Below are 72089 nucleotides of genomic sequence, written 5' to 3' on the forward strand. Positions count from 1 at the left end.
GGACTGGCACTTGGTTGGTGGTGTGCGTGGAATGGTGCTTGGCTGGCGGTGTGCGTGGACTGGTACTTGGCTGGCGGTGTGCGTGGACTGGCGGTGTGCGTGGACTGGTGCTTGGCTGGTGGTGTGCGTGGACTGGAGCTTGGCTGGCGGTGTGCGTGGAATGGTGCTTGGCTGACGGTGTGCGTGGACTGGTACTTTGCTGGCGGTGTGCGTGGACTGGTGGTGTGTGCGGACTGGTGCTTGGCTGGTGGTGTCCGTGGACTGGAGCTTGGCTGGCGGTGTGCGTGGATTGGCAATTGGCTGCCGGTGTGCCTGGACTGGCGATTGGCTGGCGGTGTGCCTGGACTGGCGCTTGGCTAGCGGTGTGCGTGGACTGGTGTTTGGCTAGCGGTGTGCGTGGACTGGCGGTCTGCTAGCGGTGTGTGTGGACTGGCGCTCGGCTGGCTGTGTGTGAGTAGTGACTTTCTGCTGGTCACTACACACACTGCTAGCTGAGTGCCACTCCACGCAATCCATCAGCCTGTGTAGTTGCTGTGTCAGGATTGTGGGTGTGTGAAAGTGATGGGCCCTTGAATGGCGCTGTGTGCTGGTGTGAGTTTTGTTATGTGATGGGCCCGCAGCTGGCGGTGTGAATGGTTTTGTATGTCTCACACGTAGGAAAGGTGTATGAATGGCCTGTAAAGAGGTTGGTGCCTTGTCGTGGCTTTACAGCTCACGAGCTGTGAGTCAATGGTTCAGTTTCTCGCCCTTTCAATTATTAACAGTGCATTTCATTTTTGTGAAATCACTTGCTAATACAATTGTATCTACTGAACCATCACTCACCCTCGTGCCAAATCCTACCAGTATGTGTGTGTGCTTGAGGATTCGATGGCTGTGCAGTAATATTTGTTTTTCTGAAGCAGGGTGTACCTTGTCCCTTTTTGTGAATTTTGTAATGTGTTGCTTTTGTGCCTGGTGGTGTGAATGGTCTTGTTTGTATCACGTATGAAAGGTGTGTGAATGGCCTGTAAAGTGGTTGGTGCCTTGACGTGGCTTTACAGCTCACGAGCTGCGAGTCATTTGTTTGGTTTTTTGTGCATTTAATTATTGACAGTGCATTTCATTTTTGTGAAATCTCTTGTTAATACAATTTAATACGCTGAACCATGACTTGCCCTCGTGCCATATCCAACCAGTATGTGTGTGTGTTTGAGGAATAGATGGTTGTGCAGGAATCTTTGTCTTGAGTTTCTCTGCCAAGGTGTATTTTCCATGTAAGAGTAACCCACCAACTGTAGATATTGTCGAAAACCCATGGGAGTTCATGTTGATGTCTCTCTTGTGAATTCAATAAGTTTTTTTATCCCCAATGTCCTGCAAACCTCAAAATGTCTGCCACATTTTCATTGCAATATTGTTCCAAAATTCTCACGCTGTAGGAACAAACCAATAGTTATGTCTAAACAATCTGGTTTTGCAAGGGGGGTCACTTGGGTTTTTGGCCCGGTGCTCGGCGGCCATCTAGGGAAACCTACCAAACCCATACATTTCTGAAAGTTAGACACCCGGCGGCTTCTAGGGAGGTAGGGCTTGCGTGGATCCCCCAACGTTTTCTTACCAAGAATCCCCTGCAAACCTCAATTTTAGCTGAAAAAAATAACTTTTTTCACACATTTTGGTGTGGGAAAGTTGTGGCATCACCGGGTTCACACAAATTTACCACCACCCAGTGTTCCCCCAGGTCTCCCGGTAAAAATGGTGCCTCACTTGTGTGGGAGGCCCAAGTACCCGCGGCAGGCAAGGGCCCAAAACGTAGTGAGGCGACATCAAAATGGCCTATCGGAAAACCACCTGGTTTTGCAAGGGGGGTCACTTGAGTTTTTGGCCCGGTGCTCGGCGGCCATCTAGGGAGACCTACCAAACCCATACATTTCTGAAAACTAGACACCCGGCGGCTTCCAGGGTGTATGGCTTGCGTGGATCCCCCAACGTTTCCTTACTCAGAATCCCCTGCAAACCTCAATTTTAGCTGAAAATAACACTTTTTTCACACATTTTGGAGTGGGAAAGTTGTGGCATCACCGGGCTCACACAAATTTACCACCACCCAGCGTTCCCCCAGGTCTCCCGGTAAAAATGGTGCCTCACTTGTGTGGGAGGCCCAAGTACCCGCGGCAGGCAAGGGCCCAAAACGTAGTGAGGCGACATCAAAATGGCCTATCGCAAAACCACCTGGTTTTGCAAGGGGGGTCACTTGAGTTTTTGGCCCGGTGCTCGGCGGCCATCATGGGAAACCTACCAAACCCATACATTTCTGAAAACTAGACACCCAGCGGCTTCCAGGGAGGTATGGTTGCGTGGATCCCCCAACGTTTCCTTGCCCAGAATCCCCTGCAAACCTCAATTTTAGCTGAAAAAATCACTTTTTTCACACATTTTGGGGTGGGAAAGTTGTGGCATCACCGGGCTCACACAAATTTACCACCACCCAGCGTTCCCCCAGGTCTCCCGGTAAAAATGGTGCCTCACTTGTGTGGGAGGCCCAAGTACCCGCACAAGTGAGGCACCATTTTTACCGGGAGACCTGGGGGAACGCTGGGTGGTGGTAAATTAGTGTGAGCCCGGTGATGCCACAACTTTCCCACCCCAAAATGTCTGAAAAAAGTGATTTTTTCAGCTAAAATTGAGGTTTGCAGGGGATTCTGGGTAAGGAAACGTTGGGGGATCCACGCAAGCCATACCTCCTTGGAAGCCCCCGGGTGTCTAGTTTTCAGAAATGTATGGGTTTGGTAGGTTTCCCTATGTGCCGGCAGAGTTAGGGTTAAAAAACTACAGCTATGCAGTTTGCCAAAAAAAGGGTCATTTTTCACTGCAAAATTGAGGTGTGACCACGTTGCGTTTTGTGCCGTTTCCTGTCGCGGGCACTAGGCCGACCCGCACAAGTGGGGTACCATTTTTCTCGTAGGACTTTGGGGAACACGGGGTGGGTGGACATTTGTGGATCCACGCAGATTCCAGAACTTTCCATCACAGAAATGTGGGGAAAAAGTGTTTTTTTTGTCAATTTTTTAGGTTTGCAAGGGATTCTGGGTAACAGACCCTGGTGGGAGTCACTCAAGTCACCCCATCCTGGATTTCCCTGGGTGTCTAGTTTTCAAAAATATATATAGGTTTGCTAGGTTTACCTAGGTGCCGGCAGGGCTAGGGTTAAAAAACTAAAGCTAGGCACTTTCCCAAAAAAGGGTCATTTTTCACTGCAAAATTGAGGTGTGACCACGTTGCGTTTTGCGCCGTTTCCTGTCGCGGGCACTAGGCCGACCCCCACAAGTGAGGTACCATTTTTCTCGTAGGACTTTGGGGAACGCGGGTGGGTGGAAATTTGTGGATCCACGCAGATTCCAGAACTTTCCATCACAGAAATGTGGGGAGAAAGTGGTTTTTTAATCAATTTTTTAGGTTTGCAAGGGATTCTGGGTAACAGACCCTGGTGGGTGTCACTCAAGTCACCCCATCCTGGATTTCCCTGGGTGTCTAGTTTTCAAAAATACATAGGTTTGCTAGGTTTACCTAGGTGCCGGCAGGGCTAGGGTTAAAAAACTAAAGCTAGGCACTTTCCCAAAAAAGGGTCATTTTTCACTGCAAAATTGAGGTGTGACCACGTTGCGTTTTGCGCCGTTTCCTGTCGCGGGCACTAGGCCGACCCCCACAAGTGAGGTACCATTTTTCTTGTAGGACTTTGGGGAACGCGGGGTGGGTGGAAATTTGTGGATCCACGCAGATTCCAGAACTTTCCATCACAGAAATGTGGGGAAAATGTGTTTCTTTTGTCAATTTTTTAAGTTTGCAAGGGATTCTGGGTAACAGACCATGGTGGGAGGCAGTCAAGTCACCCCATCCTGGATTCCCCTGGGTGTCTAGTTTTCAAAAATATATAGGTTTGCTAGGTTTCCCCAGGTGCCGGCAGGGCTAGCGTTCAAAAACTACAGCTAGGCACTTTGCCAAAAAAGGGTCAATTTTTACTGCAAAATTGAGGTGTGACCACGTTGCATTTTGCGCCGTTTCCTGTCGCGGGCACTAGGCCGACCCCCACAAGTGAGGTACCATTTTTCTCGTAGGACTTTGGGGAACGCGTGGTGGGTGGAAATTTATGGATCCACGCAGATTCCAGAACTTTCCACCACAGAAATGTGGGGAAAAAGTGTTTTTTTTGTCAATGTTTAGGTTTGCAAGGGATTCTGGGTAACAGATCATGGTGGGAGGCAGTCAAGTCACCCCATCCTGGATTCCCCTGGGTGTCTAGTTTTCAAAAATGTATAGGTTTGCTAGTTTTCCCTAGGTGCCGGCAGAGCTAGGGTTCAAAAACTACAGCTAGACTCTTCACAAAAAATGTGTAAATTTTCAGTGTGAAAATGTGGTGTGTTCACCTTAGGTTTTGAGCCACTTCCTGTTGTGGGCACTATGCCTACCCACACAAGTGAGGTACCATTTTTATCGGGAGACTTAGGGTAGTTCAGATTTGTAAAGCAACTGTTATTACCCATTGATTTTTGATGCATTTCTCCCTTTCAAATGAAAGACATTGTGTAAAAAAAAAGTCATTTTGAAACATGACCAATAATTGTCATGTAAGTATGAGTATTCCCAATTTCGAAAATGTGCAAATATGCACTGTTTCGAAACTCTGTAATTTGTTCCCATTTCAGAAATACATAGGTGTCTTTCATACCAATTTTTCCATGTACACATTTTCACACAATAATTGCTATATACCCGGAACAAAAAAAAAATCATTACAAAATGCTGCTCAGTTTTTTACTCTGGGTTCGTTGGGCTCTTGGTGAACCTACAAGTCCTATATATCCCCACAATCAGGAAGGTTCAGCAGATGTAACGGTACATTGCTTTCAAAGAGATGTCATAATTAGAAGAAGTTACAGGTGAAAACGTTGACACAAAAGGCTGATTTTTTCAACAAATGTTTAATTTTTCCTATATTTAACTGTTAGTTTCTATAAAGAAACCTTGATGGATCTACACAAATGACCCCTTGCTGAATTCAGAATTTTGTCTACTTTTCAAAAATGTATAGCTTTCCAGGATCCATTATTGCTTTTCTACCCATTTCTACCATTATCTGGAAGGAGGTTGAAAGCACAAAAAATAGCACAAATAGGGTATGTCCCAGAAAAATGTCAAAACTGTGTAAAAAATGTTGGATTTCTGACAAAAATCTGTCATTCCCTAAAAGCTGGAGAAATGGTGATTTCAGCTCCACAAACCCTTTTATGATATCATGTGCAGAGAAAAACCCAGACGCTTTCATTTGCAGCCACTTTTCCCCATTTTTCACAAAAAAAACTAAATTTTGCTGTATTTTGACTAATTTCTGGGAACCCTCTAGGAGAATCCACAAACCCTGGGTACCTTTAGAATCCGCATGATGTTGGAAGAAAAGGACGCAAATTTGGCGTGGATACCTAATGTGGTCAAAAAGTTACAGGGGCCTAAGCGCGCACTACCCCAAATAGCCCAAAAAAGGCTTAGCACAGGAGGGGAAAAGGCCTAGCAGCGAAGGGGTTAAATGAGTACTACAAACATGGTTCTGGAAACTACTCCCAGACTCAGCCGATGGGACACGACTATAAGACACAGGGTGAATGAGAAAATACTTGTCTCTGACTGGAAACGCGTTTTAAGGGTTCCCACTAAGTCAGGCATGATATGTGGTGGATTAAGGTACTGCAGGCTCACCACACTGCGGCAATGTCTCCTACAATGACATTCCGGCAAAGCATATTCTTTGGTTGTATTCTTGACAGTTAGTCTGTAATGGTCTTCTGGCTCCTGGGAAGCTCTCTTTCTTTCAATGTACAGATTTTAATCCACTGATCAGGAATCAGCTCCTCGCCACACGGAGAAGTCAAGCTTTCAAAGAGGTCATGTTGTGAGCTTCCTCCAGATCCCTACACTGAGCTCCAATCAGTTTCTCTAGAAGCACCTACTAATACAACTTTCTGCCTCAAAGGTGACAGTCTGCGTGAAGCAAGGACCAATCAAGTTGATATGGGAAATTTTAAAATCGTAACCAAATCCAGAAGATGAAGCCCATGCGCCAACTAGTCAGGAACACGAGGATTCCACGGAAGCATTGCAATTCTCAATTCTTAAATTATGAGAAAAAATATTTTATTTAAAGGTACATAAAACAATTATGTATTAGACCACTGCTTTGCTGCCTTGAGGGTCAAGTGCTAAAATCGTGTACCTAATGACAAGTTTTGGTTCCATTAGTAAGGTGGTCCATAAGAGATATAAGAATCCGAACTGATGCAGTTGGAGCCCAGTAATACCAGTGAACCTAGAATCAGTTCTCTATATTGATATACAGCTTTGAAAGCCAGCAGGCTCTATTAAGGGCAGCCATGAAACCACTTGTTATGTGGCCCTCTTTAGATGACTTTGTTGGGAATTGACTGGCAATATTGATGGGGTGAGACCTTGAAACATGTCAGCCTCTTCCAGGTTCTTGAGTTAATTTTTATACTTATAGATGTATTTCTCAAGAAAGCCTTCACGTTGACGGGTTTGCACTTAGTGCTGAATAAATAGTGTGTGATGTATTTGTGGTGTAGTGGAGAACCGTGCCTGTGCCACTGATAGTTTCTGCACTGAGGTACTTGTGTCCCGAAGAGGCAAAAATGGCTGCTTCATGGGCATATATTCTTTTGCAGGGATGGGGCTGTGGCTTTGGTTTCACTTGTATTAACTTTTCTGCGGACTTGACATCGACTGACACTCCCTTGTCTGGGAGCACTGTTACACGTGGCCCATGAATGACGTCACTTGCGATTCAACATGTTGAATATTTACAACCTTTAGGTCTCTTCACAGTGGAGTGCACCTACCACAAGCACTACACACTGCGTGGGCCACATGTTCGTTTACTTAGAGCATATCCTACATGGTATGTAACAATTCCTTCCAATCTATAAGGTGGCTCATTTGATGGAGTCCTTTGTGGAGACATTCTTTTTAGGGGTTGTAATGGCACGCAAAAGTTCATGAGATGACCTCAAGAGCCGCATAACCCAGGAGACCTTCCCGATTCTCTTAGAAGGAGGTGAGCAGCTTGGCAGACAGTCACCTAAGGATCACTCAGCAATCTCCACTTCTTCCAGACTAGTACCAGTACTGGCAGTTTCCCTCAGTCATTAATGAAAACTGTCATTCAATGATCCATCACCCCTGCAGCACTTGATATGGTGCAAATCATTTGTAAGTCAACCGCTGAATCCCAAAAGGTGCACCGAGAGCGCCATTGCAGAGTCATCCCTACTATCTATGTAGTGTGGTACCTCATTGTATGTGAAGCGCAGATGCGTGTAACACTTTGCCCTTGCATCAGTTTTACTTTTTTGTTTTTGTTTTCTTCTTGTTACAGAGTTTTATATAGCGCGAACTTGACCCGAAGGTATCGGGTATCAGAGGGCTTTACACGAGCACCAGTTGCGTTACACAAGGACACATTCATTTTTGTTAGGCACGGGGAGATTAAGTGATTTGCCCAAAATCACAGGATGTTTAGCGTCGTTGCCAAGACTCAAACCCGGTTCCCCAGATTCTAGGTCAACCGCCCTAGCCTTAAGGCCAACTCCTCTCCTCTACTTGGATTCAGTGAGATAATTGGTGAGCCCAGTTTCCACCTCAGTGCCAGTAAAAGTGACACCATTTACGGGTTTGAAGCAGGATGATGAACGGTGGACCAGCCATTGCCAATATTATGTGCTAAGTTGGAAGTGGACAGGGAAGTTCAGCGTGCAGATCTGCTACCACTGCAGATGGAGTCCCACCGGTGTTAAAGTGATTGGCGTCTGTCCGAGTGGTCATACCTTGTTTAAATTGCCTGCTGTGCTGTCACATTGCCACTGCATCTAATTTAAACTTGTCTGACCATAACAAATCAGAAAGTAAGTTAAACGAGCCTTAGCAAAGCCACAGGCACAATATGGTGACAATCACATAGATATGCTGCAGCATGCACCTGCAGACAACAAATAGCATCAGATTTTTTTTTTAAACTTTATTTATGAATTTCACATACAAACAGTATGGACATTTTCGATCACTGTCACAGTTCACACTTTGAATAGCACAAAATAAGGTATGTAAAAACAAGTCATGTATGCTGAAATTGTCCCAACTGAAGGTCAAGCCCCATAATCACTGTCTGCCCCACAATGTAGGAGATCTTCCCACCCGACCATCTGTTAACATCACAGCTGATGCATAATGGACATACAAGCAGAATTTTTGCAAATTAATCGTTATCAGTAAAACATTCTATATATCATAAATAAATTATGTTGAAAAGTACCGGAACGTTCAACCCACCCCAGCTGGGACTATCCCCCGCTCCAGTTGTGTAGTAGCGGGCTGTTTATGTAGCTCGATGTATGCCCTGAAAGGACCCCAGATGTCCCTGGGCCGAGATGAGGAGGGTAAAGTGGTGGCGTATAACTCGCTTTTTGCGTTCCATTATGCCAGGCTACCCATCCAGTTCTTAAAAGTGAGGGCTGACCTGCAGCCCCAATGAATTGCAATCTCTCTTTTGGCTAATAGCAGGCTTAGGGCTGCACATTTCCGTACCTTTTTGGGCACATTGACCACATAGCCCAGCAGAGCAACTTCCAGGGTGGGAATCAGGGGCAGACTAATCATTTCGCCCAAGGTCTTATGTACTGCCTCCCAGTATGGCTGTAATGTTGGGCAGGTCCGTGTAAGGTGTGAAAAATCAGCATGGGGGGCCGCGCATTTGTGACAGATGTGGGGTCTGGATTGGTCTAGTCTATGGGATTTAGCAGGGGGAATGTACATTCTGCGCAAAAATTTGAAATGCAGAAGTTTGTGTCTACTGTTTGGGGAAACATCCTTCGTGACCGCGCAGCATTTAGCCCATTTATCATACGTGATTGGGCGGACGAGGTCGCCTTCTCAGTCCCTCTGGAGCTCGTCATCATTTACCGGGATGATCCCTAAACAAGCTTTATATATAGTTTAGAGATAAGGTGAACTCCTTGTTCGCTGTCTATGATTAGGGTCAGTGGAGCAAATGATTCGAGCTCGATCGGGAAATCAGGCAATGTCGCGCGCATAGCCGAACGTATCCGATTTAGCACAAAGCGATCCATAAACTTGGCGTCGGGGAAGCGTTCCTCGTCTTGCGCCGAGAGAGCCTGGCCACCAGGGTAGAGATATCCCAGTTTGGTAACATCAAATTTCGATAACGTGCGCTGTACCACTCTATCCCCAGTAATTGGTAACCAGCGGTCGTTGGGCAGCGATAGGGACGTGGAATATAGTGATAATACGTCTCAGTTTCTCCCAAGCCCAACTGGTGGTGGACACAGTCTGAATATCATTTGGGTCTCTAGGAACTCCCTTGGGAAGCGCCAAGGATAATTTCTCAGGCAGGACAAAGTCAGACTCCGGGCAAAGGAACGGGATCCTGGCATCAGGCACCAAGCATAAGCGTAGCTACATTGGGCCACAAGATAGTATAAATGGAGATCTGGAACTCTGTATCCCCGTCTCTCATAGGGAAGTGTGAGCAGCTGCCACCGTACGCGAGCTTGTTTGCCCCCCCATATCAATCTAATAAGAATGGACCATAATGTCAGAAAAAAGCGATTGGGAAGGGGTATCAGGATGTTGTTAAAAAGATATAAAAACTTGGGAAGCACCACCCTCTTAAGAATCACAACTCTTCCCGCGATGGATAACGGCAGTTTCAGCCAGCGCTCTATTTGTGTTTCGAGGATGCTGACAGCTCGCCCATAGTTGAGGCGTATGATCAAAGCTGTGTCCAGATGTATGTGGATGCCTAAATATTTAACGGAGTCAGTGCACCATTCTAACAGAAATTCACACTCCCACGGTTTGGTGCTAGAAGTCAAGGGGAAAATCACCAATTTATGCCAGTTAATGCCAAGACCTGAATATCGTTCAAATCTGATTATTTCTCTGATGAGAGGTTCTAAATTGGTCTGTGGCTCCCTCACATAGAGGACAGTGTCATCCACATATAGTGAAACAAGAAGAGGGCCGATGTTGAATTGGAGGGCCGTGTAGACGAGTCTTTCAAAAGGAAGCGTTTTCTGCTTGGGATCCTTGCGGCCCATGCCGCACCACAATATCGCAGGAGGGGCAGCAGCGGGGGCCACCCAGCGTGCACCGGCCAATGAAGGGTGAGTCAGCCGAGTCACAATTTGTGGGGGAAATCCAGGCCCTGAAAGGTGGGAAGCGGGGGTCACAGGCAGTTGGAGGAAGATGGCGGCTGTGTTTTTATGGGACGTGTGTCCCGCGCAAAAGCCTCACTGGCAGGGGGCAAGGTGGCTATCGGGAGTGACTAGCGGCGCCCGCAGAGCTCCACGGTGGAACGTGTTGACGAACAGGAACCCAGAGTGTTGGGTAGGATGGTGCATAGGGCCGTAGTGTGTTGGCGTCGGTTGTCTGGACCAGGGGAAAGTCAGCGGCGGCCGCCGCAATGGGGCGGTATGAGGCAGGGCCAGCAGGAGCGGTGAAGGTCTCACGGAGAGTCAGGAGCATTGGACAGATGGTGCAGTCTGGCCCGCGTGTGGAGTTGCAGGCAGACGCGGAGAGCAGCGCGGTGGCCCTTGGCTTGCACCCAATGAATGACGTTGCACGACAGGGTGGTCGGAAGTGCTTGCAAGCAGCCCCCCGCACCTGCTTCACTCACCGCCGTGGTGTCTCCACCAGATCGCAGAGTGTTGTCTGCTGGCCTCATCCATCCTGGAGTCAAAGGTAGCGAGGGAGGCCTCGGCTGCTGATCCACGCCGCACAGTCCGCCGCAGGCACCACCTCACGGATCTCGACAGCCACGTCCCCGCTATGCAATCGGAGAAACGTGCCAAATTCAGGGGTCATTCAAGGGTCTGGCAGCATCACTCACCGCCGAGGGAATGGGAGATAATTGCCGCTGTGCTGGGATGGCTGGCGGAGCTACAGTGCCGCGTGGCCATCTTGGTCTGCGGCTGGGCCACGCCCCCAATGGAATCAGATTTCACACGAAACATACAGATCAGGTCAGCCTTGGAGTGGAACACCCATAACCATCACACATCTCACCAGGAATACCTATTGGCTTTTCCATTGCTTTTCCACCCCCGTTAGATGGGCACGGAGTGTGAGCACACAGGCAAAGCAACCATCATGTAATGATTTTTTTTAAAGAGATACATTATTCAAAGATGTCTATCTGAATACATGGCTGCCATCTTTGAATAATTCTTCTCTATCCTTAAGAACAATCTTTGCAAGATGGTCATCGTACCAGTGCGTAGGCAGAGGGCATTTTTAACCTTTATTTTCAATGTATGTTTCCAAGATGGCAGACGTCTAGCTCAGAACCTTAAATTTATTAGAAATGTAGTATATGCGGCATGCCATGCAGTGGGAAAGAAGCGGACCTCACAATTATAATAATAATTATCATTATAGTTTTAAAAAATTAAAAAGCGGAAGTTGGGGTGTAAAGGGGGAAGTATATATGCAGGAGGTGAGGGGGAGTTGACAGTGCAGGAGGCGGGACCAACTGCTGTAAAGCTGGTGGCCCAGTAGCAGTGTGCAGCTTCTGGACCCTCCCAAAAATAAAAAATAAAGCTGGATCTCAAGAAGATAGTGCTGAAAACTGTATGCTGCAATGGCGTGCAGAAGGAAATAACATATTCCTTCACGTCAGCAGCGTAAGGATACAAATTAGCCAATCAAAATGATGGTAATGAAGCTGTGCCTCAGGATAGGATCAGAGAACTGAGATAGACAAGAAATCCATCCTATCAGGAACAAGGGAATGACCCGTTTATAAAGTGTAGACAATGGTGTCCTCAACATTAGGTGCCTGTAAGTCTGTAGGTCGAGACCTAATTTAACCTGGGCCAGCACTCTGACCAACCATACTTGATTCCTGCACCAGTGCCCTGCAGTCCGTTGACCCGCGATCTGTGCCTGCAAGTTCCCCGCTGCCGCCCCCTCCCTCCATCTCGGCGGAGCAGCGAGGACTACAGCTCCCAGGTGCCTTGGGGCAGGAGACAATCACGGAGGGCGCACCAGGAGGCATTTAAAAGGCAGCCAGCCCTGTCGACGAGTGGGAGAGCACTCTGACCAACCATACCTGATTCCTGCACCAGTGCCCTGCAGTCCGTTGACCCGCGAGCTGTGCCTGCAAGTTCCCCGCTGCCGCCCCCTCCCTCCATCTCGGCGGAGCAGCGAGGACTACAGCTCCCAGGTGCCTTGGAGCAGGAGACAATCACGGAGGGCGCGCCAGGAGGCGTTTAAAAGGCAGCCAGCCCTACCGCCTCGCGGGACGCGCGCGGGCGGCACCGGGCTGAGCCCGGGCAGAGGACGGGCCGTTTGTGGCCGTCAGAGGCCACAAGAGGCAGGGCCGGGCCAGTACTCCATCACTTATAACGAGGCAGCTGAAGGCGTATCAAGGTAACGGGACGATTGAGGAGGGAAGTCACGCAATAGCTGCCCGGGGACCATTAGAATAAGGTCACAGTACTGATAAGATTCATAAAAATATTGCCACTACAGTAGCTGCAGAATGCCTGCAAAAACTCGAACATGCGCAGCTAAAGCTAATACTACGGACCAATTAGATAGCAGGAAAAAGAGTAAAGCATTAAAGACACCTCCACAGGTCCCTGCGCTACAGACAGCAATAGATCGAATGTTACTTAAAGCTATTGGCGAAGTCTCCATTGAAATTGCACGCATGGAGAGGCGACTCTCATTAACACCTCAACTGAGTCAATTGGTATCGCCCTCTCCTATTTCACCACTGTCAATTCAGGACTTGGTCTTGGATCTCCCAGAGTCTGATAGCCCTCCAGTACAGATATCCCCGGATAAGTGTTTAAACTCTAGGGGCAAAGGGGTTAATATGCAAGCTGGCAATAGGAAAGTGAACAGCAAAAAGATATCTAGGTCTAAGCAAAGTAGAGGCTGTACGGCCATTAACAGTAATGACATAGCAAATACCAGGGGGGAAGAAATAAGGGATCAAGCAATGGGCGTACAGGTTCCCCCGGGGTGGGTGTCAAATATTATTAGTGACTTGAAGTTATACTTCGAGCAATTGATTGATGCCCAGACAAAACAAATCTTGAGTAGGCTGGATAAAGTAGTGTCGCTAGTAAAACTCAAGGGAGGGGGTAGTAACACGCCCGTAACATTAGCGCCCTCTATCCCATTGGGTAATACAGCTTCCACGATTTTAGCACCCATACAGAGGGAGGACCTTAGTATAGCTGAGTCACTAACAAACAAGAATCCGCCCACTATTCCACCAGATAACTCCGTAGCAGGTCCCTCACGTGATCACACAGGTCCCCTGCCTTTGGCCACTCACAATCCCCTCCCTACTGCCGGACGAAATAAAGACCCCAGTCAGAGTATTAGAGAGGTATCTTATACCAAAGCAGGCAATAAGGGGACATGTTTGAATTTACCTCCAGAAGCGGCCCCTTATGTTATTATTCTTACAGGGGTTCCTGAGCTAAAGTTCGGTCAAATAGAGATGCATGACGAGCTCATAAACAAAGTCACACACTGGCTGAACAGAAATAGGCCACTACCAAGGAACGAACAGGGAGAAATTCTGCACGTAAGAAGGGTCAGGTGGATTGGAAATAAGGAAAAAAACAAACTGGGCGACTGTGTGGTGATAAATTTTAGGGCCAGTAGAACAGTAGACTACATATTAAGTTGGGGCCCGGCAGTCATGGATAGCAGGATTAGTCCCGCACCCTTATGGTCTTTTTATGCCAATGATCTAAGTCCCCTATCTAGGAACTGGGCAATCCAAGGAAATGAGGAGGGTTATGGGACTTGTGAGGTTGGACATGGCATAAAATCACACGTTCTACCCAGAAACTATGGCAGAATAACTATCAAATAGGTTTGATCCCCTTTTGTTCATGGAAGAGTGGGTCTGACTACGAAGGGTGGAAGGCCAATTGGAGCAAACTGCACACGAATTGACTTTTGTCCAAACCCCTCCTATAGGCAATGATCAAGTCCATCCCATAGGGAGTGAACCAGGCCTTAGTCATCTGGTCGGGGAGAGACCCTGGGACAACATCATTGTAACTAAACTTACATCGGCAAGGAACAAGGTGGGTGTGCAAGAGGAAAAAACCAGCGAGCCAGAAGTACAGGTGTACCCCCAATTCCATCACGCACAAGTGGCACAAACCGAGTGTGTATTAAAGAAAGCCTCCACTGAAGTAAAGGTTGCCTCTCCCACTACCCAAATAGATCCATCAGGATTGGAAAGGAAAGAGGGGTCTGAAATGATTTCCTGGAACATTGCGGGGCTAGCTTTCAAATTCCACAACCGGGAGTGGAGAAAGTACATTAGCAAATTCCGTGTAATCTGCCTACAAGAAACCTGGGTGGTGGACCACAATCCATTTCATCTTGATGGATATAAGTGTTTTTCTGTGCCCGCAAGGAAAATGACACAGGGAAGACCAATGGGAGGATTAATCATATATGTGGACTTACAGCTTGAAGGTGTGTGGGTCGATTTGCAATGGAATTCAGCTAATATACAAGCCGTTGGACTTGAAGTTAGGAAAATGAATATTGTTTTGATCAATGTATATAATGCTGTTTTAGGGAACGGGAAGAGTTCAATAATCCAAAACTTAGATGACTTACTGACTGATGAGCTAGCGTCAGGGAAGAGAGCAGTAGCCCCATATGTGATCCTAGCGGGGGATTTAAACTGTCACCTGTGCCCCAATTTAAAATGGATGGAGGGGGCCTGGACTGGTTGTACAGAGGAAAAAGGTCCACACCTCGAACACACCCCGGAGGGTCTGGAGTTAGAAAGGGTTTTGAATAACCACGCACTTAGGCACACAATAGACTTGATGGGACCCAAAGCTGGCCACAAAATCACACCAACATTTAAGGGAAGGGGGTATTGCTCTATTATAGATTATATAATAGTTTCTATCCCCTTTGTGAACTGGTTAAACAAGGCTAGCATTGAATGGAGTATATTCAGTGATCATAACCCACTAGTCTTGTGGATTAAGGACTGGGCCCCTTGTAAAAATAAGAAAAGTGACAAGGCAAACAGCACATTGAGGGCTATGGATCAGGGGAGAAGGCTCATATGGGCTAGGGTGGACGGGGACGCCTTTTATAGATCCCTAATGGAGGATGGGAAAGAAATGATTGGGGCATGTTTAGATCCCTCACTTGAGGGACCCATGGTGGTTAAAGCCTATGAGGCAATGGCACACCTCATTGATGGATTACTAAAAGCCCCCTTGTCAGGGCCAATGAAATGCTCCCCTAGATGGTTTAATAGAGATTGTTCTAGGGCCCATAATGAATTGAAAGAAAGTTTAAAAAAGGTCCCTAGAGATAAGGGGTGCATTGTACAATGCAGGATAGCCTACAAAAAAGCCATCAAACTAAGGAAATTGGCTCTTCAATCACAGACATGGGAAAACCTACGGGAGGCTGCAGACAGAAAAGATTCTAGGGCATTTTGGGAAATAATAAACAACCCTTGTTTCCAGGACGCGGCTGCACCAGTAATTGGTGCAACCATTCTCCCAGAACAATGGTTTGACCACTTTAAAGTACTGTATAATCATGCTAATGAGCAAATGGGGGAGGGTGAGGCAACTTGCCCATGGATGACAAACATAGAATTTACGGTGGACGAACTGGTAGTGGGGACCAAGGGGCTGACGCAGAACAAGGCCCCCGGCCCGGATGGTATCCCCCCGGATCTCTACCTAAGTAAAGTTGATCTCTGGGCACCCATGCTCACTAGAGTAATAAACATGGCAGTTTCTACAGGTATGCCAAGCTCCTGGTCTACAGCCACGATAGTCCCAATCTTCAAAAAGGGGAAAAAGGATGACCCCCGGTGTTACCGACCGATCTCCCTAATTGATGTAACAGCTAAAGTATTGGGGAGAGTTGTCCTGAACCGTCTTTTGGACTGGGCGGAGGAACATCATATAATAACAGACTTGCAATATGGTTTCAGATCAGGAAGGTCGACTATAGACCAGTGTCTAAACCTCTATTTACTAACAGCTAAATATACTCTAGCAAGCAACCAGTCGATTTATATGGGGTTTATGGACCTTTCATCGGCTTTTGACCATGTAAACCGAGAAAAGCTCTGGAACCTGATGACTAAACTGGGGGCAGAAGAAGGCCTGGTAGTTATTTTAAGAGCACTCCACTGGAACACCTCAGCTAAAGTGCGTTATAATTTGGAAGGTGGTATTACAGCTCCCTTCCCTTGCACTAGCGGGGTGCGCCAGGGATGTATCCTGGCCCCGTTTCTATTTTCATTATACATAAACGGGCTAGAACAGGCACTATGCAATTTAAACGCAGATACCCCTAGAGTAGGTGCACGAGCAGTACCGGTGTTGTTATATGCTGACGATGCGGTACTTTTAGCCCGAACACCGAAAGGTCTCCAGACTTTGCTGGATGGGTTTGTCAGCTTTATGGCCAGTCTAGACCTATCGGCTAACTTAGCAAAGTCATATGTATTGTTGGCAGGGTCTAAACCATGCAAAAAGTTTTGTTACAAAATCGGCTCACACAAAATGGAACAGGTTAAAACCTTTTCCTATCTGGGCGTTTTATTTGATGGGCTTTTAAATTTTAAGTTTTTAATGGAAGGGAGAAGTGCAAAAGTAGTGGCTTCAACAGGGGCCATAATGAACTACGGACAGAGGCTGGGTAGGTGGTCGCCTGAACAGGTCATGCACCTTTATGGCTCAGTTTGTTGCCCCAAAATAATGTATGGGGCAGAAGTGTGGGGTTTTGTGAACCCCTCACAAATTCAAACTGAGGAAAATAAATTCCTGAGGAAGGTTTTACAAATTCCACAAAGCATGTCAGCTTACATTACACATGCTGAATTAGGAAGGGTATACCTGGAGGACTTGATTAAAGTTAGACCACTCATGGCCTGGGTAAGAATATGGACTAATAGGGATGCGGGCCTGAGTAGGCAAATAATTAGTGACTGTGTGGGTAGAGACAAGGGGATGGATATCCCATGGTTGAGTTATGTAAAGGGTGTCCTGACTAGATTAGACCGTAAGAACCTCTTTACTGAACCCACAACAATCACCCCTGAGGATAAAACTAGCATTAAAAGAACTTTCCTGGCAAAGGAGTTTGCACGTAGAGCCGCCTCAGAAGAAAGTAAGCCCACAGTCCGTATCTATAGTTCAGTTAAGTTAGTAGAAGGTATGGAACCTTATCTTGCCTTACTATACAATGCACAAGATAGATTTTTAATTACTCGTTTTAGGCTCAACCTTTTACATCACCTTTTGGCTGACCCGCCCGGTTTTACGGCCACGGTTGAGCAGAAGGGTACCTGCGGCTGCGACAATAGGTCTCCGCAGGATACCCTTAATTTTGTATTACTTTGCCCTTTTTATTCTGTACCCAGATGCCGCTTTTTAGTAAGGTTTTTAAAACAAATGAAGTTTAGACATGCCAAAGTTGCTCTTTTATACTTACAAAAAGTCGAGAATCCTTTGACGTTAGCTTGTATTATGAATTTTATTAGAGTTGCAATAAGACTGAGACACACTAGAGGGTTACCTTGAATGTTTTGATGATAATGGCTCCTTCAATGTAAATATAAATTGAACTGCACTGAAATGTTTTTAATTGTAAATTGTACTTTTATGATATTTTTTAAATATCGAATAAAGGATTTTGAATGAACCTGGGCCAACTTATACATAAAAAGAGGGGAAATAATTAAAAAATGCAAATTAAGTGGAGAAGAAAGAAAGAAACCCCAGCAAGAAGAATAAAACCGAGTATTGTAGGGTGTGCCAGAAACAAAAGCGAGCAAGGGAAGGAGAGAGGCAGAAGTCAATCAAAAGAGACGGTGGGTGGAAATGTGAAGCAGATGAGAAATCGAGGGGAAAAGGAAAACAAATTGGAAATTAAGAATGTGGGGAGCAAACAATGACGCAATTAATATTGTTCACAGAAATGGCCAGAAATATGAGTGTATTATTAACACGGAACCATTGGATGCTCTGCTGGTGTCCTGCAGTGCCTAAAAAGCACTGAAAGAAAAAGCACACACTGGGGGTGTGTCTCTTTGCACTGTCAGGACATGGTTGATATGTTGTACTTAGAGGTGATTGCCGGAGGAAGCTCACCGTTGGTGTCTTATATCCCAGATAGGCACTGCTGGTGGAAACAACAATGGTGACTGGTGGTGCCTTACAGCACTGCTAGAGGAAGGTTGTTAGACCTGTCAGCCCTTTGGGTGGTCCCTCCTCATCATTATTTATTTTGTCCCACTTTTGCCTCAAACCCTGTTTGAATTTTTCCTTTTTGGGAACCACCAGACTTTTTCGTGTTGCTGCAGATTCAGGGAGCCATTTTAGCTACCCCTGAAACTTCTGTCTGAGGGCCTGGAGCACAAAATGGTGGCCACCTGTGACATCACCAGCATCCACTGGAACCTACCAGCACCTTCCAGAACATTCCAGAACTCTGTGACAGTTGGAGGCGGTTTAGAATGTTGGGAGGTTAAGACAGAGTGTTGGCAGTTGGAGCTGGCAGTTGGCACCTGACTGGTGAAGAGAGAGGAGCACAACAGTGAAGGAGGAAGGAGTGAAGCAGCAGGGGTGGAAACTTGTGCCTGGAGTGGGGTCCATAAACCCACCCTTGATACTTGTCCCTACTGATGGATCCCAGCCTATAGCCCTGTGTGGGAAGAAGACAGAAGAAACTTATCCTAAGGACCTGGACAGCAGGAACAGGCCTTAGAACCAAGAAAACAGCAAGATTCTGACCTGAGAACTGGTTTCCCTGGAGTCGGGCGTCGAGTAGCCTGAAGACCTGGAGCCCGAGGTGGAGAAGCGGCGCTGACTGAAGTAGCAGACGTCGTACCCGGAGCCGCCTGAGGTCGTGAGAGGGCGCCGACGGAGGTCGTGAGGAATACCAGAGGTCGAGGAGGAAGTGAACCGAGGTCGAGCGAGCGGCGTCATCGGAGGAGTGAAGTCCGCCCTCCGGAGTCGTCGGAGACCGAGGTAGAGGAGCACCGGAGGTCGGGAGTGAGGATCGCACTCCGGAGACGCCCGGAACCTGTGTGGAGGAGCACCGGAGGTCGGGGGTGAGGATCGCACCCCGGAGTCGCCGGAAGTCGACATCGAGGCCAGGCCGGCTGACGTCATCGGAGCCGAGAGCGCCATCGGACCGGAGCCGCCCGAAGTCGACATCGTGGAGAGACTGCCCGGCGCCGTCGAACCGGAGGTCGAGATCGAACCGAGGCCACCGACATCGGACCGGAACCGCCTACCGGCGTCGTCAAAGAACTGACATTGTGCCGAGGCCGCCGAGACCGAACCGGAACCGCCTCACGGCGTCGACACAACTCCAGCGGCGTCGGAACATCAGAAAAAGGGCAGTAAGTGGAGTAGAGGGCGCCTAAGGCCCTGTGGAGACCTGAGAGACTGCTCTAAGGGGCTAGGGAGGTGCTGAAACCAACCTGACTGTGCAAGGGGTGAACTGGGACTAACCTAGAGAGGTTGTGTGGAGAGAGAAAGCCAGGGCACTGGTATTCCCCCCTTTGATCTACCTCAGCTTAGGCCTCAGCCTTGTCCCAGCCAGGGAGTAGCCCCCCTCAAGCCTTCCACAACCCTACAAGCTGTGCCTGGGCCAAATCTGCCCTTAAGAATTGAAGTGTCATCTGATTACATGAGTGTTGCTGTATACTTTTAATTATTTATTGGGGGTACTGTATTTATTGAATTTTTACCTATTTATTGCTGCACTATATTTATAGGTCCACAGGACTTGATGGTGTACAATATTTATTGGTACAGTATTTATTGCCTCAAAGTATTTAATTGTCTGTATATATTGCACTTGTATTTATGCCCTGTTATTTATGATCACCCCTATTTATTTCATCAAACAGCCAGTATTTATTTGACCTGCACTATTTAAATTTGTATATTGTGATTGTCTTATTTATTTTTCCAATCAGCAACTAAGAGAAAAAGATAAAGAAGAATATTTTCATAATTTTTACGGTGTAGAGTCGTTTTTGGAACGGATGCACGCATGGTTATTGTATGGGTATATTGTATGCTTAGCACTGTGCCTGTTTCCTGACCACTCGAGCCAAGCTACCACAGTGTGTTCGGGGAGTCCACCACCACCCTGCGGAGTGGGAGTGGGCTGTTTCCAACATAAATTGGTGTTCAGTGGTGGGATAGAGCTGTGCCTACGCATACTCAACAATAACTGTGGGTAGTCCATAGGCCTACACCGGGAGTTTTCTCAAGAGCGGCCTTCCTAATTGTGGGTTTTTGTTTTTTCCAAATTTACTCTGGTGGTGGGAGGAGGTATTATTAAAGGTACCCCCCTGCATAGTTACTGCACAAAAACCTGTCCTCTAACCTGAGTGGGCAAGATGGAGTTTGTACTAGAAAATCTAGAAACGTACACTGTGGCCCAACTCAGGGAGTTTTGCCAGCGGGAGGGGGTGTACTGTCCCCCAGGAGCAAAGAAGGGTGCACTCCAAACCAGCTTAAGGGCTTGGGGGGAGGCACGCCGAGAAAGCAAGGCTGAGGAGGAAGACAGGGATGGAGAGCCTGACCCCGAGGGGGCTGAGATGTACCAACCTGAGGTGGGGAACCTGTCAGCAGGGCCCAGGACACTTTCTAGGAAGGGCAGCACTGTCTCTAGTGGGGGCTTATCCGAAGTGGAGTTAGCAGATCGGAGGGAGAAAAGACAGCTCACATGGGACTTAGCAAAGCTGGAGAAGGAGAAGGAGGAACAGAGGATGGCTCATGAGACGGAGAAACAGAAGATGGCTCATGAGATAAGACTGAAAGAGATAGAGCTTCAGATCTTAAGAATTGGGGCACCAACTGTTCCTAATGGTGGCAGCAAAGACCAAGAAATCACCAGGGAATCCAAACCTTACCTGCCAAAGGACATAGTAGCTAGCTATGGGGCGGGTGACGACATCGCCAAGTGGCTAGCAGCCTATGAGGTCTCGTTGAGGGCCCATGGGGTTCCAGTGAAGTATTGGGGAGGAGGATTGTATAGGTACATGCCTCCAGCTGGTAGGGATGCTTTATTGGGCCTCGAAGAGGATGAGCAGACCCACTACCCCACCATGAAACTGGCGCTCATCAGAAAGTTTGGACTAACACCTGAAAAGTACAGACAGAAGTTCAGGGGTAGTCACAAACTGGGCACACAGAATTGGGTGGACTTCCTGGACTATGCAAAGAAGGCACTGGAAGGTTGGATTCAGGGCAGTGAAGTAAGGAACTACGAGGAGCTGTTTGACCTAGTACTGAAGGAACACCTACTCGAGAAATGTTTCCCTGAACTGCGGCAACACCTGGTGGATAGCAAGCTGACCAGCCCCCGGAAGCTTGCTGAGGAGGCGGACATTTGGGCCAGTACCCGGGTGTCCACAAGGGGGACTGGAGGGGATACTCAAAAGGCCGGACAGGGCGCCCCCCAGAAGAAAGAGGGAGGGGAAAAGAAAAAGGAGTTCTCCAAAGGCCCCCAAAATAACTTCCAAGGGAAGGGAACAGGATTCACCTCTAAGGCTAACCCACCCAGAAACCCTAATCCTGGCCAGAGTCAGCAGCCAAGGGTTGTCCATTGCTACGAGTGCGGTGGCGTTGGACACTATAAAGGAGACCCGAAGTGTCAGAAACGATCACCCCCTCCCACTGGAGGAAAGACCCCCGGAGTAGCTAGTGTAGTGCTCGGGGAGGAGATGCCCTTAACTAAGGGAAGGGAGTGGGCGGGTGTCACTTTAGTGTCCCTGGGAGAACGGGAGATGGTTCCCAAGATCCAGGTGCCCGCAAATACCGCAAAGTATGGGCAGTGGATCACCATCAACGGCCAAAGAGGGGAGGCTCTGAGAGACACAGGAGCCAGTATGACTATGGTGCGTAGCCAGCTGGTGTCTCCAGAGCAGGTAATTCCCGATGTACTCCACCCAGCCGCGATGGCTGACGGCAGAACAGGCCACTATCCCGTGGCCGAGGTTCCCTTTGAATGGGGGGGGGGTTGCAGGTTCACTTCGAGTTGCCGTAAGCCCTGCCGTGCCAGTCGATTGTCTGCTGGGAAATGACATGGAGCACAACGCTTGGAAGGAGGTGGAATACCGGACTCACACCGAGATGCTGGGTACACCTGACTGGGCCTGTGTTAGCACAAGGTCCGCGACTACCCGAAGAGGGAGTTCATTCCGGCTGGAGCCTGGAACAAAGGCCCAGCCAGCTGCCAGTCAAGGGAAGAACCGAGGACAGGAGGAGCCTGCCTCGGCGTCTCCACCCCGTAGGACGGATAGGCCACCGGAGGTGGTGGACCAGGAGTCTGCGGAGGGGGACGTTACCAACCTGGAGGACCTACCCATCCAGGCCGAGTGGCACGTGGAGGGAGGCCCGTCCAGGGAGGAATTCTGCCAGGGCCAGAGGGAGTGCCCTACCCTTGAGGGGCTGAGGCGACAGGCCGAAGCCCAGGCAGCAGGGAACGTTGAAGGGAACTACAGTGTTTACTGGGAGGATGGCCTCCTCTACAGTGAACCCAAGGCACCCCTACATGGATCGTCACGAGCCTTGGTAGTTCCTCAACGTTATCGAGCCTTCCTTCTGGAGTTGGCTCACGAGATACCATTGGCAGGACACCTGGGGCAAGACAAGACCTTCGCCCGTCTTGTTCCACACTTTTATTGGCCTCAGATGAAAGTGTCGTCCGATACCTACTGCCGGACATGTGTGTCTTGCCAAGCCAGTGGGAAAACAGGGGTGAAGCTGAAAGCTCCCCTGGAACCACTTCCTGTCGTTAGCACCCCCTTTGAAAGGGTGGGCATCGACATTGTGGGTCCATTAGATCCACCAACTACAGCTGGTCACAGGTTTATCCTGGTTCTGGTGGATCATGCCACACGGTACCCAGAGGCAATACCTCTGAGGACCATAACAGCACCTGTTGTGGCTAGGGCCCTGATGGGAATCTTTACCCGAGTGGGTTTTCCCAAGGAAGTTGTGTCCGACAGGGGGACCAACTTCATGTCAGCATATATGCGGGCAATGTGGAAGGAGTGTGGAGTGACCTACCGGTTCACCACTCCTTACCACCCCCAGACAAATGGTCTGGTGGAAAGGTTTAACAAAACCTTGAAGGGCATGATCAGAAGTCTGCCTGAAAGCCTGCGGAGGAAATGGGACGTCCTCCTACCCTGTTTACTTTTTTCCTACAGGGAAGTGCCACAGAAGGGAGTGGGCTTCAGCCCCTTCGAGCTTCTGTATGGGCACCCTGTACGTGGACCTCTTAACCTGGTGAGAGACGGATGGGAAAGAACTCCCAGAAAGCTTCCCCAGGATGTGGTGAGCTACATGCTGGCCTTCCGGAGCCAAATGGCTAAGTTGTGGAAGCAAGCCTCTGACAACTTGGAAGCCAGCCAAGCAGTGATGAAGGCGTGGTATGACCACAACGCTCACCCGGTGGAGTTGGAGCCTGGCCAGAAGGTGTGGGTGATCGAACCAGGAGAGCTTAGTGCCCTCCAGGATCGCTGGTCAGGACCCTTTGAGGTGTTGGAGAAGAAGGGTAAGGCTACCTACTTGGTGGACCTGAAGACCCCTCGTCAGCCCCTGCGGGTGCTGCATGCCAACCACCTCAAACCCCACCACGAGAGGCCCGAAGTCATCTTGATGATGGTGACTGACGGAGGAGAGGACGTGGAAAGCGAGCCTCTCCCTGACCTGTTTGCGTCTCAAGAGAAGGATGGGTCGGTGGAGGGAGTGATTCTCTCCCCATCTCTAACTCCTGAACAGCAGGAGGACTGTCGCCAGGTCCTGGGGCAGTACTCTTCGTTGTTCTCCCTTGTTCCGGGTAGGACTCACCTGTGCGTCCATGACGTGGACACAGGAGACAGCCCACCTGTGAAGTCCAAGATCTACCGGATGTCAGACAAGGTGAAGGCCAGCATTCACAGTGAAGTCACTAAGATGCTGGAGCTAGGAGTGATCGAACCTTCTAGCAGCCCCTGGTCCAGTCCGGTGGTGTTAGTACCAAAAGCTGCACCACCGGGTGCCCAACCAGAACTGAGGTTCTGTGTGGACTATCGGGGACTGAATTCAGTGACCAAAACTGATGCTCATCCGATCCCTAGGGCGGATGAATTGATTGACCGGCTGGGAGCTGCCCAATATTTAAGTACCTTTGACCTTACTTCAGGGTACTGGCAGATCTCTTTGACTGATGGAGCAAGGGAAAGGTCAGCCTTCTCCACGCCCAATGGCCACTACCAGTTCTGTGTGATGCCCTTTGGGCTCAAGAACGCACCTGCCACGTTTCAGCGCCTGGTAAACCAGATCCTCACCGGAATGGAGAGTTTCTCTGCTGCTTATCTGGATGACATAGCCGTCTTCAGTAACAGCTGGGAGGATCACTTGCGTCACCTGCAAGCTGTTCTCCAGGCCCTGAGACAAGCTGGATTGACGATCAAGGCCAGCAAGTGCCAGATCGGGCAGGGGTCGGTAGTGTACCTTGGACACTTGGTGGGTAGGGGAGCGGTGCAACCCCTCCAGGCGAAGATCGAGGCCATCATGGCCTGGGAACCCCCCAAGACACAGACTGAGGTCCGAGCATTTTTGGGCCTCACGGGATACTACCGCCGCTTCGTGAAGGGGTACGGTACCATCGTAGCCCCCCTCACGGAGCTCACGTCCAAGAAACAACCTCGACGGGTAGTCTGGACGGAGGCTTGTCAGCAAGCCTTTGAGAGATTGAAGAAAGCCATGTGCGAGGCCCCGGTCTTACGGGCCCCAGACTTTTCCAAGGAGTTCCTTGTCCAGACAGATGCATCAGAACATGGCATTGGGGCAGTGTTATCGCAGCTCAACGAAGAGGGTCTGGATCAACCCGTGGTCTTCCTATCCCGGAGACTACTTCCCAGGGAACAGAAGTGGAGTGCAATAGAGCGTGAAGCCTTTGCAGTGGTATGGGCTCTGAAGAAGTTGCGGCCATACCTGTTTGGCTCGCACTTCCTAGTTCAGACCGACCACAGACCCCTTCGTTGGCTGATGCAAATGAAGGGGGAGAATCCCAAGTTGTTGAGGTGGTCTATTTCCCTACAGGGGATGGACTTTCAGGTGGAACATCGGCCTGGAGTGGACCACGCCAATGCAGACGGTCTCTCAAGGTATTTCCGCCTTAGTGATGAGAACTCCCAAGGGGTTGGGTAGCTCTCCCCACTTTCAGCTGGGGGGGACGCGTGTTAGACCTGTCAGCCCTTTGGGTGGTCCCTCCTCTTCATTATTTATTTTGTCCCACTTTTGCCTCAAACCCTGTTTGAATTTTTCCTTTTTGGGAACCACCAGACTTTTTCGTGTTGCTGCAGATTCAGGGAGCCATTTTAGCTACCCCTGAAACTTCTGTCTGAGGGCCTGGAGCACAAAATGGTGGCCACCTGTGACATCACCAGCATCCACTGGAACCTACCAGCACCTTCCAGAACATTCCAGAACTCTGTGACAGTTGGAGGCGGTTTAGAATGTTGGGAGGTTAAGACAGAGTGTTGGCAGTTGGAGCTGGCAGTTGGCACCTGACTGGTGAAGAGAGAGGAGCACAACAGTGAAGGAGGAAGGAGTGAAGCAGCAGGGGTGGAAACTTGTGCCTGGAGTGGGGTCCATAAACCCACCCTTGATACTTGTCCCTACTGATGGATCCCAGCCTATAGCCCTGTGTGGGAAGAAGACAGAAGAAACTTATCCTAAGGACCTGGACAGCAGGAACAGGCCTTAGAACCAAGAAAACAGCAAGATTCTGACCTGAGAACTGGTTTCCCTGGAGTCGGGCGTCGAGTAGCCTGAAGACCTGGAGCCCGAGGTGGAGAAGCGGCGCTGACTGAAGTAGCAGACGTCGTACCCGGAGCCGCCTGAGGTCGTGAGAGGGCGCCGACGGAGGTCGTGAGGAATACCAGAGGTCGAGGAGGAAGTGAACCGAGGTCGAGCGAGCGGCGTCATCGGAGGAGTGAAGTCCGCCCTCCGGAGTCGTCGGAGACCGAGGTAGAGGAGCACCGGAGGTCGGGAGTGAGGATCGCACTCCGGAGACGCCCGGAACCTGTGTGGAGGAGCACCGGAGGTCGGGGGTGAGGATCGCACCCCGGAGTCGCCGGAAGTCGACATCGAGGCCAGGCCGGCTGACGTCATCGGAGCCGAGAGCGCCATCGGACCGGAGCCGCCCGAAGTCGACATCGTGGAGAGACTGCCCGACGCCGTCGAACCGGAGGTCGAGATCGAACCGAGGCCACCGACATCGGACCGGAACCGCCTACCGGCGTCGTCAAAGAACTGACATTGTGCCGAGGCCGCCGAGACCGAACCGGAACCGCCTCACGGCGTCGACACGACTCCAGCGGCGTCGGAACATCAGAAAAAGGGCAGTAAGTGGAGTAGAGGGCGCCTAAGGCCCTGTGGAGACCTGAGAGACTGCTCTAAGGGGCTAGGGAGGTGCTGAAACCAACCTGACTGTGCAAGGGGTGAACTGGGACTAACCTAGAGAGGTTGTGTGGAGAGAGAAAGCCAGGGCACTGGTATTCCCCCCTTTGATCTACCTCAGCTTAGGCCTCAGCCTTGTCCCAGCCAGGGAGTAGCCCCCCTCAAGCCTTCCACAACCCTACAAGCTGTGCCTGGGCCAAATCTGCCCTTAAGAATTGAAGTGTCATCTGATTACATGAGTGTTGCTGTATACTTTTAATTATTTATTGGGGGTACTGTATTTATTGAATTTTTACCTATTTATTGCTGCACTATATTTATAGGTCCACAGGACTTGATGGTGTACAATATTTATTGGTACAGTATTTATTGCCTCAAAGTATTTAATTGTCTGTATATATTGCACTTGTATTTATGCCCTGTTATTTATGATCACCCCTATTTATTTCATCAAACAGCCAGTATTTATTTGACCTGCACTATTTAAATTTGTATATTGTGATTGTCTTATTTATTTTTCCAATCAGCAACTAAGAGAAAAAGATAAAGAAGAATATTTTCATAATTTTTACGGTGTAGAGTCGTTTTTGGAACGGATGCACGCATGGTTATTGTATGGGTATATTGTATGCTTAGCACTGTGCCTGTTTCCTGACCACTCGAGCCAAGCTACCACAGTGTGTTCGGGGAGTCCACCACCACCCTGCGGAGTGGGAGTGGGCTGTTTCCAACAAAGGTACACACTGCCAGCAGCCTCAACACTTGCAGGACACTGCTGGAAGCAGCTTGCAGCATTTCAGGGGCACCACTGAAGGCATTTTACAGTGTTGCAAAGGCAGTCACTGCTGGAGGAAGTATACACCTCAGATATCCAATGTACTGACAGAGAGCACTGCTGGAGAGAGCTCACGTTGTTGTGGTTCTGTACTTCTGACGGACACTGCCTGGAGGAAGATCACAGTGCCAGAGTCCTGTAGCGTTGATGGGTGCTACATAGCAAGCTCACTCTGATGGGGTTCTATAGCACCGACAGGTGCTGCTGAAGAAAGCTGTGAGAGCAAGAGTCTTATTGTACTGACTGGCCATGTAGGAGGATGCTCACAGTGCCAGAGTCCTGATGCATTGACAGGGACTGCTCGAGGAAGCTCACAGTGCCAAGGTCCTTTGACATTGACTGGCAATGCTGGAGGACGCTCACAGTGCCAGAGTCATGTTGTATTGACTGGCGATGCTGGAGGAAGCTCACAGTGCCAGAGACCTTTTGCACTGACTGGCCATGCAGGAGGAAGCTCACAGTGCCAGAGTCCTGTTGCTTTGAGAGTGAGAGAGATTGCTGGAGGAAGCTCACAGTGCCAGAGTCCTGTTGCTTTGACAGGGATTGCTGGAGGAAGCTCACTGTGCCAGAGTCCTGTTGCTTTGACAGGGATTGCTGGAGGAAGCTCACGGTGCCAGAGTCCTTTTGCACTGACTGGCCATGTAGGAGGAAGCTCACAGTGCCAGAGTCCTGTTGCTTTGACAGGGATTGCTGGAGGAAGCTCACTGTGCCAGAGTCCTGTTGCTTTGACAGGGATTGCTGGAGGAAGCTCACAGTGCCAGAGTCCTTTTGCACTGACTGGCCATGCAGGAGGAAGCTCACAGTGCCAGAGTCCTGTTGCTTTGAGAGGGATTGCTGGAGGAAGCTCACAGTGTCAGAGTCCTGTTGCTTTGAGAGGGATTGCTGGAGGAAGCTCACAGTGCCAGAGTCCTGTTGCTTTGAGAGGGATTACTGGAGGAAGCTCACTGGGCCAGAGTCCTGTTGCTTTGACAGGGATTGCTGGAGGAAGCTCACTGTGCCAGAGTCCTGTTGCTTTGACAGGGATTGCTGGAGGAAGCTCACAGTGCCAGAGTCCTTTTGCACTGACTGGCCATGCAGGAGGAAGCTCACAGTGCCAGAGTCCTGTTGCTTTGAGAGGGATTGCTGGAGGAAGCTCACAGTGTCAGAGTCCTGTTGCTTTGAGAGGGATTGCTGGAGGAAGCTCACAGTGCCAGAGTCCTGTTGCTTTGAGAGGGATTACTGGAGGAAGCTCACTGGGCCAGAGTCCTGTTGCTTTGACAGGGAATGCTGGAGGAAGCTCTCAGTGCCAGAGTCCTGTTGCTTTGACAGGGATTGCTGGAGGAAGCTCACTGTGCCAGAGTCCTGTTGCTTTGACAGGGATTGATGGAGGAAGCTGACAGTGCCAGAGTCCAGTTGCTTTGAGAGCGATTGCCGGAGGAAGCTCACAGTGCCAGGGTCATGTTGCGTTGATGGCTGTTACTAGAGTAAGCTCACACTTACGGGTTTCTATAGCACTGTTAGGCCCCACTGAAGAAGCTCACAGTGCCAGAGTCCTGTAGCATTGATAGGGATTGCTGGAGGAAGCTCACAGTGCCAGAGTCCTGTTGCTATGACAGGGATTGCTGGAGGAAGCTCACTGTGCCAGAGCCCTGTTGCTTTGACAGGGGGTGCTGGAGGAAGCTCACAGTGCCAGTCCTGTTGCTTTGAAAGGGATGGCTGGAGGAAGCTCACAGTGCCAGAGTCCTGTTGCTTTGACAGGGATGGCTGGAGGAAGCTCACAGTGCCAGTCCTATTGCTTTGAGAGGGATTGCTGGAGGAAGCTCACAGAGCCAGAGTACTGTTGCTTTGACAGGGATTGCTGGAGGAAGCTCACTGTGCCAGAGTCCTGTTGCTTTGACAGGGATTGCTGGAGGAAGCTGACAGTGCTAGAGTCCTGTTGCTTTGAGAGCAATTGCTGGAGGAAGCTCACAGTGCGGGGGTCATGTTGCGTTGATGGCTGCTACTAGAGTAAGCTCACACTTATGGGTTTCTATAGCACTGGTAGGCCCCACTGAAGAAGCTCACAGTGCCAGAGTCCTGTAGCATTGACAGGGAATGCTGGAGGAAGCTCACAGTGCCAGAGTCCCGTTGTTTTCACAGGGATTGCTGCAGGACGCTCACTGTGCCATAGTCCTGTTGTTTTCACAGGGATTGCTGCAGGACGCTCACTGTGCCATAGTCCTGTTGCTTTGACAGGGATTGCCGAGGAAGCTCACAGTGCCAGAGTCCTGTTGCTTTGACAGGGATTGCTGGAGGAAGCTCACTGTGCCAGAGTCCTGTTGCTTTGACTGGGTTTGCTGGAGGAAGCCGACAGTGCCAGAGTCCTTTTGCTTTGATGGCAGCTACTAGAGTAAGCTCACACTTACGGGTTTCTATAGCACTGTTAGGCCCCACTGAAGAAGCTCACAGTGCCAGAGTCCTGTAGCATTGACAGGGATTGCTGGAGAAATCTCACAGTGCCAGAGTGCCGTTGCATTGACAGGGATTGCTGGAGGAAGCTCACAGTGCCAGAGTACCGTTGCATTGACAGGGATTGCTGGAGGAAGCTCACTGTGTCAGAGTCCTGTTACTTTGACAGGGATTGCTGGAGGAAGCTGACAGTGCAGAGTCCTGTTGCTGAGAGCGATTGCTGGAGGAAGCTCACAGTGCCAGGGTCATGTTGCGTTGATGGCTGCTACTAGAGTAAGCTCACACTTATGGGTTTCTATAGTACTGTTAGGCCCCACTGAAGAAGCTCACAGTGCCAGAGTCCTGTAGCATTGACAGGGATTGCTGGAGAAATCTCACAGTGCCAGAGTGCCGTTGCAATGACAGGGATTGCTGGAGGAAGCTCACAGTGCCAGAGTACCGTTGCATTGACAGGGATTGCTGGAGGAAGCTCACTGTGCCAGAGTCCTGTTACTTTGACAGGGATTGCTGGAGGAAGCTGACAGTGCAGAGTCCTGTTGCTGAGAGCGATTGCTGGAGGAAGCTCACAGTGCCAGGGTCATGTTGCGTTGATGGCTGCTACTAGAGTAAGCTCACACTTATGGGTTTCTATAGCACTGTTAGGCCCCACTGAAGAAGCTCACAGTGCCAGAGTCCTGTAGCATTGACAGGGATTGCTGGAGAAATCTCACAGTGCCAGAGTCCTGTTGTTTTGACAGGGATTGCTGCAGGACGCTCACTGTGCCATAGTCGTGTTGCTTTGACAGGGATTGCTGGAGGAAGCTCACTGTGCCAGAGTTCTGTTGCTTTGACAGGGATTTCTGGAGGAAGCTCACAGTGCCAGAGTCCTGTTGCTTTTACAGGGATTGCTGGAGGAAGCTCACTGTGCCAGAGTCCTGTTGCTTTGACAGGGATTGCTGGAGGAAGCTGAAAGTGCCAGTGTCCTTTTGCTTTGATGGCAGCTACTAGAGTAAGCTCACACTTACGGGTTTCTATAGCACTGTTAGGCCCCACTGAAGAAGCTCACAGTGCCAGAGTCCTGTAGCATTGACATGGATTGCTGGAGAGATCTCACAGTGCCAGAGTCCCGTTGCATTGACAGGGATTGCTGGAGGAAGCTCACAGTGCCAGAGTACCGTTGCATTGACAGGGATTGCTGGAGGAAGCTCACTGTGCCAGAGTCCTGTTGCTTTGACAGGGATTGCTGGAGGAAGCTGACAATGCAGAGTCGTGTGGCTGAGAGCGATTGCTGAAGGAAGCTCACAGTGCCACGGTCATGTTGCGTTGATGGCTGCTACTAGAGTAAGCCCACACTTATGGGTTTCTATAGCACTGTGAGGCCCCACTGAAGAAGCTCACTGTGCCAGAGTCCTGTAGCATTGACAGGGATTGCTGGAGGGATCTCACAGTGCCAGAGTCCTTTGGCATTGACTGGCAGTGCTGGAGGAAGCTCACAGTGTCACGGCCATTATGCTTTGACAGGGATTGCTGGAGGAACCTCGCAGTGCCAGGGTCATGGCTTGCTGGAGGAAGCTCACATTTACGGGTTTCTATAGCACTGATATGCCCTACCGAGGAAGCTCACAGTGCCAGGATCTTATTGTACTGACGAGAACTTCTGGGGGAAACTCCGTTGATCGGGTCCAATTAAACATACAGAGCAGTGTTGAGGGCAGCTCCCTCTATCAGAGTTTCCTTTGCCCCCAGTCTTCCGGAGTCGCCTCTAGGAGGAGGCATCCCTAAGCGCACTCGCAAAGGCACACGGAGCTGACTGGAATCTCCGTGTGCATCACAGTCTGGTGGGAACAGGGCCCAGTCCTCCAAAAGAGAGGGCAGGAGAAATAAATATATAACATGTTTCCTAAAAATGAGACCGCTGGGCCCAGGCGGGAGAGAGAGAGGTTCCTCTGGGGCTGAGATCTGGTTTTGATTTCCCTGTCCTTTGATCACTCTCCCTTCCGTGCGAAGTTCTGGTATGTGTATTGGACAGCTTCCTGGAAGGGCCTCTGTCGTCCACATCTTGCAATGACATCACAGCGCCGTGTTGCCACGGAGACAGCCGTTGACATCATCAGTGCAGTCCTCACGAGGGAATTGCGATTCTAATAGGTTTACTGATTATAGAATCGGGATTTTATTAGACAAGGAGGCTAGCATTATGCATAAACTTTTATTTCCCACTTCTGAGCAGCACCTTTAAAAGCTCATGGAATATTTTATAACATCACAATCCAAAAGAACTTTCAAATCCACAAATAACACTAGGCCACCATCTTCTTCCTCCTTTCGTTTACCTCTTCCAAGTCTTCTTCAAAACAACTCTTCTTTTCAATCCAAAACGAGCATTATCCAAAATTAATTCTCTACAATAAGAAACATATAATGAATTAAACATTCTTCTAATCACACTTAACTTCCTTAAACCAATTACATAACATTTCCATTTTTATAACACAAATCATTTACACACCCAAGCGAAGGGTGGGCGGGATAATGCTAGCCTCCTTGTCTTTAATAAAATCCTGATTCTATAATCAGTAAACCTATTAGAATAGCAATTTTATGTCAAGACAGGAGGCTAGCATTATGCATCTTCAAAGCTTTCTAAACATTTAGAAACATGTTCAACTGATTTAAAATAGAATCTTCTGAACGTAGATACAGAAGACCAGTCAGCTGCCTTCATAATATCTGCTAATCGTCCACCTAACATGCTTCCCTAACTTGCCATTGCTCCACGTACAGAATGCACAGTAAACTTAGACACATCCATACCAGCCTCCTTCATGGAACATTTAGCCCATCTAGCAATTGTCGCATTTGAAACTGCCTTATACGGTTTCACCTAAGAAATAAACACCTGATCCATTCCATCTCCCCTTTTCTCATTCTGCTCTCATATACTTTTAAACATCAAACCACACACAAACGTGGACATTTATCAAACACTGGATAAAACACAGAACTTGACATAGTCTTCGTCCTTTTACAAATTTCAAATACTACACCATTTGTTTGAAAAAATCTAAGTGAAATTTCCAAAGCCTTTACATCAGAAACCCTTCTAAAAGAAATGAGACATTACAAAGTAGCTAGCTTCCAAGATAACTGCCTAGAATCCAAAAACGTATTACTAGGCCAGGCCATAAATAACTTAAGCACCAAATCCACATCCCATAAGGATTTATATTTTGATTCAGGTGGCCTTTTCACCCGAATACCTTTCATGACTCTACAAACTAAAGGACTCTTACCAGTAGTCATACCATGACTTAAAGAATGTCCAGCTGAAATAGCTGGTCTATAACAATTTACGGTCCTATAAGACATACCCTTTTCAAAAAAGACCAGCCCAATAATTTGCTACCTGAATATCATCTGCTTCCAAGGGATCCAAACCCCTTTCCATGCACCAACGAAACCACACTTTCCACGATCCTCAATACCTCCTTCTGGTTCCTGGTGCCCAAGATTCAAACAATAACTTTGCAGCCGTTCCTGTTAGATCTGTGTATGCTCTTGAACCCCTGATATCTTCCAAGCTAGAAGATTGAGAGAACCTGACTCCAAAGCGATGTTCCTTCCCTTCCACAATCAAAAGTCCTCTGAAAGCCCAAATTACAAAAGGCTCTGTCACCGCTAGCTCCATCACTGAAGGGAACCAAGCTTGACTCTTCCAAAAAGGAGTTACTAACACTACCTGACATTTCTGCTTCCTTACCTGAACCAGAACTCTCTGAATCATTGAAAACGGTGGAAAAGCATAACATTTCCACCTTCTCCAATCTTGTTGAAACGCATCCATTGCTATTGCACCTGGATCCGGTCTCCAACTCACATACCTTTTTAGCTGATTGGTCAATATCGACGCAAACAGATCCACTTCCAGTGGACCCATGCTCCCCATCAATTGAATAAAAACCTCTTCTCTCAGCTTCCAATCGCTGTAGTCTATCATATTCCTTGAATTCCAATCTGCCATTACATTCCATGCACCTGGAAGATATTCTGCTTTCAAACCAATCTTGTGTTCTAAACAAAACTCTCATATTTCCTTCGCTAACTCCGCCAAATCTCTCGACCGATTACCACCCAGTCTGTTTATATACGCCACAGCAGATACATTGTCCATCCTGAGAAGAACCCACCAAACCTTACTTGAAACTCTTCAAGGCAAACAATCCCACGCTCATCTCTAGACAATTGATATGACTTTCCTTCTCTCAAGGAGACCAGACCCCACCAGTCTCTTTTTCAAGACCAACTGCGCCCCAACCTAAGTTGCTCGCATCCGTCTCCAAAACAAAATCTGGGCAAACCCCAAAAATTGCCCTTCCATTCCTTGCCTCAATGTTCTCTCTCCACCAAATCAATTCTTCTCTTGCCTCCATTGAAACATCTACCATGTCTCCATACCACAAACCTCTCAACAGCCCTGTTTTCTTCAAACGCTGTAATGCTCTGTAATGTAGAGGTCCTGGAAAAATTGCCTGAATTGACAAACTCAACAGACCAATTACCCTTGCCAGATTCCTCAAAGAAACTCTCTGTTTGTTTAACACCTTCTGTATTTCCTGTTTTATTTTCTTCACCTTCTTCTCCGGAAGACACAACTGACACGCAACTGTGTCTACCATAAATCCCGGAAACTCCACCTTCTTTACTGGTTCTAAAACTGACTTTTCTAAGTTTATAAAAAAAAAAAAATCTTGCAAAGTGCTCATTAGAAACATCAATTGTTCTTTTACAACAACAAAATCTTGATTCATTATCAAAATATTGTCTCGATAAACTATCTTCCTTATTCCTCTCACTCACAAAACACCCACTACTGACCTCATCAACTTGGTGAAACACTAAGGGGCTGATGAAAGTCCATAGGGAAGGCTCTTGAATTGATACAACTGACCCTTCCTCTCTTCTGCAATTGGAATAATGAAGTAAGCATCCTTCAGATCTAACTTCACCAACCAATCTCCTTCCCGCAGAACATCTCTCAATAGATGAATTCTCTCCATCTTGACAAAAGGGATGTGGAATTCCTATAGCCCGACGCCTGGGACATACTGTTTGGGGTCAAGGGCAACAAGTTTCCATGTGTATTTTGTCCTTGGGACAAGTAGGCCCAACCCCCTACATCACAAACCCTTTGACTGCCAGTTTACAGTACCACATTATGGATCAGGGAAAGGCTTTGCCTTCAGTTAAGGCAATATTTGTGTCCATGTGTTAATGCTGTTCAAACTTTTATTTATGGTTCATTAACGCAAAACCTTTATTATTAGGGTGAGTGATCCAAGTTCATGTTGTAAGTTCAGACTGTACTACTGACAGTGGGTCCAGTATAAAAATGTGTACACACGTTTTCAATATTTAGCAATATGAGGCTATGCATACTGCTCCCAGAATGCTCTCTGATTAGATGCAAATATATGCAAAAGCTTGAAAGCAAGATTGATTATTATTTGCTTTCAAAATAAAATGTTCACAAAAACTAAACTACTGTAAAATTGTAGGTACCATTTTCCTGCAGCATCATTTAGTAAAATTTGTTCATGTGTGCTAGTGTTTCCCAAAAATATTCATAATGGAAAATCAGTGTAAGCAGTTTTAATAAGATTCTGGGAAACAAAAATAAACAAGCATTGGTAGAGCCAATAGGTCTGGAATTGTTGGTCAGCCTTTTGGTTTTGTCAATGCGTGACTTGTTTTGGCATGTTTTTTGTAAAACCTTATTGGTGTGGGAGCTACCGGGCCCTCATTATAACAAACATTGGCAAAAGCAAAAATTGTTTTGGTCTCAAAAAGCACACATTGCAAAAGTAGTTCCTGGCACTGAACAAAACGACTATGTGTCGATTATGCTCCTTGTGAAAGAACAGAATGCTGTCACTCACAGTGAAGCTAGCCGACAGAAAGAGAGAGACAGAATTTTAATAAACACAAAATGTCATGGTTAACATCAGACCTAATCAGGGGCCCAATTATTAAATAAAGTCTCAAAAGTGCACTCATGTCCTTGCATTAAGTGCAGATATACGACTTTCATGAATTCACAAGACTTTACAGAAGTAGGCCAAGAAATAGTACTCCTAGAAAATATTTGTGAACTGTATTTTAGCATGAGCTAATATGCAGGTGTAGATGTGCTCATGCGAAAATCTGAGTGTTAACAAGTTCACTTTCCCTCTAACCATTTTTTCCCCAACCCTGAAAAAAGTTTTATGGCTGCCATTGTCAGGAGTAAATTTCCAAGATTTCTCAGTATGGGAAAAGATTAGATAAGAGTTGGTAAAAACCCTTAAAATATGCAAATTAGTAGGGCACTCCAACCCTGAAACTAATGCTTACCTTCAGCGCTAGTATGTAGATCTGCTGAAATGTGGCAACATAAGGGAATTGCTAGTATTCAAACACTACTATGGAAGGAGCCCTGGCATAATCAGAGAGGCTATTCCGGAGCTCTTATATAATGAGATTGCTGCCATAATTTGTCATCGCATTACATGGCACTAAAGGGACAAGTGGATTTTGTTACAGGACAAGTAGATTTATGAAGCAAACTGCCCCATGGACAAGTAGATATTTTATAAAATTCCACACCCCTGTTGACATGTCGGTAAGTCACATATTGATTCAAACTTCTTATTATTACAGGACTCCAACCTTTTCCTTTTTTCTCTACAAGAAAAAGAGTACTTACAAATCTTTTCCTTTGCTACCCCACTTGAATAATTACATCTTTCTCTAACATCATACATACCTCGTTTTCCTCTATTAACATTAATTCCTCCTGAAACCTTAACTCCATAGGTTCTTTTTCCTGAAAAGGAACTGTTACAAACTCTACTCGAAAACCCTCTACAGTTTCCAGAACCCAAGCATCTTTTGATACCTCCTTCCATTTTTCTTTAAAATACTTTAATCTTTCTCCAACTTTTTTCGGGATAGAAAAAATACCAGTCTTCATACTGACCCTGGTTATGATTCTGTGACTGGCTTTGACCTCTTCCTCTATAACCACGTGCCCTGCTTCTTCCTCTTTGTGGAAAGAATTTGTAATTATTCTGTCCTCTTCCAAAATTTCCATCCTTGGTTTTGGTAATGGGCTCTGTAATTTCCTCGGCCGGTAGCTTGCCCTCTTTTACCGGCCCGACCATATAAACCACTGTTGTTGCTGAAAACTCTACACATATTAAATTGTGCTCTATCGAGGCTATTGAAAGTATTCACAAATTTTGATAGAGACTTCACCATTCCGTCTCCAAACAGAAGCCCTCTTGCTTCTTCACTTGACTCCTTAAACGCTAGATTCCCTAATCTTGGATTTATCCTCATAAGGATAGTTTTCCTTCTTTCTGACAGTATGCCAGCATTCGCATTGCCTAAAAAACATATTGCCCTCTGGCACCAACCACGCATTAATGAAATATCCAGATTAAGATCCTTTAAATAGGCTTCCTCCACTGCATCGAAAATTTTTGCCAAAGGCCCTAGGATGTCAAGAACCTTATCCTGACACCGTTTCAAAGAACGGTCTAATCCCTTCCATGGATCTTTTCCCATCTTGAAGCGATATGTCATTAATTCAGGATCAATATTAGGTGTCATTGTAATTTTGTCTTCAATATTTGGCCTCGAGCACTCAGCTCTCATAATATTCCTCTCCTCTATCTCTAGTGGCGTGCGCAGCCTACCCTTAATGTAATCCGCCACATGTTCAAGTGGCCACCAATCTTTCGCTCTTGGATGCCTTATTTCTTTCGGGTTAAACATCACTTCACCAAAGGAATCAAACACGGTATCTTTTACTTTCTCTTTAACGTTGTTCTCATTTTCTTCTCCTAATCCATCTTTATATTCTAGGTCTAAAATGTATTTATCCAAATCATCCTCACTCAATGCATCTCCCGATGCATTACCTCTCCTTCCAGTGTATAACTGGCCCTCCTGCATATCGCTTCGGATACCTTTCCTTTTTGTGCCGCTTTGGACTCCACTCTGATCCTTGTTTGCTCCCAAATATTTCTTTTTCGCCAAACATTTTCCTCCTGGACCTCTTTCATTCTCTTCTTCTGAAATTGAGAAATATTCTTCCTCTTCATTAATCTTCCTCTTTCCTAAGGGCTGTTTCACTGACTCCTGTATAGACTCTTTCATTTCTTTATTAATAATTTCCCTTATCATCTTCTCCTGTTCCTCATTTGACTTTCCCATTTCTTATTATATTATTCTTTTCTATCTCTTCTTTTTTTAAATGCTCTTTTAATCTCTAATTATCAAATACCTCTTATTTTCCACTTAAATTACTTATCTCAACCGACCCTAATCTCTCTCAACTGACTCTCCTTAGACGCGATGCCGAAACACTAACGTTTCCATGGGAATGAGCCTCGAAGAGCTAATTCCCTTAGAAACAAACGCTCGCGTTTAAAAATAAGCTCTACTCCCTTTTAAAACACACCTCATTGTTAGCCAATCAGCGTTCACACCTCACGCATGAACGCGTCACTTTGCAGGCTTCTCCTCAGCCCCAGCTCTTAGCTCGAGCCTACTCGCGTTTCCGTTTACCTTCAAATGAAGACACGGTAAGCGTGAGCTTATTTTACTTCAAAAATCACCCAAACTGAAATTTTAGTGCGCGTGCGATTCCCTCGCAGTCGCGCTCGCGCTCAAGCTTATTAATTTTTTTTAAAACCTACTAATTCCGAACCAAACTATTTTTATCTTAAATAATATGCTTATACTTAAAATAAACTTTCTTGTGCGGTCGCGTTCGCGCTCTCATTTTTTATAATAGAATTAACCTCTAACCAATCATTAGAAAAACATACCTATTTAAAATGTCTTTATTTAGCTTATTTTCCTCATAAATAAATAATGTTAACCAATTATTTCACTTCCCAATTCACTCTTATCTTATTTAAACTCTGAAAAAATAGACATACTACTCAAATACACACCCATAAATTGGGTTTCCACAACATTCCTCATCATTCAAATCATCTAAATATGCTATACCAAATATTAAAATCAATAAACAATACTTATCTGCTCAGAAGCAGCAAACAAAAAGGAGGAAGATGGTGGCCTCATGTTATATGTGGATTTGAAAGTTCTTTTAGATTGTGATGTTATAAAAGATTCCATGAGCTTTTAAAGGTGCTGCTCAGAAGTGGCAAATAAAAGGTTATGCATAATGCTAGCCTCCTGTCTTGACATACAATTGCTGCTGGGGGTCCTGGCGGCGGTACAATGGGGGACTCTCGCATGTCTCTCCTACAACTGGGGGTTTGAGGCTTGTTGCCTGGGGAAGGTCTCCTCCCCTGTTCATGTTTATGGAAAAGGAACGTTGATTAATGGGGCCCTGTGCGCGTTTTTTATTTAACTCATTTCAAATAAAAGAATAAAAATAAAATAAAGACAGGCAGCTTGATCTGTGCTATGCCTTTCCTCCCCGTGTGCTTCCCAAATGGCAGCACTGGGACCTGCATATGCACAATTATAGTCAGTTCACTTCAGTTCCGCCCCAGCAGAGCTCGGTGAAAGCGCCTCGGTCTAGTCATTACACCATGTCACTAGTCCTGGGCCTCCACTCTACGTACTGTGCACACTTTTACTTTCTGCAAACTAACACCGATTTCGAGATCCACAGTAACGTACCAGTTCTGTGCATCCTCAGCCCTGGCCTCCATCACACAATGGTACACAATCTCTCATGCCCTCCGTAATTGATGGCATGATTTTCGATTTCACAGGATAAAGTTTCACAATCGATATTTGCATTTAGTGAAAAGAGTCCTTAAAAAAATATCAAGCTTGCCACTCTTGTTTGCAGGTAGTATGTAGGCCTCTCCATTACAGGGAAGGAAGAGTGCCCAATCCATCATGGGCGCCACGCTCACTTAAGATAGAAGGCATTGTCACCTCCGTGATCGAAGAGCATCCCAACCGGTTATAACTGTCACACGTGTTCAGGTGGGTTCTCTATTGTAGCAATTGCAGACACCCTCCACCCACAAGAGAACCAAACTATTTTGAGATGTATGTTCCTGACTGCACTGTTTTGAGGCTTTCCAATCCACCAGAAGTCACTACATTTGTGTTCTGGTAGACTGCATCCTCATTGAACTGACTTGAAGTTCTTTACTGGATCACACCTACCGCAGGTTTGTGCTTTCAGGGTTGTGCAAGCAGCAGATCCACCCACACACACACTGAGACAAAGCTTCTCAATTAGCCTAGGTACATGCGGAGGGCATAGAAGCACCACTTCTGTTATACCTGCCACATTCGTGCGGGTACATTTAAAGATTTCCGAACGATAATGAAAGAACATCCATGTTATATCAGTTTATTTGTTATGTTATTGGTATATCTATTTGTATAGTGCACTAATGACCTGCAAGGGTATTTAGGCGCTTGGGCTGGTGTGCACATTTGTGGTCCCCGAGCTGCTTATACAAAGAGCCAGGTCTTCAGCTCCTTGCGGAACTCAGGAAGTGAGGAGGAGGCTCCGATGTGTTAATGGAGGTCGTTCTATGTCTTGGGTGCGATGAAGAAGACTAAGCAAAATCCATTTTATTCTTTTGCGGATGCGGGAATGTGTGCAAGTGAGGCAGAGCGCAGGTGTCTGGTGGGTGGGTGAAAGAGTATGCAGCCGTTCAGTTTTTCTGGTCCTGTGCTGTGCAGGACTTTGTATGTGTGCGTGAGAAGTTTGAATTGGCTGAGCTCGTGAATGGATGCCCGCAAAGCTTCCTGAGGTTCGGTGTGATGTGTTTGCTTCCCTTTGTTGCTTTCAAAGAGAAAGACAACAAGCACTATTATAGTAAGGACATCTTTTACCATTAGCATGAGCAAACACACACAGGAAGAAGCCCTCCAAAAAGGTTTCAATTTAAGGTACATTTCCAACAAGGATCGGATCCCGCGATACAGGAGGATGTCATGGATATCTTTCACCCTGGTTTCCAGAGCCCATGTAAACCCTTATCGCTTTAAGGAGAAAATTACTGCACACCCAAAATATGAAAAATGACAGTTACTTGGCCTGATCAAGTGGTATTTGAGATGCAGAGTCAGAACTCTGAAAAGCGAGACAGGAGATGGATTGAGGGAGTAGGGGCATGTAGTGATTCACCTCAAGAATGCAGAACCCTTCTACTTTGGAGCCAGATTGTATAGGTCTGCCCAAGACAACAACCAACAAGATTCTGTGTTGGCAGCTTCACAGTGAACCACCGAGTACGGCTGCCCTTGAACCTGGTGGCACCAATGAAAGACCCTAGATAACTCTAACCACAAATGACCACCACCATCAGCTACAAACCCTAAGAGTCCTTGCAACAAAGTGTAAAGCAGGCTACCCTTCTCTTTCTTGCTGCTCACGTTTTTAAAGTTGGACCACACTTATTTAGATAAAATACATATGATTGTTTTCTCCTCGTAATTTCATTCTCAGAAAAAAAACATCTTCTGTTCGGTAGGAGTATCCAGGATCTGTTTGCTTCTGTCCCCAACGTTGTACCTCTTTGCCAGGTTGGATGGCGCTCGAGGCGGGGTCATTAATGAGCCCACGTTTCACCAACGTTTCAGGCTCCTCCACGGCTTCCGGCCCACCAGATTGGCTGGAGAAAACATTTTTGGGTGAAGCTGTTGTATCTTATCCCAGTTGGTATGTCCCTGTTCCCCCCCTGCCCCCTGCACTGGTGGTACCTTCCTAGAATGTTGTGAGGAAGGCTCTCATGGAATGTTGACAGAGAGCCTGACTGAGAGAAGCACTAGCGGCAAGCTGGAGTTGCAGCTGTACAGACAGATAAATAAAGAAGAAACTACTTACATTGGCGTCTGTCATTACTTCATTTATTGGCGACGAGGATGGGATGCTGTGCAAGGGACAGCGCTTCATCTTCCCCTGTGAGTTTCGTCTTGCCAGTTGGTTGTTGATTCCATCGCATAAGTGATACCTTCAGGCACATGATTCAGTGGTGTGGTCTCACGATTCATGAGGCAAAGCTGGGTGAGTCCGTTGCCACTGGAGGAGAATAATTTTGAAGAAAATATAAAGGAGCAGTGTGGTGAATTAAGGAGCGAGTTTTCAGTGGGGACGCTGCGCTGTTGTAGTAAGCAGCTCTTGTAGTTCACATCGATCAAGGCACTGCGGAGAGGACACGGTGGGGTGTCAAGCGTATCCTGCTTGTGTGCGTTGAAGGTCTGGTGTTGACAGCAGTAGGACCAAGCGCGAAGCGGGGCTTAAAGTTACGCATGAAATTAAAGCGCAGCTGAGGAATTCCAGTCAGGAAATGCGGCGCGTTGCCGAGGTAAACACACGATTATTACCCGGCTGGCAGACACTGTGATGAGCCAGGAGGATTCCGTGGTGGAGAGTCAGGTACCGGTTTCGACGGCTGAAGGCGTGAGAGCGAAATAGGAGCTGGCAGGCGCATTCATGTGAGGTGAAGCAGTGAAGCTCAGGCATCGCGGTGGGAGGAATATTTGAGGAGATCCTTCCACGGGAACAGAGGAGTTCCGGGTCAAGCTGTTGAAGGGGTAAACTTGACTGTGATTCTTGGAAGCAGATTCCACAAAACGAACTCGAATACCTAGACTGTGACTTTCAGTGATTTTGGCAGGCAATCGGCATTGGAGAATTATAACTAAATTTGCTTGGCAACCTCTAGCATTTCCGGCTCGGAGGGACTGAGTCCACGGAGGGAACTGAACAGCCAGTGAGAGAGGTCACCTAATGGGTTTTGGGGACAAATACAGTGAAATTTTCAGAAGGATGTGGAAGTAAGGTGCATAAATGTGAAGGAGATTCTATTAATCTTTTCCATTTCAGAGGGACAGAGTGGGGAAACCTATGGTCTGTATACACACAGTTAAAGGAGTTTTACGGTGTGATAAGCATATTCCAGGGTATGGAGTGCAAAGAATAGCACGAAAAGGGGAATAGTGTATCAAAGCCACTCCAGTTTGTTTTTCGGATTTCTTTCTAGTCATCTTTTCCCTAAAAGGAAATGGCAGGAGCAGGCATGAGTCAACCACCCGCGTTCTTAAATGAAGTAGGAGAACCGGATATACCGTGGCATAGAATGGGAGGGTATCTTTAAGTCATACCTTATTGCCATTGGGGGTGGAAATTTTTCGAATGTGAGAAAGCAGCACATTTTATTGCACAATCTTGGTGTTCAAGGAAGGAAGGTTTTTGAGGACATCACTGGGAGATTAGTTGAGGATGAGACAGATGATGAGGAAGTAGGAGGGGACGTGTATGAATACACCTTGAGGAAGTTGGAAGAGCACTTCAAACATAGAATAAATGTAGTACTAGAAAGGCACACATTTTTTAAAAGAAGTCAGAAGAGGGAGGAGAAGGTTTCATCGTATGTAGCAGTTCTAAGGGGTTTATCAGCAACCTGTGAGTTTGGAGCCTTAACGGATTCCCTTATCAGGGACCAGTTGGTGCGGTGTACCAATGATACGAAGGTTCAAGAAGAATTGTTGACAAGGAACCCAGACCTAGAGGAGGCGGTAAACATTGCAAAGGGTTTAGAACACACTGCAATATGCATGAAGGAGATAAGGGCGTCATCAAGTGAGAGTAGAGAGAAAGGAGAATCTAAAGCGGGTCTAACAGAAGAGGCAGTATGTAAAGTTGGTGAAAAGATAAAAGGGGCTCCCGGGAAACAAATGGAGAGCTGGTTGTGTTTCAGATGCGGCAGTCCCAATCACTTGGCTAATAATTGGAAGTGCCCAGCAAGGAGCATGGTATGCAGGAAATGTGATAAGAAGGGACATTTGGCGAAGGTGTGTAAAGCATTTGTACCCAGAATACAAGAAGTTGGGTGTGCAGAGGCTGAGTTGGGGGATGGAAAAACGTATATCTTCCAGATTGGTCATGGGAGCTTAGAAGAGAAGGTACAATATCCCTCTTGTGATGTTATCTTGGATGGTGAAAAATTTCAAATGTATGCAGATTCGTGTTCACCATTTACACTCATTGAGGAAAAGGGGTTTAAAGATAAGTTCACAGGAAAAAAAATAGAAATAGAGAATGCAGACATCAATCCATTGGGGTACAACAAGGAACCCATTCCATTAGTTGGGATGGTGAGAATGAGAATAATCTTTAAGGACAGACACACTGTAGGAAAAGTATACATCACCAAGCAAGGGTCGAATCTTCTAGGGTGGAAGCACCAGAAGGATTTGGGCATTACATTGGACCCGAACAATGAAGAACAGGTTATGTTGGTAGAACCTCAGGGAGTGAGCAATGATTTCATTAAAGAATTTCCTGAGGTGTTTTCTGATAAACTGGGTAAGTTGAAGAATTACATGCACAAAATTGTCTTGAAGGAGGGAGCAAAACCGGTGGTGCACAAGACCCGGTCTATTCCACTGCTCATGAGGGAACCTTTACAGGAGGAACTTAGGAAATTGGTAGAGCAGGGTGTGATCAAGGAAATAGAGAGTTCAGAGTGGTTGGCACCCATTGTTATTACAAAGGGGGCAGCATCAGGGTATGTGTGGACTTGAGAGATTTGAATGCGAATATTCTGGTTGATAGACATCCCTTACCAAGGATAAACGAAATGTTGAGCACAATCCATGGTGCAAAATTTTTCAGCGTGCTGGACTTGTCGTCGGCCTACCACCAGGTGGACCTTCACCCAGAGTCGCAACTTTTGACGGCCTTCACCACCCCATTCGGCAATTTTAAGTTTGTGAGGATGCCTTTTGGCTTGGCGTCGGCCGCCGCTGCATTCCAAAGAATAATGCAACATATCCTGAAAGATTGTAAGAAAACCATGTGTTTTCAAGATGACATTTTGGTGTACGGTTCAAGTGAGCAGGAACATGGGAAAAATGTAGAAATGGCACTCAAAAGATTGAAGGAGGCAGGATTTACTACCAAGGAGAGTAAGTGCAAATTGGGGGTGACATCTGTGGACTATTTGGGGCACACCATATCGGAGGAAGGTATTAAACCTAAAATCGATTTGGTGGATGCAGTCAGGAAGGCATCCACTCCCGCGTGTAGGGAGGATGTCTTGTCATTCCTGGGCTTGGCAGAATTCATGTCAAAGTATATAAGAAACTTCTCAACGCTATCTCAGCCCTTGAGGGATCTAGTAAAGAAAGATTCAACATTCACCTGGGGAAAAGGGCAAGAAGAATCCTTCAAGCTGATAAAGGAAGCCATAATTTCAGCACCTTTTATAGGTAACTTTGAGGTAACAAGGGATACCTTGAAAACAACGGATGCTAGCAGCAAGGGGATTGGGGCCACCTTGGCTCAGAGAGTGGATAATAAAGTGCGAGTTGTAGCATTTGCATCCAGAACATTGACAAGTGCAGAAGCAAACTACTCTACGGTAGAGAAAGAGGCATTGGCAGTGTACTGGGCAATACGACATTTCAAGTTTTTTGTGTGGGGTGCACCATTCGAATTGTGCACGGATCACAAACCCCTACTGGCCATTTTCACAAGAAGAGAAATGGAGAATATGACTCCTCGTATTGCAAAATGGGTGCTTGGGCTACAGGGTTACAACTACAAGATGGTGTATGTACCAGGACCACAGAACAAGGTGGCAGATTTTCTATCGAGATCTCCTATGGATTCAGAGGTAGTGGGTCAATGGGAGAAGGAGGCAGTTCTGGAAATTTCAGTAAAAGCAGTGGCAAAAGACCAATGGGACATCCATATGGAACAAGATGGTATCATTAAGTCTGTAAAAAACTATGTAATTAAGGGGTGGCCAACCAAGTGTAAGGCACTTCCTGAAGAAGTACATCCCTTTTGGAATGTAAGAGATGAGTTGTCTGTGGAAGGGGATTTTCTTCTAAAGTCAGGAAAATTGGTTCCCCCGGGGGGGTCTCAGGAACCACATTATTGACCTCTCGCATGAGGGAAATCTAGGTAAGAGTCTGTGCAAAGCAAGATTAAGAGCTGACTTTTGGTTTCCACGCATGGATCAATTGATGGAGGAGAAAGTGAGTGAATGTGAGGCATGCAGCTTGAGTGACAAAAGCAAGGTTACTAGGCGGATTCCTCTGAGACCGGTAGAGGTACCTGAGGATCCATGGAGCAAGCTGGGTTTGGACATTGCGGGCCCACTGCATGGGTTAGGTCCACAGGAAATGTATATGTTGGTCCTGATTGATTACTACTCAAACTGGATCACACATAAATTTGTGAATAAAATCAACACAAGGACGCTTATCGAGTTTTTGACAGAGGTGTTTTCAAAAGAGGGTATCCCGAGCACTATCATCACAGATAACGGGGTGCAGTTTGCATCAGAGGAAATGAAGGATTTCTAGCAGACATGTCTATTGCACACATACGCACACCTTTGTATTGTCCTAAAGGCAATGGGAAGGTGGAGAGAGCTAATAGACTGTTAAAGGGTTGCATTCAATTGGCTGTAACATCACGCAAGCCCATAGAATCGGCTGTAAGAGACATGTTGTGGTCATATCATACCGCTCCCAACCTAGCCACTGGGTATTCACCGTTTGAGCTTTTGAGGGGGAGAAAGGCAGGCTCGAAATTGTCTCCAAATTGGATGCCTAGAGGAAAAACAAGGGTAGTAAACCCGGTTGAGTTCAGAGAGAAAGTTTCAGACAAACAAAAAAAATACAAGGAGTGGTATGACAGGAAATGGGGGGCGAGACACAAGTCACTAGTCCCGGGGCAAAGAGTTTGGATAAGAAAACCGTATGGTTTGGGCAGCAAAGGGGACAAATTCTTTCCCCCAGAGAAGATCAAGGAGGTAAAGAGTAATGTGGTCATACTAGAGAATGGGAAAATGTGGAGTATGGATAGAGTGGCCACGGATCAGGGGGAAACTAGGACTAGAGGAGTAGACAAGACTCATGGGCAGAGCAGCAGACGGGAAGAGGAGCAGGAGAGTAGGGGACAAAGACCCAGAAGTGCTCCTACATGGCCAAAGACTACATGATGTGTTGAAGGACGTTCCTTCACCTGCTTTTACAGGTTCACCGCAGGTAGCCCGTTTTGGTTCCTTTTGGGGGAGGGAGATGTGTTGTATCTTATCCCAGTTGGTATGTCCCTGTTCCCCCCCCCCCCCCTCCCCCCTGCACTGGTGGTCCCTTCCTAGAATGTTGTGAGGAAGGCTCTCATGGAATGTTGACAGAGAGCCTGACTGAGAGAAGCACTAGCGGCAAGCTGGAGTTGCAGCTGTACAGACAGATAAATAAAGAAGAAACTACTTACATTGGCGTCTGTCATTACTTCAGAAGCATAAATCAGATGGAGAGCTCGAGGTCCATGCCAAGGTATCTCCCGGAGGTTCACGTGCATGTGAGCCAAGGCTCCAGCACAGCACGATGAGAGGACAACACATGTCCCCAATTAGCCACAGCCTTGCCCTCGCCTCCCATCTGCCCCACACCCATCTCCTCCCCCCTCTTACAATTACAGGTCTCTCGCAGTGAGTTCAACTGCCCCGACCTGCCTCCAAGTTCTGAAAGAATGTTTTAAGCATATAGAAATTTATCTGGATGAAATAAAAAGTTGCAGTGACAATAGGGCGAGAGGAAATAGAAGGGTTGCTTGAACAGGAAGAGATTGCCAGAAGAGGAAGATGAAGGAAAAAGGGGAAGGAGAAGAGGTAACTAAAGGGCGGGATCTAAAAGACAGTGAGAGTAAAAAGAAATGCAAATAAACAGAAAAAGACATAATAAAAAAAGAAAACTAACGAAGATCATACAGAAGACAGGGCTCGATACGAAAAGATACATTAGAGTAAAAAGAAATTAAGGCTGAAAGTATCAAGTGCCTTTTTCACGCCGAGAGAGGACTGACATGGCTTCGTGGACTGAAACTGCTTGCCTAATGGAGGTGAGGCTCTTTAGGTCTCGCCTATGCAGCGCATAGGAAAAAGACCTTAAGCTATCGCTTCGGTTTATGTTCCTTAAACGTGCACGCGTTCCATTGTCTTCAATGGCAACGCGTGCACATTTGGCGATTGCCTTGCGGGAGCGAGCTTGACACCATATGTTTGTAATTAACTTACAAACACATGGTGCCCCTGGCTCGCTCCCGCAAGGGAAACGCTTCGGCCGCACTCCCCTCAACCCTCCCACTTTTAGCGCGAGGCGCGCGACGCGCAAGTGTGCTCCCCGCCAAACAACCTCAGCTCGCTATAATTTCACTCTAAAATAAAAAATAAGAATTGTACGTGCGCTTACTTTGAAAAGGCTCTGGAGCAAAGACAGACAATGTCACTGTCCTCAACGGGCTAATCTATATGCAGCACGAGCTCTGCCACCATGCTCCATCTTTCGCACAACATGCTGGTTCCCGCGGAGAACAGCACCCAGAGATGCCTTCTCTGTACGCGGGGGCGCCACATACATGCCCCAGAGCCTCTTGACAACAAGCCTTGAACGTGCAAGTCCTACCAAGTTTGCGCTTTATCACTGGTAAACACGGTAATCACTGCGCACGAGGACCGAACAGCGGCTCCAAGCATACACACTCAATCAGGTATAACAAAACATATCCTATTTAGATAGGGCAGTACTGTGACAATCAGGGATTGGTTTGTTGAACTTTTGTCATGTGACTGACTGGAAAGTTATTGTCAACTGTTCATTGGCTAACAATGCTCTGAAACTACACGGTTGCTGTGGATTGGCTGAAAGAGGTCTGCCAATTTATTATTGGTTGAGTGATCCCGTACTTCTGTGCGGGCAGTGTGCTGGCTCGCAGCCCACCCGGCCTGTACTGGCATCACAGGAGTGTCATTGTTGCCTTCCTGTCCTACGGCAGCTACCGGCCTCTGTACGAGCATTTTTCGTAACTTACGCCGTCACACCCGCTTTGTGTGCTGCACCCCCTTGCAGCTTTTCACTTGGAATATTCCCTATAGGATACCGGCGTGAGACTACTGCAGTGAGTAGTATCACCTGCTTAAAGGGCACGCCAGACATCAGACCAGTTTTGGTACGGGATGGGGTTAGGCTGCTTATGATTTAAATCCCTCTCAGATGCCAGTGCAGAGCTGGCAGTGCAGTGTTGCACAGATACTGTCTGACAAGCCCCTGCAAGAACCAATATAAACAACCCCCCCACTTAACACATTTTATTTAAACACCATGCATTTTCTTCGAAAAACTGCTCTAGTGCTTTGCCAGCCTCCCATATCAAACTTAGAAAAATAAGCTTACTGTGTCATCTTACATTTTTAAAGTTCATGGAATTGTATTACGTTTTTTAACAATTTGGTGTCAAAAGTGCCCGCGTGGGACTTTCCACCTGTCTGCTCCTCCTGACTGTACAATGCCACTTTGGCCTATGTTTAGCATGTGATAACCCACACAGAGGACCACCGCTATACTTAAGCACCAGTTCGTACTATTAGCCCTTTAGGTAAGGTGCTCGGAGCGCAACAGCTGTGTCCTTCTCTCAAAGAGAACTAAACTATTTTGAGAGGGGTGTGGAGGGGTTGTCCGGCTTGTCCCAATGGAGAGATGTGAGAGCTTAAGGGGGGTGTTGATGATTTAAAATTGTTTTCGGTATGTTTTAAAATTGCTTTTATTCAGACCCATTGTAAGTAGTTACAGTGCTGGAATTGGAAAAAAAGAACAGTGGGAACTCTAACATAGGGACAATGCGCAGGTGATGTTAAAGGGTGTGGAGTCAGGCATGACAGAGTCTGAAGGTAGGCAACCTAACGTCTGCGAGTACATATGAATTATTATAAACTGCTCCAAAAGAAATTGACAATTAGAAAGTCAATATTAAAGTTGTACTGGCTTATTTTATTTTTCTCAAATGGACCTGATTTTACAAACTCCATCACTTTGCTTAACATAACATTCAGACCGGACATGTATAAACGTTAATATGGATGCAAACAACCAAAAGTAAAAAAAAAACCAATGACACTACAACACAACTTCATCTCTCCGCACAGATTAACTGCCTCATTGTAACTCTAATCCACTGCCCCATCTGTAGATGGGATGTGAAATGCTGTACCTGTGCCAAGCCCAGAGACAACCTACTAACAAGCATTGACATAGCCAATAGGTCTCGCTTTTGGGACCTTATAAGTATTTAGTTATGCAGCACAATATCCTTGTTGCAACAACATCAACTGTTGCATGGCTAAACACTTATAAGGTCCCAATGGCGAGCGAGACCTATTGGCTATGCCACTGCTTGTTTTATATGTCTACCTACTCTTCTGTCACTCCCGCGATTTGTTAAAGCGCACGCGCAAGAAAGTTTGCGGTTTAGCCTTTGCTTCAGAGCTCTGCGCAGAGGCAGCACGGGCCGCAGCTGTCTTTCATTGTTCCGGGGTCAATAAAGAGAGTAATAGTAGGTTGCATCGTCGCCAGTGCTTTAAATGGGCCGGTGTTGTGTAATATCTGGTATCCCCTTGGGATCGTGTATCCCCTGGTCTTCGGCTCTCTTCGGGGAATAAACTCAGCCCGGGCAGGATCAGACAGAAGCAGTCGATCTCTGCTCGGGCTGAGTGCAGGGATACACAATTTCACTGGATACCGAAAGGAGCTTAGGCTATTAATTAATTACCCGACGTTTCTTTAAAGTAGGAGTCAAAGCTGCACATAAAGAGACAGGAAGCAATGAATTATCCAACGTTTCTTTATTATAGGAGTCAATGCTGCAAATTAAGAGACAGAAAGTAAATCTCCAATAGAATAAAGAAAGAAACGTGAAATAAAAAATAAATTGTTTGCATGCACGGTGTGAAAGAATGGTTAATTACCCAACATTTCTTTAATATAGGAGTCAATGCTGCAAATGAAGAGACAGGGAGCAAATCTCGAGTAAAACAAAGAAAGAAACGTGAAATAAATAAAAAAATATTCGCATGCATGGGGTGAAAGAATGGAATACGTTTTCGAGGCATGCACGGAGTGAAAGAATGGAATGAGGCATGCACAGAGTGAAAGAATTGAATGCATTTTCAAGGAGAAAAGGAAGAGGTGTGACACTGTATTGAAGTGCAGTTAATGGCTAAATTACATAAATAAACTCTTATTACATGGAGTTTACCTTCTAATTTTTAACAAGTATTTCATAGAGCCAAGGTTTTAGATTGCTATGAGTGACATTTTCATAATGTCAGAGTAATTATGAGCAACATTTGAACGACTATGGGTGTCACTTTCTCCCAGCAGAATCAAGCAATGCAGAGGAGGGACCACCACACTGAAATGCGTTACGCCTGGTGAATGGTACTAGGCAGGAATCGTTGACTAGGAAGACAGATCAGTATTTCTGTCCTACGACACAGTCTGTCTTCGTCGATATTTCATCCTTCTTGCAAATCAACATGCTGTGCACTTTATTGCCTAATCCCATCTACGTGGACCTGTTTCTTCTTCTCAAATTCCATTCCTTTCTGATTAATTTATTCTATTGATCATCCATTCTCCCCAATTCATTTATCATTATCGTTGCCAATATAATTGTCGCTCACCCGTAAACAAACCATACTGGGTGTACTTCACTTTTATTATATACTAGTGCGAGCAGTTGGAGCCGCTAGTTTGACATTAAATAATTACCATGTAAAACTATTGTTTTTCACCTTTATCATTCCTACATTTTGTTAAATTATGTTGCTTTCTTTTATTGTTATTTATTACTACTACTGTTTTTTAGAAAAGTAAATGCTGCCTTTAACTTGACCTCCAGTGCATGGGGCAAGGGGTACTAAACTGAAATACGCACCGGGTAATATGGCTAAGTAGGTTCAAGTACCTGCTGCAAGGATCGGTGTGAAATCTGCAAGGACCATTTATGGATATGGTCTCCATTCTTCATTTTTTTCTCATGTTGATTGTGTGGGATGGTGTGCTGTTATTTATAGTGCTGCGAAGCTCCAGTGATGGTGACACTTCAAGCACTGTAGAAAAACGAATGTTATTGTTACTGATACCACGAATCTGTGTCATTGAATTTCAATTGGACTTCAAGGCATGAGTTAAATTTCTTCATATGTGGATGTTGTCCCTGTTTTTACTTATTTCTTACTAGCATGATCTATGGTAACTGTGTGTAAAACGAGATTTGTACAAAGTATGGCTCCAGGCACACAGGGTAAATATTGTCACATAGAAACTGCGCTCCTAAAGGGCAACAGTTCTTGTTAAAATAAAATCCTTCTTTTTGAACATGATGTAAAGTGGGACGTCTGCTTGGGAGCGTACGCAAATCATTCTATGGCGTGTTTATGTCTGTGCAGAACGCCTTTGACCAGGGAGTGTGGAAGTTGTTGACAATGACAGCACCTTATAGATGCCCCACTGGATGGAGCCTGCCCTTCGTGCCATTAGCAACTACTATACTGAACTTAGGCACACTTACTTCTTTCAAGGGTGGCAAGGATTCCTCATGCCGCTTGATTCTGGCTCAGCTGGGACCTGAGCACACACACACGTCTCAGGCAAGGCCGGTGGGGTCGGGTCCGGTTGCGTCATACTGTGTGCGTGCACTGCAGCTGCGAGCTCTTTCCGATAGTGCCAGCTTCAGCAGTGTGTCAGTGTGCCAGCAGGAACCTGAGCCGCCATTTGGGTCGGGTCCGTCGCTGGGAACCTGCCATGTGGTGCAAGGGGCCATCTACGCTGCCATTGCCCCAGCAGCCCTTAGTGCAGGCAGCAGCCCATGAAAGCTTTGTAAATGCTGCCTGCTCAAGCTGCATGCCTCAAACAACACAACGTCTTGGTAGCCATTGGGCTGGGCAGGCACTGACTTCGACATCCTGACGTCAGTGAACCCTAACGCTGCACGCGTGTCCTAAGAGTTACATTGTAACACTTTGCAGCTCTTCCAGCTGCGCCAGAGCCCACAAGCCTGCCAAGAACAGCGCGCACTGCGCGATGCCACTTAAGCTTGTATAACGGTACATTATTATATAGCAGCGCTCCGATTTGACAGCTGAGGGAGCACCATAATGCGTCACTTTGCATTTCAGTGCGGTGATGCGGATCACCACACTGAAATGCATTAGTCTAACGACTGATGTGTGGTACTTGGCAGAGCTGGTATTTTGCAAATCATACTTGTCTTTTACATGAACGGTTGGCAATGTGGGTCAGTGTGCATTCATTGACTTCCATTCATCACTGATGTGAAGCATGGTCAGTTTAAAATTATCTTGCAGTCCTGTAGGATAAGGGTTTATAAATGGTAAGATGTTTTTGAACTTGAAGAGTGTGATTATAACGTGTGGTATAGCTGTCGTAATTAGGCTGGGGAAGTGATCTACAGGTCTGATTTTGCTATGGATGAAGACACTAGAGCATTGTGCTTGCAGGGCATTGTGCAAGGCAGTAAATTGACTGCTGGCACAATTTAGTACCTCTGCATCCTTGTTGGCATAATGTATCCCATCCCTTGTGTAGAAAGCGGTGAGGGTTGCTGGAATTTATATGGCGCAGTCACGTGAATCTTGTCTTGCATATGAGTCTGGAGGAGCCTTTATAGACTGGATATTCCATATTTGAGTTGTGTCAGGTAGCAATAGCCATTAATACTTTGTAGTTATCGGTTGTGTATATAGTCAAAGTTCCTGCAATGGGTAGAAGTAAGTATATTTGCACTCTGTTTTCCTAGCTAATACCGAAGCAGGCGAATTTGGTTGTATGCACACCTGGTTAATAAGAATATCATGCATCTGCACGTACTTCATGAAAACGTTCTGCAGCAGGCCAATAGATGACAATACAAGTTTTTTTTCCATGATTCAAGTGCCGCTCTGTCCCTGTTTTAACAAGCATCTGCAATGCAATAGGTCTCACATTTATGCAAGTTTGAGCTATTGGCATTGTAAATGACAATGCCTTTTATTTATGTTTTGGTTTTTAATACATAAAAAGGGCATTGTCATTTACAATGCCAATAGCTTCAACTCTCGCAAATGCGAGACCTATAGCATTCCAAATGCTTGAACGCATCGCTGAGTTGCCCCCTTCTGTCTCCCATGGCCCCTGAAGAGCTCCCCGTTTGCTACGGGTTCAATTAATAAGCCAGTGGCCACTCTTGCAGTAAGAGAAACTCATTAAAGAAAAAAGTGCTTACAGACTAAAGAAGACGTACCGTGTAACAACCGAAGTAAAATCGCCAGTCCTCATGGGAGGTTACAAATGAAGACAAGGCGGTACTAAGGAGGGACTACAAGCATAATAGCGAATCAGAAGCCAGCCTTTACGAAGGTCAATGACACCAGCCAATGACAAATATCAGCGGAGGGTGGGCGGGGCTTCAAGTACATACTCCAATACAGCATGGTACACAGTACATGCGCTGCCTAGGCTCGACCTAAAAAGGCACTGAATACTCGGCTGTGCTCCTCTGTAGTGCTTCTAAAGTACTAAACTGAATAAGTAGTGTTTTGTGGTGCAAGATTAACACCCTTTTCAATATAGCAACCACCTTAATCAGGGATAGATTTTTTTTGCTGCTGTTTGGATGAAATGAACAGCAAACTCTTTTGATTCCCCTCCATGAATCCTTTCTATTGGTACAATTGGATTATGAGAATGCTATCTATGAAGCTGTGCCGTTTTGAAATTTGCAACCAGCCAGATTCTTGGTCAATGGAGATAATGCCCTGGTGGACGAGAGGCTGTATCTAGCCACGACCTGAATGCTGGCAGAACTAAAGTACAACAGCACATTACTCTAGAGATTTTCAAAAAGATCTGCTTCTTACTCCTAAAAAAAATGCATCATCCTGTCGCAGGTGCCTTTTTGTGTGTTCATAAGGATTGGAATGCAACTCAAGAAAAATCTAATGCATTGTTTTATGTTTGTATATTTTGTTCAGGGTTTATATTTACTGTTTGTCTTTTGTGATTTAAGTTAATTAACAGACTAGTGCAATTGGTAAGTGGATGTGATAACGCAAACGTCTTCATTTTCTAGTTTGAAAAAAAATGCATTAGTGTTGGACCCAAAAATGTTCCAGCCGTATGATGCTCAAAGGAGCTACCCAACCAAATGTAATAATTTATGGAAATATCACACACTGTTTATCCGCAACTTCCCACTTCATTCTACAGTTTCACAGTTATGTTGTTTTTAGTTTTTATTATGAAACAGGCTACATGGCTCATCCCGTATGGTTAAAGACTACAAAAACATTTATTCGGCCACTTAAAAAATGTATTAGTTGTCAGAACTAAGCCTAAATTTCTAGCCGTTTTTTCATAGTAACATGCATAGAAGTTAACCTGTACTATAAAGGGTATTTTGATGGTGATGTTAACAAAGTACATAGACATACATGTTTAAAGCATGGTGTAGGATGATAGTCTTTGTAGTGGACTCCCACCCTGTGCTGAGAAATCAAGAAACACAATTAGAGTTCAATAATTTATATTCAGAAGTTGCCACCCGGACTTATTAAGTACTTTGTGTGTTATTAAAATATGTTGTAAGCAGTCCTTTCTTGCTAGTCCACCTTTCATCTAAGGTGTAGGATATTGGTAGCATTGTAAACAAGTAGTAAGTGTGTGAAACGAGTCCAATGCGCCACAAGCAGTTCTCTCTTAAGCCTCACATACTTGGTTGTTTTAGATACACATGTATTGAGTGCAAGGAAAAAGATGCAGCTACATAGCCCTACAAGTCTCATTCATCTCCTGGGTCACGACATTCCTGCCCCTAAGACATTATGCTAAGCTGCGGGCAGTAAGGAGGACCAGCCACTCATCCCTCCTCTACACCTCCTGGCTCACCCCAAACATTAGTTTACTACTAGGATCTCCCAAACAACCCTAAAAAAGCTCCCTGATGTTATCTCTCCTTTGACTCATTCCAAACCTAAATTTTTACTCTTGATTCTTTCTCCCTAATCCCTTACTACAGGCTCTTACCTCCTCCATCTCTCCTTTACTCATCCCAGACCTCAACTAACTACTATGATCTCCCAATTAACACCTATGAATTTCTTACCTTCTCTATCCCTCCATTACACCATTCAATCCAACTAACCGACTTACATGTCCTTCGCTCAAATTAGCTCATACCTTCGAATACTAATACCAATACTGATGCTAATACTAATACTATGCTCATATTTCCCTATACTAATCCACCACTAATCCTTTGGGTTCTGGAGCAGCGTGCTACTCGCCGAAAAATATTTTGACTCCTCATCAGGGGTAGTAAGCGCTATATAAATAAAAATAAAATTACAATTGCAAGAGATGGAATTAGATTATAAACTAAAACATGAGGAAAGAGAATGACAGAGAAGGGAAACAATGGCAGAGATTAAAAAACCTTAAAGGGTAAAACACATCAATACGGACAAAATATTAAAGAAATAAAACATTGCGGATTTTGTAAAATGAACAATTTACAAATCTGTTTTCAAAACGTCACTCGCACATTAAGTGCATAATAGTGATTATTTCATTTTATACATACAATAATAAGGCAGCCACCTTACTGACATATCACCAGCCTGCATTATATTTCTGTGACTAATCAAACAAGCATTGGCAAAGCCAATATGGTTTGCCTATGAGAGGGTTATTTGTGTGCGTTTTTAAGTAATGTTGTGTAGCAGCCTGGCTGTAGAGCAGCATGAAAGAAAGTAAAACAAGCATTTGCAATGCAAATTAGTCTCTCATTTGTGAGAGTTATAGGTATTGGAGATGTAATTGCTAATGTCTTTTTCCCTTGTGTTGTGGATTGGCGTGGAGTGGATATATGTGGTGTGGAGTGGAATTATGTGAGTTGGACTGGACTGTTAGATGTGGAATTGTGTGGTGTAGAGTGGATTGGTGTAGTGGAATTAAGTGGAATGGTGTTCAGTTGCAACATGTGTATAGTAATTATGTGGTATTGAGTGTACTGTAATTATGTGGAGAGTAATTGTGTGTCATCGAGTGCAGCTATGTGGAATGGCATTTTGTTGTGGAGTTGAATGTTGTGGATTTTAATTATGTAGTGTTCTGTACAGGGTTTTTTTTGCATGATGTGGAATTCTGTGAAGTTGTTTGGATGTATGTGGTGTGTTGTGTTGTGGAGTTGAAATATGTGGTTTGTTGTTGAATTATGTGGTGTTGAATGAAAAGGTGTAGAGTTGAATTGTGTGGCGTGGAAGTGTGTGGTGTTGAGTGAAATTATGCTGATTAGAATTATTTTGCATGGCATGGAGTGTATTTGTGTGGATTGTGTTACCAAGTTTTAAAATTATGAAACATAATTAGAAAGAAAGGTGGCCTTTAATTCTGCACAAATTTACAAAACCTTATATATGTAAAGACTTGTCCAAATATCTCAAATAAAACATGCATATTGAATACCCAGTGACATTTGTGTAGGTGAATTTTAGGGAGAGCTTGAACAATGTAGGGTGATGTTTGAGTTGCTAATTGTGCTAGGACTCTGCATATCTGTGGCGGAGGGAATGTTCATCTAAACTCATCCTGGCACATTTGTGACTGGAATTCTGATTCCGGGGGTCCAAACAAAGCACCCATAGATGTGTATGTGATTCATGGGATTTTTAATTAATTCACTACTCAGCAGGCAGCGGGTGGGTAGCTTGTGAAACTGTAAACATATTAAATGCCTTAGCCTTAGATAGCTATTGAGTGAGGTAAAAAACACAAGCATGAACAATTTTGTCACATTAAAGAGCATTGTTGCTTCTGGCTGCGCAGAGTAGGGTTACTGTTATTCCTGAACTTTTCCTCACTGCATTCTTAATCTGTAATTGCCTTGTTTACCTTTTGACAAATGAGATGGGAGTTGGATCTCACTGGGGGCAGTCTTGTTTGTTTTATAATGATGCTGACCCGCCTCAACGCCAATGTGATTGCTTTGTGTGTTTAGGGCTGGTGTGTTTGGGATGGTCATTTGCCACTAGTGACTTAGATCAACTGCCAAAAACAATAAATTACACTTTCTTCCAGAGGGCTTGGAAGACTTGTGATTTCTGCACAATGAATCCTAGTCAGCTGGTCTGCTTAGTAGGTTATGTGTTCCCTGCTGATATTACTGTGTGACCTGCTAGGTTGAATTCTAACAGGACCAGCCCAGCCTTGCATCCATCCTTCATAGATAAAATGAGTAGCATTAAATTGTGTAACACTTGTTATAACAGCGCCCACAGCTGCAAACCTCTGTCATTGTGCACTATATAAAACTATTTATCGTCATCATTATTATAAACTTCCTAGTCACAGGTTTGATAGTGGCATTTAATAGTTCTAAAATCAGCTAAGTGAGTTGGATAATGATGACCACTTGTTATTCACAGCACTATAAACCGTAAGCACGTGCAAGCACTGTAAAAAATAACTAGCTTCTTATTTGATGGTAAGACCAACAAGTGCACCTAGTAGGTAATCTGCTTGAGATATCACCTGTGCTCTTCTATTTGCAAAAACAAACAGAGAAGAAATGTGTGGGTTTAATTTGCTCCTATGGCTATCGGGCAATGGTGCAGAAAACAGATGACGAATCAGAAGAGTAACAGAAAGCGCATTCAGGAAGAGTAGGGAGGAGAGGGAAGCCTGCCTGACAATAGACTGAGCCAAGAGCCACATCATCACTACTGTGGACAGATTCTAGCCGCAGTGGAGGGCACGCTATGGAGTGGGGGTTCATTGTGAAAAATGTCTTGTCTTCCAGATTCAGTGTCAAGAACAAGGCAAAAGCAGCGTGCTGCCTTAAGTCTAGAGAAGCTGCAGACCATTTTCATTATCGTAAAATTAACAAAGAGTATAGGGGATGAAAAGGCTCAAAAAGTAATTTACTTTGGTACCTGCATTTTGCCTTGGAGAATTTTTGTAGGGAAGAGAGTACTACAAAGCCCTTTAAGGTGAACTACACAATGCATCTTACATGGTGGGGTGTGATTTCATAACAGAACACCAATTTTCCAACAACTCCACACTATATCTGGGAGAAAAAGGGATCATGCGCATTAATAGTTAAAGCTCTGAAACGACGTACAGTATCAGTTCTCCAGAAGCAGTCTATACTCACAAGCAAGCTAGGCACAGAGCACCCTCATTCTAAATCTCTTGAGTAACATTTCTATCCATCTTTTGTGCTTCCGGTGACCGGTCTCTCAGGTCTAAACATAAGAGCACTGTTAGAACTGGTGGTCTATAGTTGGCAGAGGTATGCACTTTTGTCCAAGTAGGGATCCTTGCTTCTAGTCAGAGTAAGGGGGATACACACTTTAGATAATGCCTCCTCACCTCCTTGGTAGCTTAGTATAAGCAGACTGGCTTAACCCAAAGGCAATGTGTAAGGTATTTGTACCCATACTCATAGTAACACAGTGAAAACACCAGACATAGACACCACACCTGTTTAGAAAAATAAAGTGAATTTATCTAAACCAAACAAGACCAAAACAACAAAAATCCAACCTATAATGTATTAAAATACGACTTTAAAACAATTATTTCAAAAATAGAACTTGCAGAAAACAAATAGCTCCACCTGGGTCTATTATGACATTGTGACAGGCAAAATGTGAGATGCGTGGCATCGGGCACACAGTCACACGGACCCCCAAGCAGCAGTACCTTAGAACAAAGTCTTTGGATGATGCATGGTGTCATGGAGGTGAGGCATCGGTGCCGACTTTGAGGCCCATTCCCTGGTTGCCATGGGGGAGGCGAGGCATCATGATCATGAGGAGGCGATTTGTCGAGTCCAGGACAGGAGAAGTCAGTTGAGTCAGTGTTGAGGTTTCTGTTCCAGTCAAGCGATGCAAAGTCGAAGACTCGTGAACTCACCCTTGTCGGTTATTGGCTCCGCAATAATGGGTTGCAGGCGCTGGTGGTGACGGAGTTGGTGTGAGCGTCGGAAAGACCGATAACTGCAGGCGTCGAAGGGCATCGGAGCTGCAGTGTAGACAAGGCGGTGCATCTTGCCCTTCATGGTGCCCCAAGCCTCACTGTTGGTCGCGGTGGCGCTGACGGCATTGGAATTGGTTTTCTTTGTGTTGCAGGACCAACCACACAATTCTCAGGGCCCAGGAATTGGAATTGGTGCTCTTTTGAATGCATGTGTCCACACAGGAGTCCAGGTGCTGGTCAGTCAATTGCAGGTGAAGTCTTGGTTTCCCTGAGACTTCAGAACAGAAGGCTAGCACACACAAGTCCAGTTTTTATCCTTTTCTTGGCAGAAGCAGCAACTGCAGGCCAACCCAGCAAAGCAAACAGCAAAGGGGCAGTACTCCTCCTCACAGCTCTCCAGCTCTTCTTCTAGGCAAAGATTCCTCCTGAATCCAGCAGTGATCTAATTCTCTGGGGTTTAAGGTTCTCTACTTGTACTCAGTTTTGTCTTTGTGACAATGGTCTCTGATCCCAGTCTAATCAGTTCTGTCCTCTCTGGTGCAGCAGGGCCGCAGGAGGTGGAGAAAGCATCGTGCAAAGGAGACACAGCCTATTCAGGTACAAGGGAAACTCTTCCCACCACTCTAAAGGCCTAAAGGCAGCCAACGTCTATTCAGCCAAGCAATGCGTCTCCCAGGAAAGGCAGGACACACCTCAACACCCTCTCCCTGGTGGCTGTCTACAGTAAATGCACATCCGTAGCCCCTGTCACTCCAAAACCAGACAGTCAATGCACAAACCAGCAAAGGCACACAGAATGGTTAAACAAGAAAGTGCCAAAACTGGGTTGCCGAAGTGAGTTAAAGAATGATGATGGATTCAACTCAGATATGTGACTGGGGTTAGTGTCTGAAAAGTTTCAGCGCTCTGTCCATCTTTTTTTGTGTTTGCGCTACTTTCTAAAAATAGCATTTTCAAACACATAATTTAATAACCATCCTAACTAAAAGATATGTTATTAAATTCAGAGAACCTTATCTCCATTTCTAAATCTTGTCCCAATGGAAAGTTATGCTTTTAAGATGTTATAAAGCAACTCCCGTGTTAGTCTATATGACAGATGGCCTTATTTTCAGTGAAAAATTACATTGGCAGTATTCCACTATAAGGACATGTAAAACACACCAGGACATGACCTACCGTTTACATACACTGCACCCTGCCCATGGGGGTACCTTGGGCCTACCTGAGGGGTGATCCTACATGTAAGAAAAGGAAAGGTAAGGGCCTGGCAAGTGGGTGCACTTGCCAGGTCGACATGCAGGTTCAAACTGCACACAGACACTGCAGATGCAGGTCTGAGATACCTTTTCAGGGCTACTCCTGCGGGTGGCACAGTCAGTGCTGCAGGCCCACCAGTAGCATTTGATTTACAGGCCCTGGGCTCACATAGTGCACTGTACTAGGGACTTACCAGTAAATTAAATATACCAATCAGGGATAGCAATTTATACAGGGAGCACTGATCAGCAGAGGCAAAGTTCCCAAAGCATCTAAGACAGCAAGAACAAAATCCAGCACATCATCAAAAATACAGGAGGTTAAGGCAAAAAATGAGGGTAAACCACGCCAAGGATGCCAAGTCTAACAACCACATTGGGAGATCCCCCCCACGTGACTCACAATCACCGTCTGTGAAAAATAAAGGAAGCCTAACCTGCATGAGCAGAAACATGCCTATTAAACAGAGAAACACGCAAAGGTCAAGATGCGCGTCTGCTTGAAGCATGCAGTTTATAGTGCAAATGCGTCCATGCTTAAAGTTGATGTGCCATGCAGAAGAATGCATAAAGTGCAGCGTGCTACGCTGATCAAGGGGGAAAGAGCAGAGGAAGCACTCGTTGCGCTGGCCGACCAGGAGGAACCATGAACGCATGTTGGTCAATCTAAAGGAATAATGAGTGAAATCGCCTGGGCGTAAACCAAGTCCCTTTCTATGTGGATATCAAATATTAAGGTCCATGCTTTGCTATAATATGTGGTGTCTCCTCCTTTTCAAGGTTTACCTTTTAGCAATTGACATGTTGAATTGTTTTTTATTTAACACCAAATTACCATATCATTTAGTACTTTTGAATGTATTTCACAAGCTTTCACATCAAGTTAATGTTGGGGATACCAAATATAATGGCCTATACAGACTACAATATTTAGTATCATCTAGGATTTTAGGGTTAAAACATACCAGGGTTCAATTGGACATGGTCTTATGTTGGCTCGGTGACCACAGTATTTTTCTGCCAACTGGCACCCTTCCTTGAGATTTCTAACATCACTTACTATGGGAATACAAAATATTGTGGTCCATGCATTGTTGTAATATCTCGTATCCCCAATGTTTCATGGGTCATCTTTTAGCCACTGACCAGTTGAAGTAGCCTTTTATTTGATAGCAGACTACGTTATGTTTTCACATGTTTAATATCATTATGCAAAATTTTACGTCCAGTTCCCTTAATCCCGGAGCCTGGGAAGCAAGGCTTCCCCCATTGTTGTGCTATGTTGCGTTTTACCACCATAAGACCTAACGTAGCCCATGTTTGCTCTGTTCGCCCCAGATTGGAGTCCTCCCACACATTTAGGAGGCACCATTTGGGCGAAGGTGCAAGTTCCTCCCCCACCACCTCCAACATGCAAGATATTATCACCTGCCAATAAACCTGGATCTCTCGACATGCTCAGAGTGTATGTGGTAGAAAGACCCTACCTCGCCACAACTCCTGTTACAAAGATCGTCAGTCCTGCGTCCCATCTTTACTAGGGTAGTTCATGATATATAAGTTCTATGTAGGATTTGTAACTGAACTAGTCAAAAATGGGCCCTAATGGCCACCTCTCTCGAGGAGGCCAGTGCCTCAGGCCAGTCCTCGTCCTGCAAGTCCGTTATGTCGTGAAACCATTGTTCTTTTAGTGTTCCAAGAGTATCAGAAAGATTATTGATCAGCTTACGATACATGAGTGAAATTGCCTTACGCGTCGAATGTTCTTCAAGCAGTCTACACTTGAGGGGGGAGGACTCTGGAAGCTCTGATACCCTGGACACCGCTGCTTGTATGACATGTCTAATTTGGAGGTAGTGAAAGTACTCAGTTTTGTCCAAATCGTAAGTCTTTTGCAACTGCTCAAAAGATAGGATTTCATTCCCCGTATGCAAGTCCCCCAACTTCGAAATTCCTATTGTGTCCCATTTACTAAAACTTTGTCTAAGTTTCCATGCACCAAGTTGTTGAGACTCCCAGAGTGGGGCGGCCCCTGTAAGTTTATTTTTCCATTCCCAGCTTGGCCAAAGCGAAATGTCATCGTTGAACTGTGACTGTCATGGGACCTTGAATAGAGAGGTGGCGCGGAACTGTATATAATGCATGGAGGTAGCCTCTTGGCTGTATCACTAATCTATCCATTCTATAAGCTGGCTCTGTCAGTGGCTGATGCACCCATTGATTGAGCGTTGCCAGTTGAGCTGCCCTGTAGTATGTTTGAATGTGCGGCAGTGCTATTCGGCCGTCATACTGATGGAGCAGGGTTTTTACTCCATAACGGAATACCTGTTTCATTTTCGCATGTTATAATTAAAAGTACTACTGAATAATTATTAATGATTAATGGTTTGTCGAATGTTGACTAATCAATCTTATTAACAAGAGAATTACACGTGGGAATGCTATTGCATGGCTAAATAACAAGTGAACTAAAGTTGGTGAGCAAACTGATAGAAAATGATGTTGCTTATGTGATGTTATGGTGTTTTGCGCTTATAATTAATATGCATTAATGGCTTCTGATGACGCAAATGGCTAGATAAATACACACACATAAGGGTATTAGCTGGGGAATAACACTGTTCAGTCATTTCTATGCAGTAATTATGTTTTGTGTTTCTTTGTTCTTAAATTGTCCATTGTGGCCTGCCACAAGATGGCCGCCACCCGCAGCCTGCATTGGAGTTGCTGGAAATTTACAAAAAGGCTTCGCTCTGCCTGTGACCTTGCACCTCTGATGTACTGAAAAGCCATGACCATGACGACAAATCTGGGAGAACTGCCAGAAAAGCCCCTGATTGAGAAAAATGTTTCAAAGAAATAAATATTGAACTCTTGAACTGTTAATCCCACAACTGGGATACATTTAATCTGGGAAAAACATCCGTAGAAGTATCGAATAAATTATGAACATGACATTTTCTATTCATCGTTTAAGACAGACAATATCTGGGAACTTTTGCTCATGTTGCAAGACGACATTATTTCCGCCATTCATCCGTTCTGAATAAAGAAATGATACTTTTTAGAATGTAAAATTAGTATAAAAGTTAGTAGACTAGAGAGGTCTAGAGCCACTTCTTCCCGAGCTGATGATGCGAGGTCCCTATGCTGACAGAGAGGACGATGACTCTACATGACGGCAGAAAACTTTAATTCGTCTACAGAGGACTGGTTCTGACTTAGGATCTGACTTTTAGACAGAATAGGTAAATATGAGAGAAAATGAATTTTGCATTTAATTGGTTTTTCTTGAAATTTTAGATAAATGAACAATTTGTTTGAATTACTGTCTCGGGTGATTATTTCTGGTCATGTTTATATGATTTTATTGTGTATTCATTGAAATGTTCTCCGCTAGATTTACAAGCAACTAAGCTGGTCGCATTGACCTCAAAGTACAGGCAGATTAGACAGAGCATTATGAGAAAGGTGGTTTCTCCTTTACAAGGCACGGATAGTGTGATTTAGGGTGAATGTTGGTGTAATGGGCCCCACCAGCGTATGATGTGTGTATGCGTGTGTGACTGTGAAATCATTGCATCCGTGGAAGTGGAGGGGATTCGGAAGCTCTGATCTGCACCAGTTTCTTGGTAGCAGATTAATGGCTAGCTATTGTCTTGATCTAGCGGAATTGTGTGTATATAGGCTTGTTGATTATTGATTGATATTTGTACTAACACTATATGTTGAAGTCGTGTTGAGTTCTATGTATTGTGAATGGCTTCTGGGATGTAGGAAGTCGGTAACAGTTCCGTAGTAGAGCAGAGGGAGTGTTGCTCACAGAAAAAGGCGGGATTGTTGGCCCTGTATGCAGACAGGGGAAAACGTGTGACAATTGAAGTTGCGCGTCGCATTGTCTGGGTTCGACAAGGTAGCATCGTCGTGTGTTGCCATTAGAAACGTTTTCTGTGTGAGAGAAGTGAGAGAAGTGTATATGATAGCAAAGGTTATCTGTGAAACTCTGGTCTTAAGTCCCAGGGATCCGTAAGGTTTGCCGTTAAAGCTTACCGCTGGAGAAGTAATAGGTATTCTCGGAGCTTGTTAGAAGGACAGGGCAGAGGTAAGCGCTGCTTTGTTAACGTATGATATAATTCTGTAGTAGGACAGACTGTTCGCTGTTCTCGGGAAAGACAGAGTTCTGTGTGAATGTACTACATTTTCTGGTGTGTAAGTGCGTGAATGGGGAGGCATTCTGGTTAATTGTGAAACTCTTAGGAGCATTCCGAAGGGAAACAGTTAAATTGATGCTTGTTAGAAGGGTAAGGTAGAGGGATGTGCTACTTTATCAGCGGAAGTAACGATTCTGTAGTAGGGCAGAGGTAAGCGCTGCTCTCGGGAAAGGCAGAATTCTCGTGGGAAAGGTCTTTTGCTGTTCTGTGGCTAGCGAAGCAGACAATGGAGATGTTTGTACGTTGTAACTAACAGACTCGTGGAAGTCGAAACAAAGTCTACCGAGTAGTCTTGTAAAGGAGGGGTAGACGAGAAGGACAGGAGACAGGAGCAGAAGCGACTGCAGCGGCTGTTGACGTCAGGGGGACCGTGCTGTGATTGGACAGTGGGCTAGAACAGAGGAAGCGCAGAGATTGGTGCGTTAGTGTGAGTCGCACTGGGATTCGCAGACTGAGTCAGTGACGTAGACGCTCCAGGATTGGTGCGTTAGTGTGAGTCGCGCTGGGATTCGCGGACTGAGTCAGTGACGTAGACGCTCCAGGATTGGTGCGTTGGTGTGAGTCGCGCTGCAATTGGACAAAAGATCGTACAGCTGTAGTAAGAGTAAACAGCTAGTGGAAAAATAAGAAAGATGTATTACCATGCTGAGGAAAAGAAGAAAAAGTCTTTGTTCAATAAGGTTAAAACCTGGTTCGACAAGGATAAGGATATCATAACTAGGGAAGGAGAGTTACTTCCTCCGACCAGAACCCCCGCATCCTTTATGGTTGCAAAATATGGGTATCATACCTGTATTTGGTTAGACAACTGGGCGAAGTATACTAGAGAGGATGGGGTTTTGGCTTTCCCGGAACATGGCTCATTTAATCTGGCTGTGTTAAGAAATTTACGGGAGAAGATGATGAATCTAGAGCCTCGGCCTAGGGCGACGCAATTCGAGGCATTGGTGGAATGGGAGGAGTGGAGGTAACTACCGATATATGTTCGGTAGAAAATATGATCGCGAATCCCATCATGACAGAATGAGAAGGTGGCGGGATGCCAGTATGACCGAGGGGTTATATCCTGTAAGAACAGCAGAGGAATCAGGAGGGAGAAAATGTACAGAGAAAGCCCATAATGTAGAGACCAGAAGGTATGGGGCAAATGAGTCTGATGATGATATCTTAGAGGACATGCTCTACAAAAGACCACCCCCGTATAGAAGAGAACCAGAGGTAGGAACAGCAGTTAGCCCAATGAGAAACACCCTGCGGATTATAAAGACGGAGGCTACAGCCCCTGAGCTGAAAAGCGGTTGTTCTCTGGCAGACAGAGAAAGAGAGAGAGAAAGAGAGAGAGAAAGAGATAGAGAGAGAAAGAGAGAGAGAGATAGGAAAAGAGAGAGAGAGAGAGAGAGAGAGAAAGAGAGTTAGAGAGAGAGAGAGAGAGAGAGAGAGAAAGAGAGATAGAGAGAGAGAATGAACTTGAAAATGAAAAGACCAGAGAACTAGCAAGAACTACATCTGAACTAACAGAGAAAATCAGGGAGCTGACTAAGAATCTTGAGGCTGTTACAGTGCCTGTGACAATAAGCCCGGTTATGCCGATTTTTGACAAGCTGAGGACGGGTGAAAATGGTTTGACGGTGCCATATGTGGGCAATAGGTTGATTGTACCTCCGGAACAAGCAGAAATGAGAGCAGGAGAAACACAGTGGAGAACAGGAGAAAATCAGTGGAGACGTACTGTGTGTGGAGGGGAAATGAGTGTGCAGACTAACTCAAGTTTGAATTCTGGATGTATGGAAGGGAACAGAGGATCAATTTTGGAACCGCAGAGGGTGGCAGAACCAGGGGGTGCGGACAAATCTGTTATAACTGCTGAAGATTTGAATGACTGGCTGAAAACATTACAGAAAAAGGAGAAAGAGTCACAGGGGATGGATGTAGCTAGGCTACGTATGGAAATGGAAGAGTTGATAGTAGGAACCATACCTACAGAAACACTGAAGAATTATGAGGAAGGGGAGATTCTCTTTCTCTGTAAAAGTATCACATGGAGAGCAAAGAACATACATGACAGGTTGAAAGGAATAGCCAGAGAAGTGGGAATTGACATGGATAAGGTGAAAGCTTTACAGAAAACATACCGAGTGGATTTTTCAGACAAAGATATTGAGAATCTGAACCATGCAGGCCGAACAGATTAAGGAAATGATTACCTTGTTAAGGAAATGGGGAGATGTAGAAAGATGGAAAGACAGATGGTATCGAAAGCGAGAGGATGGAATGGATAGAACCTACTCAGCATTTCCCCTGACAGAAAAAGAGAAGGCAGTAACAGCTTACCCCATGAGAGAGATTCCAGGAGGAGGGTATGTACATGTCCCATGGACCAGACAGGATATTTTATCATTTACGAATGATTTCCCTTGCTTAAGGGAAAAGCCAGTGGAGTGGTACAGACAAGTAGACAGATTTGTAAAGCTGTCAAAAGTACTGTGGATGGACCTGAATAGTCTGTTTGATATAATTGTACCAGCAGACCTGTGGGCAGAATGTAAAATAGTCATAGACTGGCCCTCTAAAGAATACCCGAGAGATCAAAAGACAGGAGCTCCAGACCCGGAGGTCATGAAGAAATATGAGCAGGTTATGGCCTTCTTGAAAAATAAAGTACCCCCCAAGGAGACAGACTGGGTTAAAATAGACCGAACACATCAGGAATTGAAAGAATCAGTCCATGCTTACTATGAAAGACTGATACTAGCTTTTAAGCAGTTCAGTGGAGATGAACACCTGGGTGACAAGGATCCGAGTCATTTTGTATACAGATTTGTATATGGTTTGCGGCCTGAAATCAGTGAAATGATACGGCAGCATACCGTGGACTGGCAGAGTAAGAAGATTGATGAGATTTTGAGACATGCAAAATACTTCAGTGATGAGATTGAGGCAAAGCAAAGGAAGCTGAAAGAAAAGGCAATGTGGGCACAGGTGAAAGTTGCAGAAAGACAGGAAGCTCAGCTGGTTGAACAGGCAAATAACCCAGGAAATAAACCCAAGTATGGTCCAGGAAAAGGGAAAGGGAACATAGAGGAGGCCAAAAGAAGTTCCCGTGTCACAACTGTGGAAAATTGGGGCATTGGAAATCCGAGTGTAAGAATCCACCGTCCACTAACGATGATAATTCATCATTGAATTCGCAGGTGCAGAACGAGGGGTGTGGTCAGCATCGGCAACAGCAGAAGGCTGATAAGCAGCAGAATCAGGTGCAAAAACCACCCTTGCCACAGAGAAAAGGATCCCAGAAGTACAGCCAAGAATCGGGGTTCTACGATGAAGAACAGGTAATCAGACCAAAACGCGCAAGCGCTGTATCTCAGTACTGGCTGAAAAATGAGGGAAGTGACTCTGAGGGAGACTTCTGACGGTGCCGAAGAGAGGAGGAGGAGTGCGTACTTGGCGCCACTCTGGAAATAGACCAGGCAGGACCTTTTGTAGACGGGAAAATTAATGGTGAAAGCATCACCTTCCTAGTTGATACTGGGGCTACGAGATCAACTGTCAGGTCAGCTGATATAAAGAATCTTCCTCTCTCGGACGAAGCAATCCAAGTGGTTGGTGTGTCCAACACACAGATCAAAACACTACTCACTGAACCAGTAAGGGTTAGAATAGGGAAATTTTCAGACATGCACCGATTTGTGGTGTGTGACACCAGTCCAGTGAACCTGTTAGGCAGGGATCTGCTGTGCAAAATGAATTGCACTATTTTCTGTACTCCAGAGGGAATAACCTTTGAAACACCTGATGAGGATGTGCTATACAGAATGACCATGGATAACAGAGAATGTGAGGCTTTGGGAACATATGCAATATTTAATCCTGATGCATTACCCCCAGAGTTGAAACAGACAGTGAAAGCAGTAGTTTGGGATTTTACTGGAGAAGATGTGGGCCTGATGAGAAATGTAGATCCAGTAAAGATTACTGTAAAAGAGGGAGTGGTTTACCCAAACATACCGCAATACAGATTGACACCTGAAATAATTGAAGGGATAACACCCTTAATTGAGAAGATGATCCAGCAAGGGGTGTTAAGAGAAATATTGAGCAGCCCATGTAATTCACCGATAATGGGACTGAAGAAACCTAATGGGAAGTTCAGAATAGTACAAGATTTGAGAAAGATTAACAAGATTGTTGTGCCATGTTGTCCAATTGTGCCAAATCCATCAGTGATTTTGTATCAGATTCCTCATGATGCAGAATGGTACACAGTAATTGATTTGTGTCATGCTTTCTTTTCAATCCCATTGCATCATGACAGCCAGCCAATATTTTCTTTTAGATTTGGAGAGCGGATTTTGGCATGGTGCCGAATCCCACAGGGGTATACAGAGAGCCCCTCAATATTTAATCAATTGCTGAAGAAATCTCTAGAAAGTCTGACAATGCCTGAAAATTCAGTCTTGGTCCAATATATTGATGACCTACTTGTGGCATCAAAAACACGTGAAGCTTGTGAAGTAGATACCATTGCCTTGCTGAATCACTTGGCAGACGGAGGATTAAAGGTATCTCCAGCCAAATTGCAGTTCTGTAAGAAAGAAGTCCAGTATCTGGGACATAATATTGAGAAAGGCCTGAGAAAAGTGACTATTGACAGAATCAAAATCATTAGGGGAATGAGAGCCCCAATGACACAAAGAGAAGTGAGAATGTTCCTGGGAATGGTGGGTTACTGTCGTAAGTGGATAAGTAATTTTTCCCTGATTGCCAAACCATTGATTAAATTGACCAAAGTGAGGTGAAAGACCCATTAGAACTAAACCCAGAAGAAATGGCTGCATTCAGAGAGCTGAAAGACAGACTTTGTGAAGCTCCCGCCCTAGGGATACCTGATTATGAAAAGGAATTTGAATTGTACTGCAGTGAGAGAAATGGATGTGCCCTTTCAGTGTTAATCCAGAAACACGGACGTCTGAGAAGGCCAATCGCCTATTTCTCAGCAACTCTTGACCCAGTAGCTGTGGGTTTGCCAGGTTGCCTGAAAGCAGTAGCTGCTACCTGCAAAAGTTTGGAACAAAGTGAAGGAATCATTATGGGATACCCTGTATGGGTATTTGTACCTCATGATGTGGCAATCCTTTTAAGAAGGAGCCAGACACAGTTCATGTCTCATAGTCGGCTGACTAAATATGAGAAAGTCATTCTTGGTGCAACCAATGTAAGTCTGGAGAGATGTGTGAATGTGAATCCAGCGACACTGTTACCTGATGCTGAATGTGTGGGAGTGAGAAACGATGTTGATCATGATTGCCAGGATGTACTTGATTACTGCACAAAACCAAGGCCAGACATAAGAGATCTGCCACTGCCTGAGAGTGATCATGTGTTGTTTGTGGATGGGTCTTGTCTGAGAACAGATGAAGGAGTGTTGAGTGCTGCATATGCTGTGTGCAAAGTCTCAGAAGTTGTGGAAGCATCACCCCTGAAAGGAGTTAAATCCGCTCAGGTGGCAGAACTGGTGGCACTGACAAAGGCATGCAAGATTGGGAGGAGTGTGAGAGTGACTGTGATGACTGACCGCCAGTATGGCTTCGGAGTTGTCCATGATTTTGGCCAATTATGGCTACAAAGAGGTTTCCTGACCTCAAGTGGAACTCCCATAAAGAATGCTGAAGTGGTTGGAAAACTGTTAGAGGCGATACAGCTGCCTAAAGAACTAGCAGTTGTAAAATGTGCTGCTCATGGTAATGGTGACGATTTTGTAACAGTAGGTAACAAGTTTGCAAATGACATAGCACAATATTGTGCAAGGAACAATCACTCAATTAACAGGAGTAAGGAACGGGAAATGTCTTCTTGTTCATTAATGTTTACTAATGAAGTGGGGACATGGGAGGAAGTAAAACAGCTGCAGGATGAGGCAGAAGATGATGAAATGAGGGATTGGGTAAAGGCAGGTTGTGCACCCAGAGAAAAAGATCATGTGTGGGTCTACAGGGATGGAATACCAGTCATGCCAAACAGCATGCTATCAACAATGGCAAGGATGTATCATGGCCAGGGACACCTGGGGAGGGATGCTATGATAAGAGCCTTTAAGCAAACCTGGTACAGTCCAAAGTTCAGACTGATAGCAGAAAGTCTCTGTCAGAGATGTCTGATATGTCAACAATTCAATCCTGGAAAGAAAACAGTGGTGAGCCTAGGAACAATAGGAAGAGAGGGAGGACCCTTCACAAGAATGCAGATAGATTTCATTGAAATGCCCCCAGTCAACAGGTTGAGGTATGTTCTGGTGGTGGTCTGTTTTTTCTCAAGGTGGGTGGAGGCGTACCCGACAAGGAGAAATGATGGGATAACAGTGGCCAAATTACTGTTAAGAGAGTTCATCCCAAGGTACGGGTTCCCAGTAACCATTGAATCAGACAGAGGAGGACATTTTTATAATGAAATCATGAGTCTAATTTGTGAAGCATTAAGTGTACAGCAGAAGTTGCATTGTGCTTACAGACCAGAGGCTTCTGGAGTTGTTGAGCAGATGAATGGCACAATCAAAAACAGAATTGGTAAGATGTGCCTAGCCACAGGAATGAAATGGCCTGATGTCTTGCCTCTAGTCCTGATGACCATTAGGTCTACTCCAGACAGAACAACAGGTTTGAGTCCACATGAAATTATCATGGGACGTGCTATGAGGCATGCATATGTACCAGTGAACAAGCTGATGGCTATAACTGATGACATGATTTTGGATTACTGCAAAGGCCTGGCTGACGCAGTTCATTCTGTGATTCACCAGGTTGGAGAAGACGCCACCACACTTGAAAAGAAACCAGCCCATGATCTGAGCCCAGGGGACTGGGTAAGGATAAAAGTCCACAGAAGAAGAAATTGCCTGGTTCCAAGGTGGGGAAGGCCA

Source organism: Triturus cristatus, chromosome 1_1, assembly GCF_964204655.1.
Source record: "Triturus cristatus chromosome 1_1, aTriCri1.1, whole genome shotgun sequence".
Lineage (NCBI taxonomy): Eukaryota > Metazoa > Chordata > Amphibia > Caudata > Salamandridae > Triturus > Triturus cristatus.